Source organism: Vulpes vulpes, chromosome X (genome assembly GCF_048418805.1).
Source record: "Vulpes vulpes isolate BD-2025 chromosome X, VulVul3, whole genome shotgun sequence".
Lineage (NCBI taxonomy): Eukaryota > Metazoa > Chordata > Mammalia > Carnivora > Canidae > Vulpes > Vulpes vulpes.
In genome coordinates, this window is record NC_132796.1 from 41,572,200 (window position 1) to 41,633,147 (window position 60,948).

The 60,948-nt window shown below is 48.0% G+C and overlaps 2 protein-coding genes across 17 annotated transcripts; one reads left to right on the forward strand and one right to left on the reverse strand.

Annotated features, from left to right (window-relative positions):
- Positions 1-17,686: 17,686 nt before the first annotated feature.
- Positions 17,687-27,358, reverse strand: SLC38A5 (solute carrier family 38 member 5). Of its 5 annotated transcripts, none has more exons than XM_025982438.2 (16): positions 26,866-27,358; positions 25,282-25,335; positions 25,127-25,202; positions 24,599-24,714; positions 24,422-24,495; positions 23,737-23,829; positions 23,534-23,612; positions 21,755-21,837; positions 21,399-21,457; positions 21,164-21,301; positions 20,874-20,953; positions 20,143-20,243; positions 19,766-19,881; positions 18,790-18,934; positions 18,593-18,696; positions 17,687-18,131 (listed from the first exon to the last, which is right to left on the reverse strand). In XM_025982438.2, the coding sequence occupies exons 2-16, from the start codon at positions 25,332-25,334 to the stop codon at positions 18,030-18,032; spliced, it is 1,419 nt and encodes a 472-aa protein (XP_025838223.1). In that variant the 5' UTR covers position 25,335; positions 26,866-27,358; the 3' UTR covers positions 17,687-18,029. The 5 variants fall into 5 exon arrangements, with proteins under 5 accessions (XP_025838223.1, XP_025838222.1, XP_072600964.1 ...); XM_025982437.2 differs by lacking the exon at positions 26,866-27,358 and adding an exon at positions 26,169-26,353; XM_072744863.1 differs by lacking the exon at positions 26,866-27,358 and adding an exon at positions 25,889-25,918.
- A 6,026-nt stretch (positions 27,359-33,384) lies between these two features.
- On the forward strand, positions 33,385-43,089 carry FTSJ1 (FtsJ RNA 2'-O-methyltransferase 1). 12 transcript variants are annotated; one of them, XM_025982426.2, is made up of 13 exons: positions 33,385-33,691; positions 35,253-35,411; positions 35,668-35,737; positions 35,837-35,927; positions 36,251-36,329; positions 38,428-38,480; positions 38,566-38,619; positions 38,707-38,809; positions 38,913-38,996; positions 39,603-39,706; positions 39,804-40,001; positions 40,224-40,265; positions 42,496-43,089. In XM_025982426.2, exons 2-12 carry the CDS (start codon positions 35,291-35,293, stop codon positions 40,254-40,256), a joined length of 990 nt encoding a protein of 329 aa, XP_025838211.1. In that variant the 5' UTR covers positions 33,385-33,691; positions 35,253-35,290; the 3' UTR covers positions 40,257-40,265; positions 42,496-43,089. The 12 variants fall into 12 exon arrangements, with proteins under 12 accessions (XP_025838211.1, XP_072600834.1, XP_025838210.1 ...); XM_072744733.1 differs by having other exon boundaries at positions 33,394-33,691; positions 35,267-35,411; positions 39,609-39,706; XM_025982425.2 differs by having other exon boundaries at positions 33,404-33,691; positions 39,609-39,706; positions 39,804-40,052.
- The last annotated feature ends 17,859 nt before the right edge of the window (positions 43,090-60,948 follow it).

Below are 60,948 nucleotides of genomic sequence, written 5' to 3' on the forward strand. Positions count from 1 at the left end.
GAGATTACTTTAAAGCATTGTAAAAAAATCCATTGTATACATAAACCACATCTTCTTTATCAATTCATCTTTTGATGGACACCGAGGCTCCTTCCACAGTTTGGCTATTATGAACATTGCTGCTATAAACATCGGGGTGCCGGTGTCCCGGCGTTTCATTGCATCTGTATCTTTGGGGTAAATCCCCAGCAGTGCAATTGCTGGGTCGTAGGGCAGGTCTATTTTTAACTCTTTGAGGAACCTCCGCACAGTTTTCCAGAGTGCTGCACCAGTTCACATTCCCACCAACAGTGCAAGAGGGTTCCCTTTTCTCTGCATCCTCTCCAACATTTATGGTTTCCTGCCTTGTTAATTTTCCCCATTCTCACTAGTGTGAGGTGGTATCTCATTGTGGTTTTGATTTGTATTTCCCTGATGGCAGGTGATGCAGAGCATTTTCTCATGTGCGTGTTGGCCATGTCTATGTCTTCCTCTGTGAGATTTCTGTTCATGTCTTTTGCCCATTTCATGATTGGATTGTTTGTTTCTTTGCTGTTGAGTTTAATAAGTTCTTTATAGATCTTGGAAACTAGCCCTTTATCTGATTTGTCATTTGCAAATATCTTCTCCCATTCTGTAGGTTGTCTTTGAGTTTTGTTGACTGTATCATGAAGACTCCTCTAACTCTGGGAAATGAACTAGGGGTGGTGGAAGGGGAGGAGGGCGGGGGGTGGGGGTGAATGGGTGACGGGCACTGAGGGGGGCACTTGACGGGATGAGCACTTGATGGGTGTTATTCTGTATGTTGGCAAATTGAACACCAATAAAAAATAAACTTATTATTAAAAAAGAATAGACAACCCAGAAATGGGCCCTCAACTCTATGGTCAACTAGTATTCAACGAAGCAGGACAGAATATCCACTGGAAAAAAGAGAGTCTCTTCAATAAATGGTGCTGGAAGTCCATTATGAACTGGCACGTGCAGAAGAATGAAACTAGACCACTCTCTTACAGCATACCAAAGATCAACTCAAAATGCATGAAAGCTCTAAATGTAAGATAAGAGTCCATCAGAATTCGAGAGGAGAGCACAGGCAACACCCCTTTTGAACTTGGCCACGGTAGCTTCTTGCAAGATACATCTACGAAGGCAAGGAAACAAAAGTACAAATGAATTATTGGGACTTCATGAAGATAAAAAGCTTCTGCACAGCAAAAGAAATAGTCACAAAACTAAAAGACAACCTACAGAATGGGAGAAACTATTTGTAAATGACATAGCAGATAAAGAGCTAGTATCCAAGATCTATAAAAAAATAGTGAAAGGGAATAAAGGGGAAAGGAGAAAAAATGAGTGGGGAATATCAGAAAGGGAGACAGAACATGAGAGACACCTAACTCTAGGAAACGAATTAGGGGTGGTGGAAGGGGAGGTGGGCAGGGGGTGGGGGTGACTGGGTGATGGGCACTGAGGGGGGGCACTTGAGGGATGAGCACTGGGTGTTATTCTATATGTTGGCAAATTGAACACCAATAAAATATATATTTATATATATAAAAAACAATAAAGCATTGTAAAAAAATGGTCCCTTCTCTACAAATGCATTTCTCTTCTTCTTTATTATTGTGAGGGGCCAAAGGTACCCCAGGCTCTGATATACTTTATATATATATATATAATATATATATATATATTATATTTCTCAGCATTCCCTACACACACCCTAGGGGACTTTCCCATGTAGGAGGTAGGGAGTTCATGGTCATTAGCATGCCATCTGCCCAGTATAAGGGTGTTGAAGGCCCACCTAGCCCTTTAGTTGTAATTTTAGTTCTTGCTTTTATTTAAGATTCTATTTCATTTATTCATGAGAGATACAGAGAGAGAGGCAGAGACATAGGCAGAGGGAGAAGCAGGCTTACTGCAGGAAGCCTGATGTGGGACTCAATCCTAGGACCCTGGGATCACAACCTAAGCCAAAGGCAAATGCTCGACCACTGAGCCACTCAAACACCCCCGTAGTTCTTGCTTTTTCATCCATTTACCCTCTGTTTGAAGTTTCTCTGGATATACTCATCTTCTTAGTTGTTTCCTCCTGGTCATTCTGGCTTCCAGTTCCCTTCACCCTTGCAGATCTCATCTGAGCTACTTTCTCTCTCTTTTTTTTTAATTGTTATTTATTTATGATAGGCACACAGTGAGAGAGAGAAAGGCAGAGACACAGGCAGAGGGAGAAGCAGGCTCCATGCAGGGAGCCCGACGTAGGATTCAATTCCGGGTCTCCAGGATCGCGCCCTGGGCCAAAGGCAGGCGCCAAACCGCTGCGCCATCCAGGGATCCCTACTTTCTCTTTTTAAGGAATTCTTCACAATTCCTGCTCCCCAAATGGCATCCTTTCTTGTTTTATGGTACTGCATACATTTTTTTCTTCTGTCATTTCAGTAGAGCAATGGGGAGGTAGACAAGTTTGTTCAAGCAGCCATCTTCAGATCATCTTTAAGGGTGTTTTCCCCTTCCTAGTGGAAACCTTTTTTTTTTTTTTTCATTTTATTGTGTTCAGCAAATGTCTTTTGCATTTTTCTACATTTGGTGGGGCTGGAGGGCATGGTTTTTTCCAGATTGTATTTGGGCCTACTACATGGTCAAATTTTTTTTTTAAGATTTTATTTATTCATGAGAGACACAGGCAGAGGGAGAAGCAGGGTCCATGAAGGGATCCTCATGTGGGACTCAATCCCAGCACCCTGGGATCACCATCCGAGCCAAAGGCAGACGCTCAACCACTGAGTCACCCAGGCATGCCCTGTTCACTTTCTTTAATGAACAATTCTTGGAGCTTCACCTTAGAGGAGGAAGTGCCTGTTGCCAGCCAATGTATGTAGCATTTGGAGGGGAATCTACAAATGAGCTTTTTTTTTAAAATTTTTATTTATTTATGATAGTCACACACAGAGAGAGAGAGAGAGAGAGAGAGAGGCAGAGACATAGGCAGAGGGAGAAGCAGGCTCCATGCACCGGGAGCCCGACGTGTGGGATTCGATCCCGGGTCTCCAGGATCGCGCCCTGGGCCAAAGGCAGGCGGTAAACCGCTGCGCCACCCAGGGATCCCCAAATGAGCTTTTCTTAATAAAGATTTTACTTATTCTGAGAGAGAGAGAGAGAGAGAGAGAGGCAGAGGGAGAAGCAGGCTCCATGCAGGGAGCCTGATGTGGGACTCGATCCCAGGTCTCCAGGATCACACCCTGGGCTGAAGGCAGGCGCTAAACCACTGAGCCTCCCAGGGATCCCTACAAATGAACTTTTTAATCAACTCACCTGGGGCTCCTGGGTGGCTCAAAAGGTTAAGCGTCTGCCTCCAGCTCAGGTAATGATCTGGGGGTCCTGGGATTGAGCCCCAGAGCCCCATGTCAGGCCCTCTGTTCAGGGGAGAGCCTACTTTTCACTCTCCCTGTGCCTGCCCCCTCCGCCTGCTTGTGTGCGCACGCTATCTCTGTCTTTCTCTCTGTGCCAAATAAATAAAATCTTAAAAAAAAATTATCCTTGGGGCTCCTGGCTGGTTCAGTTGATAGAGCATGCAACTCTTGATCTTGGGGTTATGAGTTCAAGTCCTATATTGGGGGTAGAGTTTACTTAAAAAAAAAAAACTTATCCTTAAAAACAGTTTTCTTCCCAAATCAATAGAAGTTGGGCGGGATGGGAGATAGATGTACAGGCTCTATTTTGCCTTCCTCCTCCAATCATCTGTTTTTAGATACGTTCTATATTTTTGTCACTATATGAATGTGATTTTCCTCCATTTTATTCTCTAAATGGTTCTTGTTGGTATACAGAAACCCATCAGTTATTGTATATATGGGGCGCCTGGCTGTCTCAGTCGGTAGAGCATGCAACTCTAAATCTTAGGGTCATGAGTTCAAGCCCCACATCAGGCATGAAGCCTACTTAACAAAATAAAAAAAATTATTGTATATAATATTTTGTAGACTGGCTATATGTAGGTTCCTTTGGGGTATGGTTTTGCGGGGGTTTGTTTTGTTTTGTGTGCCTTATAACAACAAACATTTTATTTGCTCACGATTTTATGGGTCAGCTCTTCAGGTTGAGCCAAGTGGTTCTTTCACCGGTCTTGCCTGGGATGATTAATACAATTGCAGTCAGCTGGCAGGTTGGTAGAGGCCTCAGCTAGCAGGAGTCTTTCTTTGCTTCCCATGGTCTAATCCTCAAGCAGGCCAGCCTGGGCTTCTTCACATGGCAGGCTTGGGTCCTCTGAGACCTGTTCATGCCCCCAGGCTCTCTGTAGGCTCCTTTGCACCAATGTTAAAACAGGACTCCATGTTTTATTCTCTGAAAAGAAAATTCATTTCACGAGGCAACATCATTATAAAAGGGCAATTTATTGCAGATTTCATAGAGAAGACTGGTGGTGAAGGAAGTATATATTTTACAGAGCTGAGCGATTCATTGCAAAAATCACCTAAGCCACCTTCCCCTCCCCCCAAAAAATATCACCCTTAAGCTATTCTACTACTGGTTCTATAGCTGGGGTGTGTGAGTGCAAGAGCACCAGGCTCCAGGGGTCCCAAACAGAACAGGTTTGGCCACTAGCCACTGACAAAATCCAAAGGCAGAGAATCGAGGGGTGGGGAAATAAAGAAATTTATTTCACCGGGAAAACTGTGGACTAGTGTCTCAAAGACTGCCTCCAGGGGCACCGGGGTGGCTCAGTGGTTGAAAGTCCGCCTTCAGCTCAGGTCGTGATCCCAGGGTCCTGGGATCGAGTCCTGAGTCCCGCATCGGGCTCCCTGCAGGAAGCCTGCCTCTCCCTCTGCTTATGTCTCTGCCTCTCTCTGTGTGTCTCTCATGAATAAATAAATAAAATCTTAAAAAAAAAAAACTGCCTCCAAATTGCCAGAAAACACTTCCAGGTTTCCATAAGGAAAATCTGGGGTAAAAGTGGGTGGGTACATGCAGGTAAGCAGTAAAGGTCAAATTGATCATTGTCTTAGGGTCAGTCATTTGGGGGGTCTTGCTGGCTCAGGGCAGTCCTTGCTTGAGGGGGTACTTTCAGTTTCTGTCAGGGGATGCTTTGTCCTAGGGTCTTCCACCTGAGCCATGAGAAACTGGAAAGAAGAACCAAACTAGAAAGTTTGAGGTCAAAATAGACACAACACGCCTTATAGAACAGATAGTATATGGCCTTCTTGTAAAGGTCATGGAGTTAATGATTTCTTTGGAGTCTTCTAGCACAATAGATAGCATCTTAGGAGTGACGGGGCAAGCCATCATGTCCATTTTCCAGACCACTGACTTAGACACCTTGATGCTAAGATCCCTGGCTCTAGGGCATAAGTGACTTATGGAGGACACCTGAGCACTGGTCCTTGTTTTGACCAGTTCCTGGGTCCCTGAGAGGACATACACACACCCGACCACCATCCTTGATAAAAACCTCAGACTGCCTCCAGGCACCTGGCTGGCTCACTTGGTATAGCACACAACTCTTGGTGTCAGGGTTGTGAGTTTGAGCCCTGCACTGGGGGTAGAATTTACTTAAAAAATAAAATCTCTTCCTTTAAAAAAAAAAAGGAAACTTCAGACCCCAAGCCAAGTTGAGACTCTCTCCCCCTCTCTCCTTTCCTTTCTAGTCTCCCACTCTGCCTGCTGTATTCTATCACTTATACTATTCAATAAACTCTGCTCTCACTTCCTCTTCAATTCCTCATTTCTATTCCTGTGTGAAGCCATGGATCCTCTTGGATGGTCCTGTGGGACCCTCTCTAGGTCCCTGGACCCAGCCAGGCTGCATCTCTTACTTCTACCCCCAATCCTATTATTTGCCCTTTTTCTCTTGGACCAATTTTACTCTGCTCAGACTTGGGTTCTCCAGAATCAACACTTAACATCGGCTTCACGTGTTCGAATGACCATCATTTAAGTCCAGAATCCCAAAGAAATGGACGTTGGGAAGTGTAGGATGTCTCCAGAGTATACAGAGAAATTCAGCTCAGAACAGTGCCTGAGGAGTGGGAGGAAGGAGAGAATTGATCTGCCTGGCTAACTCCCAGTTCTTTTTTCTCATGGTCAAAATGTACCCTACAGGCATTAACTCCCCACATTTCTAGATTGCATCATTTGACCCCTTCCACAGCTGTGTGGGAAGCCAGATTACACCCTCTACAATGCAAAATTTCATATAATCCAGAAGTGATGGGAGGAGCCAAAAAGGCCAGGCGTGCAGCTCATTGGCCTGGCTTTCCAGCGGCATCCAAGGGTGATAGCTAAATACTTAAAAGTCCTAAATTCACCTGGTGGTTGTAATAGCCATCTGTGCTAGCTAATTGCCTTTATCCCGAGGAAAGATTAAACTTCTATCTCCATGATAAGCAAGTGCTTACAGCTTGGAGCCAGGTGCTTAGACTAAACTCTCAGGTGACAAGGAAATGGGGTGCTTATCTTCCTTGAGATCCACATTTCAAAGAGATGACTCTAACACTCTTAAGAAAGGAATTCCCAGGTTATAGGCTGGCAACAAGCTTATTTAGGTCTTGAAAAGCTGTCCATACGTCTCAAAGGGGCAGAGAAGGATTTACAAATCCTAGGTTTCTCAAGGAAATGCTTGAAGAAAAGTGAAGGAGGGCAGCCCAGGTGGCTCAGCTGTTTAGCGCTGCCTTCAGCGCAGGGTGTGATCCTGGAAACCTGGGATCAAGTCCCACGTGGGGCTCCCTACATGGAGCCTGCTTCTCCCTCTGCCTGCGTCTCTACTTCTCTTTCTCTGTGTCTCTCATGAATAAATAAAATAAAATCTTTAAAAAAAAAAAAAGAAAGAAAAGTGAAGGAGAGGAAGTCTCTTTTCTTTTTTTGCCAACAGGTTAAATTCAATTTTGAGTTTATTTAACCTAACAATGTTCCCCCTTTGGTTATTCTTTTAGAGTGACGCTATCATTTTTAAATTATCTCCACTGCCAGGGTGCCTGGGTGGCTCAGTCGGTTGAGTGGCTCTTGATTTCAGCTCAGGTCAAGTTCTCTTGAGTTGTAGGATTGAGCCCCACATCAGGCTCTGCACTCAACAGGGAGTCTGCTTGAAGATTCCCTCCCTCTGCCCGTCTCCCACTCTATCCGCTTGTGCGCATGTCCACGTGCTCTCTCTAAAACAGAAATCTTTTTTTTTTTTTAGAAATCTTTTAAAAAAATTTATCTCCATTGCCATTTCTGCCTCTCTGGGAGTTTGTAGCCACCTAAATATTCAGTAAGTCTATAGTAAGATGCAAAAGAAAGCAATCATCAAAATTACAACAGAATGAATTTAAAAGCTCAGTATAATACTCACCAAGGGTGGTGGAAGGGAAATCTTTATGTCATAGCAGTGGTCAATGGTGAAAGCAGATTCTTGCTTAGCAATGTGCAAAATTTCTCCTTCCCACACATTAATTTTCCTGCTGTGTGGTTGTCTTTATTCCTCATGCTTTTTTCTGTCTTAAACCTTCTGAGAGCCTGTATGCCTCAAACTGTCTTTATTCCACCTTATATAAAAGTTCCTTTCTGGGGACCCCTGGGTGGCTCGGTGGTTTGGTGCCTGCCTTCGGCCCTAAGGCCTGATCCTGGAGTCCCCAGATCCAGTCCCACATCAGGCTCCCTGCATGGAGCCTGCTTCTCCCTCTGCCTCTGTCTTTACCTCTCTCTCTCTCTCTTTCATGAATAAATAAATAAAATCTTTTTTTTTAAAAAGTTCCTTTCTTTCAATCTTGTCTGCTTGCCTCTGGTGTGGTGTTTGAGAAATCTGATGTCAGTTAAATTATTTTCCTTTGTAAGTAAACTGTTATTTCTCTCTAGGTGTTTTAAAAATCATTTTTCAGGGGTGCCTGGAGCCTATGATCCTTGATACTGGGGTTGTAAGTTCGAGCCCCACTTTGGATGTAGATATTACTTTTAAATAAAAATCTTTAAAAAATAAATAAAAATAATTTGTTATCTTTCATAATCTGAAATTTCACTGTGTCAAGGGCAGTGTATATATGTGCCTGTCTTATCTATTCTGCTCAGCACACTATGGTCCCTTTAAATCTGAAGTTGCCTAAGTCTGAGATCTTTTCACTCATTATTTATTTAAGCATTCCTACCTTTCGAAGCTACCATTAGATGGATTTAGACATTTATATTTCTATCCTCCCTCTTAATTAGCTTTTCTTTCATTTACTCCATCTCTATCCATTCCTGATCACTTTTCTTGCCTTTTCAAATGCATCTGTTTTAAAATCCAACCTATCCCACTGAATTATTTATTTGAGCAGTTAATATCCAGTATTTCCAATAGTTCTGTAAGCAGAAAGAGTTGGGGTCCCCATAAAAAGAAAGACAGACATAGTTTCCTTGACATAAGAAAGTTATTGTAGGCTCCCAGCCATCTTGTAAAAGAATATAAGACCGAACAGTCACTATCAGGCCAGGAGATAACCTAATCATATTCAAAAGTGAAGACTGACCTTGATGTGAAATGTTAGGGCTTGGGAGCAAATGGTCAAGAAAGAGTTCTTGAGACATCTTCAGTGCAAAAAAAAAAGGTGGTTTTATTAAAGCATAGGATCAGGATCGTGGGCAGAAAGAGCTACACTGGGGTAGTGAGAAGTGTCTGATTATATACTTTCAAGTTGAGAGGGGCTCAGCGATAGCATAAATCTCCAAGGAATTTGGAAGCAAGGTTTCTAGGACCTTGAGGGGGCTAGCTGTTAAGACAAGGTCATTTACTGCTGTCTACTACAACCTTAGTCATGAGACCCTTCAGATGTATATCAGTAGGCCAAATGTTTGGAGGATGATTGCTAGACATATATCCTGGGGAGGAAGGTGGGGGGGGGGGTGGCAGAGATAAAGGAAGTTTCCAAAGGGATTTTTATATGTTAGGACTTACAGGATCCTGGAGGTTGGGCTAAAGTCAAGCTGAGGTTGCCTTTTGCCTCTAGCAAAGAATTAACATTAAAGCTTTTGAGCTCCTGGAGGAAGGTCAATCCCTGTCCTAAGTACTTGTCAATGGGCTGTAAAGTTGTAAGGAAGTTTAATTTCTTTCTATATTTCTTTTGCCTTTGTTTTCTACATCAACCTGAAGCACCACGTTATCTTTACAGGATCTAAACCCCTTTATAAGCACTCAGATACTGGACCATCTGGAGCCAGAGAATCAATGATGCGGCCCCCGTGACTTTGACCTGGACTCAGTCACCTTAAGATGACTTTTGCCCCAATTCCATGCTGTATTCCCCATTGTATGCGCCCATTCATAAATATGTATGCACTCTTACCTTAAAACTAACCTGGTTTTGTTGTTCGGGGAGACTGCTTTGGAAAATACCTCAGGTGTTCTCCTATACCTGTAACAAGTACAACCCTTCCTTTTTTAAAGATTTTATTTATTTATTCATGAGAGACACAGAGAGAGAGAGAGAGGCAGAGGCAGAGACATAGGCAGAGGGAGAAGCAGACTCCCTGGGGGGAAGCCTGATGCGGAACTCGATTCCAGGACACTGGGATCACAACCTGAGCCAAAGGCAGGCGCTTAACCACTGAACTACCCAGGTGCCCCAACCCTTCCTTTTTCTATTCTTTGTCTTGGTGTTGTCTTTTGGCTTGACACCTACTAAAAGCAAACACAGTTTCCAGTAACAATTCTATATAACTTCCTGGGAAGATGTGTAGCCTGGATACTGCTTGTAAGCTTGAGGGTTTGGAGGTTGGTATATCTTAGGGTAGAGAACTTTTAGAGCTGCCCTCTAGGCTCAGCCAATCCTTTCCCCTCTCCATCCTGTGATTCCCCAAAGAAGCTTCCAGGACTTCTGCCTCAGCACCAAGCGAGAATGTAGAGAGGCTTCAGGGGTGGCGGTGTCATTTGCTGTAGTTCCCTAGCCTAGGGGGTGAAAAGAAGAATGCTTAATTACTGGCCAGATTGACAGCACATTTTCTATGAGCTTTCCAACCCCGGTATGCCTCAATGTGACCATGCCACCTCAGACTGGCAGTGGGCCAGCCCTGCCACTTTTCTGCTCTCTGGAGTTTACAAGACAGGTGATAAGCCAGAAAATAAGAGGAGACAAAAGGACAGGGTTAGAAAGCTCCACCTCAGCTTACCCTCTATCTGTGGCCCCTGACCTTTTCCCACTCTGAGTCATCTCATCCCCCATTGGGGACCAAACTATCAAGAGTTTTGTTGCTGGGAACTATTCTGAAATCTAACCACCTTCTCACCTTTTCTGTGACATCTTCTGGGTTGGGTTTGGGGAAGGAAGCCAACAGCTATTGCTGGGTTACCATCTTCATCTAGAGGAAGATATGCCTTTACATTTTTTAAAGATTTTATTTATTCATGAGAGACAGAGAGAGAGAGGCAGAAACATAGGCAGAGGGAGAAGCAGGCTCCCTGGGGTGAGCCTGATGCGGAACTCGATCCCAGGACCCCAGGAACACAACCAGAGCTGAAGGCAGACACTCAACCACCAAGCCACCCAGGCATTCGTGCCTTAACATTTTAACAGATATTTTAAGTCATTACTTATAACAACAACAGCAATAACTGAATATATATAGCACTTACTGCATGACGGGTGCTATTCTAAGTGCTTTACATATATTAACTCATTTAATCATCATAGCCATTCAATGAGTTCAGTAACTATCCCCAGTTTACTCTTAATAGATCATGGCACAAAAAGATGATGTAACTTACACAAGGTCACACAGCCAGTAAATTGAGCAAGAATTTGAACCTGTGCAGTCTGGCTCCAGAGTTCGCACTCTGAAGGGCAAATGCTCTTAATTAACTCTACAATTCTACCATGAATTAGCACCTACATTCATCCCTTAAACAACAGAACTTTTCTTTCCTGTCCCTCCTCTCATCTCCCATATTTATATTACCTGGAATTTGAGTTCAAGGTTGTGATTTTTTAAAAAATATTTTATATATTTATTCATGAGAGACACAGAGAGAGAGGCAGAGACATAGGCAGAGGGAGAAGGAGTCCCCCCACAGGAAGCCCAATGTGGGACTGGATCCCAGATCCCCTGGGATTTTCGATGAATGTTACTATTTTTCCCCTCACCATTGCTTACTAGAACCCCCTTCTTGCTCCTTAATGCATTTTTTCTTCTGCTGGATCATATACTCTAAGTCTTTCAGAAGGGGTGGGTGTGTAATGAATTTTCTGAAATATTTTTGCTCTCATCTGGATAATCTTGGCTAGATATAGAATTATAGGTTCAAAGTTATTTCTCATCAGCTCTTTGAAGAACTTCTCCACTGTATTCTTTCTTCTCTCTTTTCTCTCTGGGACCCTTCCAGATTTTCTTTTTATCCTTTAGGATTTTATCTTTAACCTAGAAATTTTATTTCTAGGTTGCAATAGTGGGGGAGGGGGAGCTGTGTGTGTGTGTGTGTGTGTGTGTGTTAATCATGCTTCGAATTCGGTGGCTCTTTTCAGTTTGAAGATTCAGGTCTTTTTTCAGCTCAGAAAATTCTAGAACATTATTTCTTCAAGTATTGCCTCCTCTCTTCTCTGTTTGGAACTCATTGCCAGAACATGTTTTTTTTTTTTTTTCATTGAGTTACTCCAATTTCTTATTGATCTGCAAAAGCCTCATTATGTATTAGGAATAGTTACTTTTAACTTGTTGCACATTGTAAGAGACCAGAATATGCTACCTCAAAATATGCCTCTTTGGCATAAGGATAACTTTGAGCTGATTATTTTGAGAAACAGCTGACAGAAGAGCTCTAGAAACCATGAAGTGGGGACACCTGGGTGGCTCAGTGGTTGAGCGTCTGCCTTTGGCTCAGGGCATGATCCCGCAGGGAGCCTGCTTCTCCCTCTGCCTATGTCTCTGCCTCTCTCTGTGTCTCTCATGAATAAATAAATAAAATATTTATTTAAAAAACACGTGGAAGTTAACCTCTAGTAAGGAAAATTTACATTTATAAAGAAAATTTCCCTTTGGAAGGGTGCCTGCCCCCTCTCTGTACCAGGCTGGGAAAGATGACTCTAAATCACAAGAAACTATCAATAGAGAAAACACTGACTTCAATCTGCATAACAGACCTTATCCTTGTTTACCACTCAACCCCTGGTCCCTTCCCCATAACTTGCCTCCCCAACTTAGAAGCCCAAACCCCCTTCTTTCTGTTTTAGACCAAATCACTATATAAACCCGAGCTCTAGCCATTCCTTTGAGTTACTCATTCCGGAGTCTCTCCCATCTACATGTGAGACACATGTTAAAAGCCTTCTATTTGAAGGGCGCCTGGGTGGCTCAGCGGTTGAGCCTTCAGCCCAGGGTGTAATCCTGGGGTCCCAGGATCGAGTCTGCTTCTCCCTCTGCCTGTGTCTCTGCCTCTGTCTCTCATAAATAAATAAAATCTTTTTTTTAAAAAGCCTTCTATTTGTTTTTCTGTTATTAATCTGTGTCTTGTTACAGAGCCCCAGCCAAAAACCTAGAAGGGTAGAAGGAAAATATTTTTCCTCCCTTATACTGTTGCAACACTTTCCCTCAAATTTGCCTTTTCAAATGGTTGTTTATGGTGATTTTTGACTTAGATGAGTCTTTAAGTTTTATGTCTTTAAATATACCGGATTTATTGCTCACAGCCTTGATGTAATGCCAAGAAATGCCTATGCCACCTCAAGATTCGTTATAGTATTTCCTAAATTTTCTTCTAGTGTTTTAGGAATTTACATTTTCCCGTTTAAACCTCTAATTTTTCTATTCTGTGGTATAAGGTAACAATTTAGTCTTTATTTTTTTCCAAATGGATAGACACTTGTCAAACCATCATTTGGTATACAATCTATCTTTTGCCCACTATTTGGAAATGCATGCTAAAGTTTTGTATATATATCAGTATGTTTCTCATCCTTCCATTTTGTTTCACTAATTGATCTGTTTCTGTGTGTATTCATTTTCTATTGCTCTTATAACAATTTACCACATTCTTTGTGGCTTAAAACAACACAGATTTGGGGGCACCTGACTGGCTCAGTTGGAAGAGGACATGACTCTTGATTTCGGAGTCATGAATTCAAGCCCCATGGTGGGTGTAGAAATTACTTAAATAAATGAAAACTTTTTAAAAACCCCACAAACTTACTATCTTACAGTTCTGTAGGTCAGAAAAATCTAAAACAAGGCTCACTGGGTTAAAAACAAGGTGTTTGCAAGCTGTGTTCCTTCCTTCCTAGGGGCTCTAGAGTAGAAACTATTTTCTTGCCTTTTCGTTTCTAGAGGCTGCTAGCATTCCTTGGTTCATGGCCCCCTTTCTTCCATCCTCAAAGACAACATATAACATCTCTCTGGGATGCTTGGGTGGCTCAGCGGTTGAGTGTCTGCCTCTGGCTCAGGGCCTGATCCCAGGGTCTGGGATCAAGTCCCACATCGGGCTCCTTGCAGGGAGCCTGCTTCTCCCTGTCTCTCATGAAAAAATAAATAAAATCTTTAAAAAACTATATCTCTGACCATGCTTCCATCCTCGCATCTCTTTCTCAGACCCTCTCACACTTACAAGGGGTTGTGATACATTGGACCTACCCAGATAATCCAGGATAATCTATTCTAAGGTTTAGCAACCTTAACTCCATCTGCAATTTTAATTTCCTTTTACATTTAACAATTTATTCACAGGTTCCAGCGATTAGGATGAGAACATCTTTGGAGGGGGCACTTATTCTGCCTACCACACTATTCCAACCCCCTTAATATGATTTTTTTTAATTTTTAAAAAGTTTTTATTTATTCATGAGAGACACAGAGAGAGAGGCAGAGACAGGCAAGAGGAAGAAGCAGGCTCCCTGTGGGGATCCCAGTGCAGGACTCGATTCCAGGACCCAGGAATCACGCCCTGAGCAAAAGGCAGACAGATGCTCACTTAGCCACCCCAGGTTATGATTTATTTTTTAAGGTTTGTTTATGGGATCCTTGGGTGGCTTAGCACCCTCTCTCTGGGTGTGTGTGTCTCTTATAAATAAATAAACAAAATGTTTTTAAGAAATATTTTATTTATTCAAAAAATCGCTTTTTAAAGATTTTATTTATTTATTCAAAAAATGTTTTTTTAAGATTTTATTTATTTATTCATGAGAGACAGAGAGAGGCAGAGACAGAAGCAGGCTCCCATGCAGGGGAGCCCAAATGGGACTTGATCCCGGGTCCCCAGGATCACACCCTGGGCCAAAGGCAGCACTAAACCGCTGAGCCACCCGGGCTGTCCCTCAGGCTATGATTTTAAAGTACATTTCAGTATTTGTTAGGGCAAAAACACCCTATTATTCTTTAGTTTTCCAAAAATTCTTAGTTATGAAGTAAGTCAAGTCCTGGGGCCGCTGCGTGGTTCAGTTGGTTAAGCATCTGGTTTGGGTTCAGGTCATGATCTCAGGGTCCTGGAATTGAGCTCCACATCTGGCTCCCTGCTTCTCCCTCTGCCCCTCCCCTGCCTCATGGTCACAGGCTCCCATGCACGCTCTCTCAAAAAAATAAATAAATAATCTTAGGGCAGCCCTGGTGGCCCAGCAGTTTGGCGCTGCCTTTGACCTGGGGTGTGATCCTGGAGACCCAGGATCAAGTCCCACGTCGGGCTCCCTGCATGGAGCCTGCTTCTCCCTCTGCCTGTGTTTCTGCCTCTTTCTCTGTGTCTCTCATGAATGGATAAATAAAATCTTTAAATAAATAAATAAATAAATAAATAAATAAATAAATAAATAATCTTTAAAAAAAATAAGTCCCGAGGTTGTAGTATACAACATGGTGACTATGGTTAAGAATACTGTATTGTATATTTGTAAGTTGCTAAGACAGTAATCTTAAAAAGTTCTCATCATTAGAAAAAATTTTGGTGACTGCATATGGTGACAGATGTTAACTAGATTTATTGTAGTGATAATTTCACAATATATACAAATATCAAATCATTATGTTGTACATTCAAAACTAATGTTATATGTCAAATATACCTCAATTAAAACAGTCATATGCTCTGCCAACTGAGCCAGACAGGTGCCCCCAAATCCAGAAGTATTGTAAATAAAATTATTCTAAAATTTATATGGAAGGGCAAATGAACTAGAATATCTAAAACAATTTTGAAAAAAATAAAACGAGGGGAGGGAGCCTGGGTGGCTCTGATTGAGCTGCCTTCAGCTCAGGGCGTGATCCCCAGGAGAGCCTGCTTCTCCCTCTGCCTATGTCTCTGCCTCTCTCTGTGTGTCTCTCATGAATAAATAAAATCTTAAAAAAAACCAATAAAATTAATTAATTAATTAATTACATGGGAGGAATTGCCTACCGAAGTTCAATACTTATATAGCTAACAGGAGTCAAGATTGTGATATGGGGGAAAATAGACACATAGATGAATGGAACAAAATAGAAAACCCAGAAATAGTCCCACACTGAATTTTTGCAGAATACAAAAGCCAAGGGGTGCCTGGCTGGCTCAGTCAGTAGACCATGCAACTCTTGATCTCGGGTTTGCAAGTTTGAGCCCCACATCAGGCATAGAGCTACTTTAAAAAAGAAAAAGAAAAAAACACAAAAGTAATTCAGTAGAAGAATTGTCTTCTTCAGAAATGGTGCTGGAGTAATTGGATATCTATAGGCAAACGAATAAAAGCATCTACCTAAACTTCATACCTCATACAAAAATTAACTCAAATCACAGACTTAAATGAAAATGTAAAACTTTAAAACTTGGGGATGGTAAACAATTCTTAAACATCACCCATTTTTTGAAAAGATGAAATTAGAGGGCATGTGGGTGGCTCAGTGGTTGAGCATCTGCCTTTGGTTCAGGTCGTGATCCCAGGGTCCTGGGATCGAGTCACACATCAAGATCCCCATGGGGAGCCTGCTTCTCCCTCTGCCTATGTATGTCTCTGCCTCTTTGTGTCTCTCATGAAAAATAAATAAAATCTTTAAAAATATATATATAAATAAAAATATGAACTTAGATTTCTCTGTCAGAAACCCTGTTGAGAGGATAATCTCTTGTGGGTGTTAAATATGAACACTTGCACTTACTTGTAAGGCCAGGTACTGGAATTTCAAGTTAGCTTTGTTCTTAAAAAGTGGGCTTGGGGCAGCCCCGGTGGCTCAGGGGTTTATCGCCGCCTTTGGCCCAGGGCATGATCCTGGAGACCTGGGATCGTGTCCCATGTCGGGCTCCCTGCATGGAGCCTGTTTCTCCCTCTGCCTGTGTCTCTCCCTCTCTCTCTCTGTGTCTCTCATGAATAAATAAAATTTATTTTTTTTTAAAAAAAGCAGTCTTATTGAGCTTAAGTTATGTGTTGAGCTGAGTTAGAATGAAGAAGAGTGAAATAAGGAGCATACAGCCTGAATCAACTACAGTCAACTGTCCTATTTCTAAATATGGAGAGGAGAAAGATTATTATCTGTAGTGGTCTGCATATGCACTAATTATCTAGGAAGATAAACGAGTCTTAAACATCTGAAGACTTTTTTCATAAAGAAACACATATGAATTTTAACAGCAATACCATTTTCACCTAGTAGGTTGGCGAGACTTCATGTCTCATGACTCAGGCTGTTGTAAAATTGGGACTCACATACACTGCCAGTGGGAGAGCAAAATGGCCATGCTGACTCCTGTTGGACCTGACATGCTTGCTTCTACCTCAGGGCCTTTGCACTTGCTGTTGCCTCTTACCTGGAATAATTTGTCTATAAATAACCATGTGACTCCCTCCTTCTGGCCAATCTAGGACCCAGCTCCTAGTCTGCCTGTCAGTGAGGCCTCCCTGACTACCCCCTCACTGCTGCCCACCTCACCCCCCACCCTTTCACCACATTCATATCATTTATTTTCCTCATTGTGCTCATCTCTATCAGAAATGACTGATGCCTTTTCTTCTCTTCTGCTAGATCAGGGATCAGCAAATTTTTTTCTGAAAAGGGCCAGATAATAAATAGCTGAGGCTTGGTGGGCCATGTGGTCTCTGTTAAAATTCCTCAAAAGCCCTGCTGCTGTAGCACCAAATATGTAAATGACAAGCATTATTGCATTCCAATGAAATATTTGCAGCACTGAAATTTATATTTCATAATTTTTAAGTGTCACAAAGTGTTCTTCTTTTGAGTTTTTTTCCCAATCACTTAGAAATGTGCAACTATTTTTGGCTCAGTGGCCATACAAAGGGCCAGCGGGCTGCTGAATTTGGCCTATGAGTCACAGTTTGCCTACTTCTGTGCTAGAGCACCAACTACAGGGATTACTGTCTGCTTGATTCACTGCTCAAACCCTAGAACCTAAAACAGTGCCTGGCATGCAGGAGGCTCTTAAAAGATATTTCTTGAGTAAGGAAATGGATGGAACAATGAGTTGGGTAGCAAGTGACCAAAGGAGTGGACAAGCAAATGGACATTTGCAAGCAGGTTTGTTCCTACCCTCAGGGCTTCAGTTTACCCTTGTCTGAACCTAGGCAGGCTCCCCCAAGAAGACTTAGAAAGAGATCAGAAGGCTGAGGCCAGGGACACCTGGGTGACTCAGTGGTTGAGTGTCTATCTTCGGCTCAGGCAGGTCCTGGAATTGAGTCCCACATCAGGCTCCCCACAGGGAGTCTGCTTCTCCCTCTGCATAGGCCTCTGCCTCTCTCTGTGTGTCTCTCATAAACAAACAAACAAACAAACAAACTTAAAAAAAAGAAGGCTGAGGCCATAATTGCAATTCAGTATCTTTATTCTTCCCCTTTAGCTCGAGAGTCCTCCTGACAAACAACTTCTGCCAGGAGAGGCAGAAAGGACTGGGTTGGGCAAGGATTCCCCAAGGACCTGGTCTCCTCAAGTGGGGTTGGGCTTAGGGCCTTGATCCAAGCTCAGCATCCCTGGGAAGGAGGGAAGCAGACCACTCTGCAACCTCTGTGGCCCCCCTACCTCCAACAGCCTTGTTAATGGGAACCAGCCACCTCCACATGCCAGGCAGGAGGGACCCTGGAGAGCGGCCCCATCTTCCTCCATATGCACAGGAGCATGTGCACAGGGGCCCAGGGCAGTGCAGGGCAAGGTCAGTGTCCAGACACTTGGCTCTGGCCTGTGGCCCAGTTGGCAAACATAAAGCCTAGACTGATTGCCATGAAGAGGACCCCCAGGAGACCAAAACACAGAGCCTGTGGATGAGAGAGAGAGAAGATGGGGCTAGTGGGGTCTCCACGCCAGAGCTCCTCCTGAAAATGTTCCTCAAGCCCTCTATCCCCTCCAGAGTGCCCCATTCATTCCTGACCCTCCTGCTCTCTCCCCTTCCTTGTCACCAGCCCCTTCCAAAGAATTCTCCATCTTTCTAGAACCCTTCATAGAGTATTCTACTTTATCCTCCTTGAAAGTGCTCCTGACCCTCTTCTAATAGTGGTCCTCCCGTCTGTCCGTAGAATGCTCCCTATCTTTGCAGATCCTGCTGCTGCTGCTGCTGTTTGCCCAGCCCCTTCCTCAGACAATCTCCTTCATTCTTCCAGACCCCCTCCACCCCTGCCCCCAGCCCCCTCTTGAAAATGTTCCTTTTATCTCTGGCCATCCTGGAGTGGTCCTCCTCAGAATACTCCCTCTTTCCCTAGCCCTCCCCTGGAATGCTCACCTGGATCTTAGGCCAGGAGCAGAGGGGCTCCACCTCAGATGGGACAATGCGGAGGTAGAAGATGCTAGGAAGGATGAAGATGAGGCTGGGGGCTGAGGTGGACCCTAGGGGACAAACAGGGGGGACAGAAATCAATGTTGGCTTGGAGTATAAGGTCCAGATTAGGTGGGGTCTGGGACTGGAGTGGGGGTACTGACCAATAACCCCAAAGATATCCCGGATGGTTGGCACGCAAATGACAAGAACGTTGACCAAGACAAGCAGGATCAGGGCTATGGCCACATGCCGTGGCCAGCTGAAGTCCCTGCTTGGGAAGAGCAGCTGCTGCAGGGCCCGGCGGATCTGTGGTCAGAGTAGCGTAGGACACTAGTCAGGGTCCAGGTACTGCCTCCCCTGCTCCATGTGGTCATATGACTTGAACTGTACCCTCTGAGCATCCATCTGTGCCTCCCCCTGGGGGAGATCCCTCATCCTCCCTCCATCTGACTATCTACATGTCCACCTCATCTGACCATCCATCTGAACCTCCACCTTCCTAATGAGCATCCTGTTGCCCTTCTGACAATCCACACCTCCTCCTTCCCTCTGCTCACCGCCTCCCTCCCCTCCGTGCCTCTACCTGCTATCCGAAGTCTCTGCCTCCATGGATGACCACCCTCTCGTCCTTCTATTCTGTCTATTCTGTCTGAGATCCCTGCCTCTCTCTCCATCATCTGACTACCTCTACCTCCCTCCTCTGTCTGGTCATCCCACCTCCAAATCTGAGAGCCTGGCCCCTCCTATACCTCACTCCTTCTGCCTTCACCCTTTTCCTGTCCATCCCTATTTCTTCGTTGTGACTGTCCATCTGTCTCTGCCTCTACCCTGTCTGACCATTCCCGCCTCCCTCTTCTGTCTAGCTAGATGTCTGTGCCTCCTCCCTCCAACTGACCACCCCTCTCCCCTTCATTCTCTCTGGCGTGCCACCTATGTCTCCTTTCTATCTGATCATCTATTTTTGCCTTCTCTGTCCATCTGACAACTTTGCCTTCCCTATCTGCCCATCCCTGCCTCCTCCATCCATCCATCCACTCCTAGCTCCACCCTACAGCCAAACATCCATGCCTACACCCTCCACCCATCCATCCATCCATGTCCATCCACTCCATGGGCCCACCCTTTGACCCCACGTACAGGAAACAGCACGACTGGCACAGTAAGAGTCACCGCAAGCAGCACAGCCAAGCGCACGCAGAGGATGAGCAGGTCCTGCTGGCTGTACATGTGCAGCATCTCCGCCTCCACGCTATCTGGGCCATGGGATGTGGGACATGGGATGCAGGATGTGCTGGGAGCACCAAAACCAGTGTCCCAGAAACACACATCACACACACACACACACACACACACACACACACACACACCCCAACCAAATCCACATGTGTGATGTGCACCCTCTCTGGAAACTGATGGGTCCAGGGCATGGAGGCGAAGTGCTCAGGCTCCTGCCCCAGCAGTCTGCCTAGCCCCCACTCCAGCTCCCACCCAACCCTGGCCCCGGCCCCACTCACTGTAGAAAGTAAGGTATCCAAAGGTCGCCGTGAGCCCATACATGCAGAACATGGCCCCAATGGACACGTTGGCCACAGCCTGCATTCTGTGCTTGGAGGGCCTAAGTCACAAAGGTTATGGAACTGTCATGCTCAGACCCTTGGACTTAGTGCAGGCCCCTCAAAATTCGCCCACATCCTCCAGAGTCACCTTCTTCCTAAGCTGATGTGCACAGGAAGTGGTACACACTGGGATGCCTATCTCTACCTCCCCTGTGTGACTAGCCAAGCCTCCCCCTGTCCATCCATCTCGGTCCATATGACCATCTTTGTCTTTCTCCTCTGTCTGACCATCTATGCCTCTCCCTCGCATCTGACCTCCATGCCGTGCCCCATCTGATCATCCGCATATCTCTCCATTGTATCTGCCCTGCCCACCCCAGTTTTGTCCACCCATTCCCCACTCTATCTGACCATCCCCATCTCCGCATCCCCATCCATGCAGGCCACACCCTCCATCTGATCATTTCTGTCTCCCCACTCTATCCATTCACACTTGTACCGGATGCTGAAAGTTGAACATTTAAGCCCTAATCAGTAAAAAGTCACCACTCTGAGTCCCCCCAAGGCCACCTCAAATCCCTCCCCTGGCACACTCTAGCCAGGATGAAGCTACAGTGCCAGGATGACATGAGGGATTGTCAGACATGATGACTATCACAACACCCATGCCCACTTGCCTGCCCACTCACCGGCAGAGCTCTGTGTAGATGGGCAGCACCTCAGGGTGGCAGACGAAGGCAAAAGCCATAATGGGCACTGTGTAGAACATCTAGGGGAATGGCCCACAACACAGGATTAGAACCTACAGGGGTCTATCCCCCACTCCTCATCCCCCTGGCCCCACCACTGCCCTCTACATCAGACACATGGAAGCCCCTGATGTCTGGTGCCCAGCTCCACTCTGAGCAGAGTGCACTATAGGACAGGAACAGAGGGCCTAAGTGTGGTGCAAGCTCTATACACGTGCCTACACACCCACCTGTGAATCAACTGTGAACATCTGGGCCTCACAGCTTCTGTTGAGTCCCTGGATGGGAAGACCTGAGGGGTTCTTGCTGTCCACTGCTGTTTCGTTGAAACTTACAGCACAGCCAAGCTGGAACTTCTTATAGATGACCTGGGGGAGGGTGGGGAAGCGAGGTCACAGGGAAGGCTATGTCCCAATGTTCCAATGCTTTCTTTAATTTTTTCATGTCCTTCTCCCTCAGACTCACCGAAATGAGGAAAAACAGCATACAGGTCAAAGAGAGACCACTGGTATACCCCAGGTAGCCTGCAAAGGGTAAAATACAGAGCCTCAGAAATCAAGGAACCCTCCAACAGCAAATATCAAACCCTAGTTTGGCCTTTAGGGCTACCTCACCCCAATTAGGCCACAGATATTTACACAAGCTTTTACTTCAACCTGGGCAAGCCTCCACCTCCATAGCAAACTCCTATTCATCTGTTAAAACCCACATCACACAAGCTCTCCCATGGGATTTCACAACCCTTGACAATGGGGATTTTCTCAGTCTGGCTCCCCTTCTCTAACTCCACTATCCAATGACCAACACAGGAAGTCTCTTACCCAAGTGTCTCATGAGGGCCAGTGGCAGGATGATTAACACACTGACGATGATGATGAGGAGGTTTCCCTTCAAGAACCAGCCCCTGGGGAGATAGGCAAACACAGTGACTAGCTGCCTGCCAAAGAAAACCATCAGGCATACACTCATAGAAGACAGCCGAACAGATGGATTTCTGCCCACAGTCAGGAAAGATGAGCTGACACCTCAGCTGTGAGAAGTCATTCAGGCAGTCACAATGACAAATGGCACAACAAGATCAACAAAAACAGCCAGACTGATTATCAGACTGTTAGATGAACCCTGTTAAAGGGACACAGCTAAGAACACACACACACAGCCAGACAAAACTGTGCTGTCAGACTCGCAAGCGGACACACAACCAAATGGGCAGACAGGACCCCAAATCAGTAAGACTCTCACAGTCCAACATAAGGTACCAGACCCAGAGTAAGTCATGACCCTGGTGCGCCTGACAGGTAGAACAACAGTCTGATGATCTGGTAGTCGGGCAATGATGCAAAGTCAAACAAGGAGACAGGAACACACACATGTGGTTGTTTGAACAGCTCAAGGTGTGTTGAACACCTAAAAGTAGCTGGACCAATTTGGCCACACAGCCAAAGCCTGAAATAGAGACAAAAATCGGCCAGCTCTTGTTGGAACCAAGCTCAAAGAAAGAGCGGGATCTCTACAGATATTGGCAGGAGGTGCCTAGGCAAGACACTTAATATAGAACTGGCTGAAAAATTGCTCACTTGTTCAAAAGAATTTTATCACCTGCCTATTATGTTCCAGGCAATCACACACTATTTCATACACACAGTTACACAGAAATAAAGCAACAAAGCACCATTGGCCATATATCTACTGGGAGCTAACTATAATAATTAGATACACCTAGTCATGTAAGTTGTCAGCTACCTAAATGGTTTCAGAATCGAACCAAAGATCTAACAGGATACACAGAGTCAGCCATCACATACAAACAACTGAACAGATTCAGTCAGCTGTTGGATTGAAAATCAAACATACAGTCAATCAGATGTATACTCAGAACAATGGTCGTTCAACACATGGCTGGAACCACAGAAAGAGGACATATCATCATAGTTGAGGATCACACACACACACACACAAACACACATAGAGCAAGAGGGAACTTGCCAGAAAAATGGTTGCCAAATTAAACACCGATGGGAGCCTACTGGCACATAGAGTTGGAGCAAATCACATATAGATAGCTGGCACCACAGTACACTGCACATTTACACTTACAGCTAGAGAGATTTAGCAAGCCTGATGGACCCTGAATCAAACAGAATCCGCTGGACAGGGAAAAGTCAGAGTAAGCAAATGTCAAACGCACATGGTTGGAATCACAGCATACGGGACACAGCTGTAGTCAGCTGTCATACAGCTGGCCAGAGAATCTGCCAATACAACAGTCCAGAACCAAATCCACAGAGCTTAGGTCTACTTGATGTGTATAGTCACGTGGTCAGCATCAGAGTACAGTGGACAGATGGAGTCAGCTACCAAAAAGAATCAGCCAGAATAACAGTCACAAAAATCAACACATGGTCTACCAGATAGTCAGAGCAACAGTCACACATTCTGTTGGCATCACAATACACAAGAATCACAGTCTGACCAAACTGGCTTGCCCAAGTCTCAGAGCACCTGGGAGTCAGCTGAGCACAGAGTTCCAGACAGCAGCCAGACCGCACAGGTAATGTCAATGGCCTACAGGCCAGAGCCAAGGGGTGTTGCTCACTCACCCCTCGGGGTCCATGTCCAAGAAGGTGCCGATAACCAGGGGGAGTTCGGATTTGATGATGAACAGGTAACTGGACATGGCTGGTGCAGGTGGGGGGAGGTATAAGCAGAAGGATTCCCCTCATCCCCCCAGCCCATCCTGAGGAGGCCCACCCCACCCCACCCTCTTCCCCCAAGCTGATCCCCTACCTCCCAGAGTCCTCACCCCCAACATTGTGCAGACAGATCACGGCAGCCACCACTACCTTCCCCACAGGCCCCAGCGCCCTCTGTCCCAGCTGCTCATACGCTCGGATGCCTGGAGTAGGGAGACAGGAAGGAATGGTTTGTGGGTCCAAGAGGCCAGGCCGGCAGAGGAGAAATGGGGGGGGGGGGCAGTGAGGGTCAGGGAGCTGAGGAGTTGGGGCTTGGGGTACTTGGGACTGATTGATGGAAGCTGGAGGTTAGGGTTAAGCAGTTAGAGGTGGGCTTGAGATGGAGCCTGGGAGGTAGGATCTGTGACCAGGGAGACGGTTGGGGGTTGGATGTGGGTAGTGGGTGTCTTGGGGTTGTGGGGCTGGCTTCCACAATTAGGGGAGAGCTGGAGATTAAGAAGCAGGGGATTAGAAGTGGAATGTAGTAATCTGGGTGTGGGGAGGGTCTGAGAAATAAGGTCTGATACCAGACTGAGGGGTGAGGATCTGGGAGCCCAGATACATTCTGAGGGCAATGCACAGTCTGAGGCCTGGAGTCCAGGGAGTTGAGTATGGGGTCTGAGGTCCTGAGTCCAGGATCTGGGGTCAGTGTGGTATGCTCAGAATCTAGGGTTTGGGTTGAGGTCTAGGGTCCCAGGTCAGAGGGCTGGGTCGGGAGTCTGGGATCCAAGATCTGGGTTGAGCTCGGGGCCTTACCTACAACACCAGCACAGGTCAGCAGGAGATGGATGGAGTATGAAGACAGAAGTGCAATGCACAGCAGCAGGGCCCTGTGGCAGATGGCTCAGCTCAGACTTGGCCCCCAGGCCTCCTGCAGGCCCCACAAGGAGCCCAGGCCCCCTCCCCCACCCCCGCAGGCTGCCCAAGACTCACAAGAAGAAGAGGATCCCCGTATGGGCCATGGCATAGGCCAGTCCCAGGATGCCACTACCCATGATGGCGTTGCTAAGATTGAACACTGACATTCCAAACGATGTCTTCCCCTCGAACTGCAGGTAAGGGGCAAGGCACGGGCACACATGGGGAGGGAGACCAGGTAAGGATATCAGGGCTGGGGCCCAGGAAAGACTAGGGTAGAAGTGACTGGGGCCAGGAGACACCCAGAAAGGGCCACGGAATGGAGGCTAAGAAGCAAAAGGAGGTGAAACCACGGGGAAGCTGGGAAAACAGGAGCTAGGAAGAGCTAGGAGAAACTTTGGAGGGGAACAGCTAGAAGAGGAGTGTAACAGGGGAGGGTGGAGCAGCCACCAGAGGCAAAACAGCTAGGGAGGGAGCAGCTGGGGACCGGGAGTGGCTGGGGCAGGAAATAGCTAGGCAGGGAAGCCCCGGGAAGAGGGAACAGGAGGGGAAGAGATGAGTTGGGCAAGGTGCAGCTGGGACAGATCCTGGGAAGTCACTCACATCCATGAACTCAATTGGCTTCCTCCCCGGAGCAGGAGGATGGCTGGGCAGGAAGCCCTCGCGTTCCTGCCTGTAGCTGGAGAAGGCAGAGACATAGGGGCTGGTGAGAGGGTAATCCTGACCCCTGACCTTGTCCCCCTGGGCCCCCAACTCACCCCAGAGCATCCGCAGGGAGGGCTCCATTTATCTTTGGATCTTGCAGTTCCATGCTGTGGGCAGAGAAATGGAGGGTGGGGGATCCGAGATGGAGTGGGCGGGGGGGGGGGGGTGCTACACAGTGGAGAGAGCTAGATATATATAAAGATATAAAATATCTTATATCTTATATCTATATAAAGATATAAATAGGGCAGGGGGTCAGACAGAGACAGATGGAGGACCAGAGAAACGGAGATGAGGCAAGGGGAACAGAAGCAGAGGGACAGGAGAGACGGGGAGATAAATGGAGAGACTCAAAGACAACAGTGAGAGGGCGATGGAGGAAGAGATGGGAGGCAGAGAAGGGAATCCGGAGGGGAAGAGATGCCAACAGTTACTCAGACAAGCAGAAAAAGAGGGCAGCGAGAGACAAATAGAGGGGGAGGGGAGAGAGAGATTGAGAGAGAAAGAAAGAAAGAGAGAGAAACGGAGACCCCACAGCAGACGAGATGGCCATCTGGAGCTGAGATAGCCAGTCCTCCCAGACCCCACACTCACTCAGTCTCGCTTGCTGCCTCTTTCCTTGCCAGCCCCCCGCACCCCCCCCCTTCCCTCCACCCTTACCGCTTGGCCAGGCCTCTCACTCCTTACAGGGACACGTGTCAGCCCGGCTGCCCCACCCCTCCTAACGCCCCCTGCCCCCCCTCCTCCCAGCCTGGGCCCCGAGCCTGAGCCCAGAGCTGATGCAACCTGTTGAAGGAGCTGGAGGTGGGGGGGGCGGGCTTGGAGACCCTACCCGCCCGCCTCCAGGCTGCAAACTGCTCTCTGCCACAATTCTGAATATCCTTACTAGAGGCCAAAGACAATTCCCCAAACTGAGCCTCCTTCCAGGGATACAAGTTACCTCGGGACTCCCATTTAAACCTCCTTTTAGTATTTTTCTGGGACCTCTGTTAAGACTTGAGAGTGGTCTTAAACACTTGGTCTCCTGGCAGAAACTACTTTAGACACACTTCCAGGCTTAAGATCCTTCCTGGTCTTGGGGTGTCTCAGGAACCTGCCCGAGCCCTAATTTCCCTTCCTGAGGATGAGCTATCTCTGTGGTCTGCATCAAAAGCCCCCTCCCAACCGCCTGATGTGTTTCTCGGGTGGGGGTGTTCCGCAATCCGCCTGTGAGCCTGGAGCCCCCTGTCTTCTGGATGGGGTGTCTCTAAAGAAACCTCCAACCCAGAGCTGACTTCTGGAAGTGCAGTATGTCAGAAACCCCCATTCAGGGTCCCCATCATTGCCAAAAGTGCCTCCAGGCAGCCCCTTCCCCAAGCCCCGAAAACCCTCCCTGGGAAGGGGACCCCCTGTCAAGGAGCCCCATCCTCAGTCTTGAGCACTCTCTGGAGACTCTCACCCACTTGTGAATTCGCTTCCCGGGAGCAAGGCACCAAAAGGGCTCCCCCTCCCACTCACTTCCCCCGCTAGCGCTAAAAAAGGTCTCCAGGGAATTCCCTCCCTCCCCTGGAGGTTCCCCCAGGGAACCTCTCCCGGGATCCCCGACTCATGCCTCAAGGGTCCCCAGAGCCCCACCCTGGTCAGCGCCCCCTCCTCACCTTCCAGCTCCTCTCAGCTCCTGAAGCGGCAGTAACTCACTAGGGCTCTGGGACCCCACGGCCGGCGCGGCTCCCCCTCTGCGGACCCTGCCCCCGCCCCGCCCTGTAGCCAATCAGCTCCGCCGCGCTGGCGAGGTGGCTAATCAGCGCAGCCCGAGCCGCATCTGGCCCGCGGATTATTTTTTTTTTTTTCTGGGAAGAACTTTTAATTTTAATTCAGTTTCCCTCCATCTGGCTCTAGGTGGAGGAAACGGGGTGGGGGAGGAGGGCGCTCTTCTTCACCTGGACCCACGTGGAGAGAGACGGAGGTGTGGAGGGGGTGGCTTGGGGAGGAGGTGGAAAGATTGAGAGAGGATAGAGAGGGGGACAGGCGGACAGAGGCAACTGACGCGGAGATCGGACACACAGCGAGGGGGACGGATGGAGGGAAAGGATGCAGAGGAGAGACCGGAGCTAGGCAGGCAGGAGAAACAACAGGAGGGCAGAGAGGGCTGAGAGAGAGCCGTGCCGCGGAGGAGTGCCAGACAGGCAGAGGGGCAGTCATAGGGAGAGAGAGAGGTACCGACAGACTCAGAGACAGGGGGTAGGCCCATGGAAGCATCTGGGGGAAGGGAACAGGCAGTCAGGCCCGGTAATAAGCAGGAGGCACAACTGGCAAATAGACAGGTGGACACAGCCAGACACATCCCCAGAGGCTGGGAACAGACACACCAGCCCAGAGAGACAAGTGGACAGAGGGAGTGGTTGAGGCAGGAAGACCCCTAGAGGAGCAGATTCAGGCAAAGGGGCAGACAGGGTGGATGGATAGATCTGAGAGCAGCAGTGAGACAGGTATAGAGATAGACACAGCCCAGCCACTATAGACTGACCTTGTATAGGTAGATAGCCTAGCCTAGCCAAAAACATGCCCTCGATCTTGGGGGTCATTAGAAGGAGGCAGGGGGGCAATTGTGGTTGGGTGAGGAGTGTGGATGCACAGTGTCTGCAAACAAGGCACACCCTAAAGTTCTGGACCCCAGCCCAGGCATTGGGTGGGGCCTGTCCACGCCCTAACTAAGGAGCCCCGCTGTCTGTGTGTCTGCCTTATATGTGGGTCTGTCTATTCACTCCCATCCAAGCATGTGACAGGCATATCTGTCCCAGGCAAGGCATGTGTCTCCTGCACAGAGTCAGGCAGATTGGACTCAGGGTCCAGGCTCAACTTCAACCAGACTGCTCAAGGTCCTGGTGGACAAGAGGCCTCTGTCAGGGCCTCTTCGCCCTCCTGCCCACCCCCCACAGCGAGCATAGAATTCCCGGAAAGGCCAGGGGCTGGCTGGGGCTTCAAAGCAAGCCTAGATGCCCCCACCCTACCCGCAGTCAGAGGAGGGTAAGGGACAAGGGATGGGGCGTTTACTTCCCCACAGCAGGAGAGAGCCTCCTGCTTGCTCAGGGATCACAACCACATCCAGTGCTCAGAAACCGGAGGCCGACTCTCACCACCACCCGTAGGAGTATAAACTCGCACACAGATTCACAGCCACACACACAGAATACAGGCTGACATATGAACACACAGAGACTACACCTGGGAGAGCCCAGGCCATGGTACTGTCACATGCTCATGGCTGCATCGAATGACTTCCCACAACAGGTATCATCACTCAGGGCCTCAGCATTGCAACCAGAGAACACAGACTGACATGGGAGAGGCCCACACTGATTTCCAGCCACTCCAGACTCATGGACATCATCGCCCATGGACTCAACAGCCAGATCCTGGAGAGCCCAACAGGCAAATCACACACAGACTCACAGCTGCACCCAGAGCATACAAATATGATTTCCTACAGCTGACAACATCATACATGGACCCCGTCCCTTGTACAGATGATTCCCACTTCCGACAATCCTGAAGGCCTATGTCCAGATTCACGCTCTATAATGATACCTCTATGGATACAAACTCACCTGTGAACTTGTGACCCCATGTGACCACATATGACTCTTGTCACAGAGAGGGGAATTCACAGGCAAACACAACTGTACAGAGAAGCTGCGGTCACAAACACACACACACCATTTCATTCAAGCAGATGGCCGCACAAAGCCACGTGCACACAAAGCTGTTCACAAATCAAGTCAGAAGAAACGTTCAGGGAGCACATATACAGGTGCACAGACAGGAAAAGCTGGGGTGCAGAGAGGACACTTACTATCATTACAAAGAGGAAATCCAGAAAATACATCTCAAACTGCATGAGGAGGAAACAAAGGAACCAGATAGGACACAGTGGCCCCAAGAGAAACACCCATAGGGCACGCACAAAGGAGCTCACCATAGCCAGACACAAACGTGGCACCAGAGAAGAAAGACACACATACACAGGTGACACATGTATATGGGCAAGACACATAAACACACTTAGCACCCATAAGCAGTATAAAGGAGACACACAAACACCCAAGGAACATATACACCCAACCCCATATAGATGATTTGCACAAGCAGACAGCAGTGAAGCACACGTAGTGAAGCACACGTAGTTTTCACAAGTGAAACATGTGAGTCCACAAGCAGTCATAGACACAAGATACAACCAGGCAAGTTACATAGCAAGATGTGGGTGGAGCTCCCATACGTATGTTTATGGCTGAGAACATGTACAGGCAGAGGATATTCAAATACACACACACACACACACACACACACACACACTCCCCTCATCTATCCCAGCCTATTCTAGTGTCTCTCTCCTCTCATATTCCTCCTCCCCCACCCCCAGAGCCATACACATCTGTGCTACAGGCTGGCCAGGGAAAGAGACACCTGTCGGCAGAGGCCTTGGCCTACATGGCCATGGTATGTGTGTTGGGGGGAGGCAGGGGAGAGGTGTCTAGGGACGTGTCTAGATGTCAAGAAAAGTCGAAGCATCTGGCCAAAGAACTAGTGTACCTTGGACAAAAAAACAGATGCCCCCACTCACCACATCCCAGCAGCAACTTCCTGCCCTGATCATCCCCCTGCCCTCCCAGGGCCTTCCCCAGCCCTCCAACATTGCCCAGTGCAGGGCCACCAGGCACACAGCAGGTGCTAGATAAATGCCGCTTATCAAGTGTCATATTATCATCATTTTTACTTTTATTTCTGCCAAGCAACTTCTTCTAGAAGAGGGATGGGCCTGCATACAGCCCCGCGCCTCATAGCTTAGCTAAGTTTCAGGGCAAATGGCAAGTGTTCAACATATGCTGGTAGGAGGAAAAACAAAGGGAAAGTAAAATCTGGCTGCGGAGGGAGGGCAGCTTGCTTTAGAAGGAACAGATGTCTTTAAAGCTTGACTGAGGCCTTGAGTCTGTGCCAGGGATAAGAATGCTTTGTTAGTTCATTGAAGTAAGGTCATCTCTTGGGGTCATTTAAGGCTTTTGTTGGTTCAGTTAAAGCAGACCCTTTTGCGACATTTGGGATTCCGATAGAATCTATTAAAAGTCGGTTTGGGTTCCTGTCGGTTCTTATAAGCAGATCCCTGCTTTTCATTAAAACAGGTCACTACTCAGCAGCCTTCAGGGGAGGGAGCCACGGAGCAAAGCAGTTAACAGCATGAGCTTTCCCAGCTCTGCCACTTACTAGCTGTGTGGCCTGGAGTAAGTTCTGAGGCCTCGGGGTCTCAGCCGCACACAGCCCCCAGCATAATAGCATCGAAGTCTTAGGGCCCCTGGGAAGACTGAATGAATTAATACAGGTAAAGCACTTAGAACAATGCCTGACACACAGTAATTGCCCAATAACATATTTGTGAAAGGAATTAATGAATTCTTCTCTGCCTGTGAAAGCAACCCCCCACTGGGCTGCATTTAGGATTCTAATCTCTCCTTTCAGGCAGGCTCCCCACAGAGACACTCTTCCGTCCCTCAAAGCAGCCCCTGGGCAGCAAGGCTTTTAGAGTCAGTGTCTGGTCCCCTGCACCTGGACCCCCCCCCCCCCCCCCCCGCCCGTCTTTCCCTCCCCCGGTAAGATGCCCTCCACGGTACAGAGCTGGCCTGGCAGCTCCCCGCTCCTTGACCTCTTCAGGAGGCTGAGGGGAGGACACTTTTACACTCAGTGGGGTGCCGGGTGGGAGCTGCAGGCCGACACCCTACTTCGGGAAAAGCCTGGGGAGTTCAGAGCCTGGATCCTGTCCCCCAATTCCCCCAGCCCTGCTGGAGGAAGCAAGTTGCTTTGCAAAAAAATTAAACATCCTCTTTGTGAGAGGCAAGAAAACAGGACGTGGGAAGCATCCCACAGGGTGAACATGGGCCCCCAATGCTTGGCACCCCCTCCTCTCTGTGGAGCAGCGGTCAGGTGGCTTGAACCCTTGCTTTCTCACACTTGCTCACCTCCACAGGGGAGCCGTGTTCCCACCGCCCCCACAAGGCCCTGGAGCGCTGCTGACCAGCTCTTGCTTCCTCCCTGGCTCTTGGGAACTCCTCCGGGAAGGGCTTCTCGTCCTTGTCTCTGCTCATCTGTCTACACCTCCCAGGGTGCCCCCCCACTCCACATGAATGCAGAACGCACCACTGAGGAAAGAATAAAGGAACAAAGCAACAAAAGGGTGGATTCAACAAACATCTATTGAACACCATCTGTGTGCCTGGCCCTGTTCTAGGGCTGGGAGGCAGCAGCGAACAAGATAGAACAAAATTCCTGCCTAGCGAAGCTCATATTTCTAAGGAATGATGAATCAGTTGTTGACTTCTTTGAATACTCACCAAACTTGTTATCACTTCAGGGTCTTTGCACTTGCGGCTGGCTGCTGGTGCCTGGAATGCTCTTCCTCTAAATATTCCTTGGGTGCATTTCCCTTTAGGTCTCAGCTCAAATGCCACCTCCTCAGAGAAGTCTTCCGTGACTATGCTGTCTAAAAGAGCAACTCAACCCCTCTGTTACTCTCCATCCCTTTCACCCTACTTTGTTATTCTTCATTCCTTTTTATCACCACCTGACATCACATTGTATATTTACCCCTATAACAGGATGTTTAATTTAGTACAGTGACTAGAGTAAGTAAATGTATATGGATACCAATATATTTATATATATCAGCATATACATTTAAATATATGCATAAGATGATATGTGTATTTTATATATATACTATACAAAATACATAAATATATTATACACTTTCTTGTATTTACATGTAATAGTATATTTCTTACAAATATATAACTTATACACTAGTGAATATTATACATCACTATATTTCTTTACAATCACATACATATTAAGCAGCATATATGTTTATACACCTAATGTAGTATACAGCCTCCCTATATATCTGTAAACTGGGGATAATTACAGTAACTACTTCATATAGTTGTCATTAGGATTAAAATGAGTTCCAGGAAAGAATCCAGCAGTGCACTGGAGCCAAGTTTGCAGACTGCTTTTTCAATTTTCAGGAATATCGCGACAGAGTTGTTAAGCAGTTATTATTTAAAATGAAATAATATAAACTTACAATTAAATAAATGAGATTATTTATTATTTAGAAAGTGATACTCAAAACTCGTCACTTCCTATTTTACTACATTTCACTATTCTCTATGCTTTGGAGGTCTATTTGAACTGTATGGTAGAAATATTACACTAATGCATCTCTTCCGAATTTTGTTCCGTGACTACACGTCAGTAATTTAAAATCTGACAAGATAATAGTATGGAAAACTGGCAAATGTGAGAAATCGGGGCTTTCTCCCTCCCCGCCCCCAGCCCAAAGAGCTCTTTAGTCATTTACCAGCACACCACTGAGAGCACTTGGAATAGATGCTTGACATATGGTAAATGCTTTAATGCTTCCATTACTATATTTGCTTGTGCTTGTGCTTTAATGCTTCCATTACTATATTTGCTTGTGCACCGCGATGCAGTTTTTAGTGGGTTGACGTTAAAAACGTTTGAGGAACACAGAATCACAAAAGGACACTGTGCTGAACTACGCCTATTTAAATCCTCCCGATAACTCTGTGAAGCTATACCACTCATTAGTCCTATTTCACAGAGGGGGAAACTGAAGTTCTGAAAGGTACAACTCAAGTGGGTTCGAATTTGGCCACAGACCGGCTTCCGCGCTCTAGCGCACTTAATTAACGCACTTTCCTTTTTTTTTAGATTTTTCTGTTTATTTATTCATGAGAGACACAGAGGGGGAGAGAGAGAGAGAGGCAGAGGAAGAAGCAGTCTCCATGCAGGTAGCCAGACGTGGGACTCGATCCCAAGTTTCCAGGACCACGACCTGGGCCGAAGGCGGCGCTAAACCGCTGAGCCACCCAGGTGTCCCTTAAAGTACTTTCCTAACAAGTTCTAGGACTCTAGCTCTAATTTCACTTCGCAACACGCCTAAAACGAATGGATTCCGTCGTGCGCGTTGCATCTTGGGAAATGTAGTCCCCGGTGAACACGCTGGTCCGAAATAGGAGGGGCGGGGAGTGAAACGATCTTAGCCTTGGAACAAAGGAAGGGTCAGTTCTTGCGCCTCGCGGTATTTCAGCCGCACAGTGCGCGACTTCAGCCACTCGGCTCGGCCCCATTGCATGCTGGGAACAGCAGTCCATGAGACCAGCTACGTCAACACAAGATGACGGGGCTCACGTTGTACGTTCAGGTCGGGTTCGCGCCTAGCCGAGCCTTCGCGTTCCAAGATGACAGGCTTGCCACGCTGCGGGAGCCCGTAGGCATGCGCGACAGGCATTTGGACTAAGAACACAAACTGAAGCCTTACGATTTCTGGCGGGTCCGCGCTCTCGCCGAGTCTCGGGCTATTCACCGACCAGTCTCCTCGTCCCCCTTCTCCCCACTCTGAAAGCTAAGGTAGGCCCTGGGGAAGCGGAGGACGTGGGTCCAGGCCGAGATGGTTGAGGCACGCCTGCGCTGTCCCGCTGGCGAGGGAAGGAGGGAAGTTCGCCTTCCGTGCTGCAGCCGCATAGTCTGGGTGGCTGGTGCCGGTTGGGCTGCAGGCGCCAAGGTTTGTCTGTAGAAGGAAACCGCTGTGCGGGGTGGACTGGGAGGCTGGAGGGCGCAGGGGTCCAGGTATTGGAGGAACTTCCTTGAATGGGGTCTGGTGGTCCCAATGGGGACATGGGCTTTGAGGCAATGATGCGAGACCGAGAGCGTGGCCAGAGGACTGTTAGTGGGGCAGGTAGGTGAGTTGCAGGAAAGTATTGGGGGTCTGATGGGCATTGTTAGCGTGGAATCGATGGGGGCTAATAGGAGTGCTTTAATCAACATGTTCATGGGGGCCAGGGGTGTGTTCATTGATGAAAGAAGGTGGTAGACTGGGCAAGTAGAAAGAAGATAACAGGAGGTGGATGGGGGTATGATCCCTGAGGGACTGCTGAGGTATGTTAAACAAAAATAAAGAGCGATGGGACAGTAGTAAGCCAAACAATAATGGTGAAGCTATGGAGGGAATAATAGAGGCCAGTGGGAGTCGTGATCAAGGAGCCAATGGGGGCAGTGATCACAGAAAAGTGAATGGGAGGGAGAAGGTGTGTTGTAGTCAAAAGATTTGGGTGATGTAGCATGATAATTGAGGAATTGATGGGAACAGGGTGAACAAAGAGAGGGTAATAGTAAGCTGCTGGGGTGTGATCATCAAGTGATTATTGAGGGGGCAAGGTGGACATTGAGGGAGAATGGGGAACTGATGTTTGATCATAGGGGTTAACATGTGTGATAATTAAAGGATTACAAGGGCTAATGGTGAGATCTATGAGGGATCAGTTGGAGGGCTGATTAAGAGCATAATAGGAAGCTAATAGGCCAGGATTTTCTACATATTCATGGAGATTGATAAAGATGAAATAATAAAGGAGTTACTGGGGGCCTAATTTATTAATGGGGAATGGGGTAGGGAGAGATTAAGGGAGTGAGGAGTACAATAAAGTAGTATTAGGATAATGGGGATAAAAGCAAGGGATTTATAGTGGGCTGATAGAGGTGTATGAATTTAGAGGCCATGAAGACAGCTGGGGAGATGGTCAGTGAGATGTTAATGGGGATGAGGTGAGTGGAGATGCATTCAAAGTCAGTGTTACAGTGTTATGTGTGGAATATGGGGGCCAGCAGTGGGAGGTCAACGGGGTCAGTAATGGGGCATCTATTAGTGTTGGGTTTGGGGATCTGTGAGGTGAGTGGAGGAGTCTGTGGAGTGAACAGGGTGGGTTCTGTGGGGTGAGCAGTGAAGCCTTAGAGTTCAGTGATGGAGTCCCTCAGGCCTTGTGAGGTCAGTGGGGTTAGGGACTGGGCTCTACTTTTCCCATCTGCTGAGTGAGCTGTCATGGGGTTAATGGGGGCGGTTGTGTGGTTCTTATTGCCCTGAAGACATAGATGGTAGCCCACTCACCCAGTTACTGATACAGTGCAGCATCAGCTTACTGTTGGCAGGTCCCTGGGCAAACAGCGTGTGAGATGGGACGGACATCGAAGGACAAGCGGGATGTCTACTACCGCCTGGCCAAGGAGAATGGCTGGCGTGCCCGCAGTGCCTTCAAGCTGCTACAACTTGACGAGGAATTCCACCTCTTCCAAGGTCCCCACCTGGCGGGCGAGTTACTGGGGAATGGGGTGGGCAAAGGAAATTGAAAAGTGGGCCATGCCTGCAGAGCTTCCTATGGTAGGTGGGCTGACTGGGAGGGTCTATGGGGCAGGGGCCAGGCAGGAAGAGGGGCAGGTACTTGAAAGGAGTTGGGCATGGATAGATGTGGGTGGAGAGGGGTGAACTTTGCAGGGCTCGGGGTTGGAGAGGTGGCTGCAACTGACCATTACACCTTCCTGTGTGTGCTCAGGCGTGACACGGGCAGTTGACCTATGCGCAGCCCCAGGCAGCTGGAGCCAGGTGCTGAGTCAGAAAATTGGGTGAGTGTGGAGTCCCAGATGGGGCAGCCAGGAGGGTAGGCCAGGTCAGGGATGAGCCAAGAGTAAAAACTGGGCTGACATGGGTCATGTTGTCCACAGGGGCCAGGGTTCCGGCCATGTGGTGGCTGTGGACCTTCAGGCTATGGCTCCATTACCAGGTGTGTTACAGATCCAAGGGGACATCACCCAGGTAAGAGTATGGCTGGGGGTATTGGGGTGTATCCTGGGCCAGAGCCCCTCTAACCTGGCAGCTACGCAAAGTGGACGAGAAAGAGAGAGAGTAACCAAGAGAACCTGAGAGAGTGTAACAATGGAGAAACAGAGCCAGCGGGTCATAATCGCAGAGACAGCTAAAAATGATGGGACTGTCCCCAGAGATGGAGCCCAGTCTTAGACCAGCAAAGCCTGAGGGTTTGGCTGACCCAAGGTTGCTGGCTAGGACCATGGGCAGGTGGGGTTAGAGGGCTGCAGACAGGGGGGCCTGGGACCACTTGTCTTCCCTCTCTTCCATAGCTGTCCACTGCCAAGGAGATCATCCAGCACTTTGAGGGCTGCCCAGCGGACCTAGTGGTGTGTGACGGGGCTCCTGATGGTAAACAGCAGGGGTTGGGAGACCAGGCGGGGCCCTGTGTGTGTCCTTCTCTGTGGCTCCCACATCTGTTGGCTTCTTTCTTTCTCTCTCTTTTTTTAGAGAGGTGGGGGCAGAGGGAAAGGGAGAATCATAAGCAGGCTCCATGCCCAGTGTAGGACATGGGGCTCAGTCTTACAACCTTGAGATCATGACCTGAGCTGAAATCGAGAGTTGGACACTGAACCAACTGAGTCTCCCAAGCACCCTCTGTTGGCTTCTTTCACCACTTCAGCTACTCCCTGCCTTCCCTCTGCTTTCAGCTGTCCCCCCACATCTAGCAATTTCTCCCTACCCCTGCTTCCTCAATCTCTGCTTCTGTCTCCTCCATCTCTACACCCTACTGTTTTGGTTTTGGCTGCTATCTACCCTTCCCTTTGCCCATCTCTCATATGCAACTGTTTCTATTGTGCTGATCATTCATGTTTTTCAGTCAGCTGTTCACTCAGTGCACATTTATTGAGCATCTATTATACGTCGGGCACTGTGCTACATGTGGGGAAGACATTTGTGTATAAAATTCTTTTTTTTAAAGATTTTATTTATTTGTTCATGAGAGACACAGAAAGAGAGAGAGGCAGAGACATAGGCAGAGGGAGAAGCAGGCTCCATGCAGGGAGCCCGATGTGGGACTCGATCCTGGGACTCCAGGATCACGCCCTGAGCCAAAGGCAGATGCTCAACCACTGAGCCACCCAGGCGTCCCTGTGAATAAAATTCTTATGTGACCTCATAGACCTAATATTCTAGTGAGAGCAGAGGGAAAAGAAACAAATGATGGAGTCACATAGTATGTGAAGAGATAATAGGTACCATGAAGAAAGTCAATGGAAAGGAGGGGACAGGGAGTACCTGTTGGAATTTTAAGTAAAGCGGATGGGAAGGCCCCCAGGACTTTAACACAAAGACCTAACAGAGGTGAGGGAGTAGTCCAGGGGCATATCTGGAGAAAGAACAGTCCAGGTAGAGGGACCAGCCAGTGCAAAGGCCCCGAGGTGGAGGATGTTTGGCATATGCGAGGGCCTGTGAGGATCAGAGTGGTTAGGGACGCCTGGGTGGCTCAGCGGTTGAGCATCTGCTTTTGGCTCAGGGCATGATCCCAGAGTCCTGGGATCGAGTCCCACATCAGGCTCCCTGCACGGAGCCTGCTTCTCCTCTCTCTTCCTGTGTCTCTGCATCTCTCTCTGTCTCTCATTAATAAATAATTTTTTTTAAAAAAAGGATCAGAATTGTTAGATTAGAGGGAGTGAGGGGGAAAGTGGTAGCAGGAGAGGTCAGAGAGACAGGGTGGGGGAAGGTCCTTGTGTGGGGTCCTCGTGGGCCCCAGTGAGCATTGTGGCTTTTTCCTTGAGATGAGAACTCAGAAAAAATCATGAGACGGTTGTGAGCAGAGGAGGGCCATGCCTGGCTCAGCTTATGACCGGACCCCTCTGGCTGCTCTGAGCAGTGTGAGGGGCAAGGGTGGGAGGAGGAGGCGACTGCAGTAGCCCAGGTGGACAGTGTAGCCCAGAGTGGTGGTGGCAGAGATGAGAGGATCAATCCAGCAGATCTTCTGCAAGTACAGCCAACAGGACTTGCTAATGGCTTCAACATGGATGTGAGGAGAGAACAGAGTGTGTCAAGGTTACTGAGGTTTTTGGCCTAGAACAGCTGGAAGGATCAGATGGAATGGGAAAAGTGGGGTAAGGAGAGAGGTTTGAGCAGGAAGGTCAGGAGTCTGGTCTTGGACATGCTGAGTCTGAGATGTCCAGTCTGATCTGTGAGTCAGGTGCTCAGAGGAGCAGTCTGGGTTGGAGGTAAGAAATAATAATAATGATACTTGTGTATAAGGTGGTTTTGAAAATTAAAATGAGTTCCTAAGGGTTCAGAGCCCAGAACACACATCCAGTTGGCAGGTGGTAATTTGCGTGCAGAACCTCAGTAGGAAAAAAAAAAAAAAAAAAAAAAAAAGAACCTCAGTAGGAGGAGAGCCTGGGAAATGGTTGTAGCATCCTGACCTGTCTGGGACGAGGAGATAGCCAGAACCGGCTGGCCCCCCCTAACACTGTTCTTCTTGCTACAGTAACTGGCCTCCATGATGTTGATGAATATATGCAGGCCCAGCTCCTCCTAGCCGTGAGTAACCTTGGCCACCCCTGCCTCAGTTTGGACCCCTCATGCCTGTCTCCACCTCAGCCTTAGCCATTTGTCCTGCCCACAGGCTCTGAATATTGCTACACATGTCTTGAAGCCAGGGGGATGCTTTGTAGCCAAGGTGAGCATTGGAGGACCTGATGAGGGCAAAATAGGGGTCCTCCAGGGCTGCCCTTGTGCCTTCATCCCCTGTCTCCTCGCCCTACAGATCTTCCGAGGCCGGGATGTGACCCTGATCTACAGCCAGCTGCGAGTCTTCTTCTCTAATGTGCTCTGTGCTAAGCCCAGGAGCAGCCGCAACTCCAGCATAGGTCAGTGGGGTGCAACGGGCAGGCAGGCAGACACGAATCTTGGGGATGCATCTTGTGTGGGGTGGAGGTAGCAGTCACCCCTCGCTCTACCTTCCACCCACAGAGGCCTTCGCTGTCTGTCAGGGTTATGACCCCCCTGAAGGCTTCCTTCCAGACCTGACCAAACCCCTGCTGGACCATTCGTACGGTGAGAGCCAGAGTTCTGGGCCCCCTCCCTGGGGAGACTCTGCCCCCTTATGGAATGTATGTCTTAGGAGGGCCCTCAGCCCCACCCCTGTGTGGATGTTTTGTCCCAGGAGGATCTTCATCCCAGTCTTCTCATGATTACTCTCGGGTCCCAAGTCCTGCCCCAGTGGAGATTACACCCACCTAAGTTTCTAGCCTAGGAAGACTGGGTCATGCCCCCAGGTGGATACTCCACCCCTGCACCCCTGCATGGGAATTTGGCCTCGAGAGAGTCTTTAGCCTGGTCCCTTGTGGGAAAAGACACAGAGCCTGCTCTTAAGGTGAGCACACTTGAGTGAGACAGGGTTCAGGCAGCGTATGGTAGAATGGCAGGTGAACATAAGGCGCAGCGTGAGAAGAGCAGGAGAGGGGGATGCTCTAGAACAGGTGATCTTGGAGGGGCTCCCTGAGGAGGTGATCTGAACAAAATGAAGGATTTCTGGTGGAGGAGTGTGAGAGTAGCTGGTAGGTACATAGGAAGGATTTTCCATACCCTTGCTGTAGAAGGAGTCCCAACTGGTCCCAGGCATCCCAGTCCTGTCCTGTCTTATTTCTCCCTGCTTGTCAGATCCAGATTTCAACCAATTAGATGGTCCCACTCGCATCATTGTGCCATTTGTGACCTGTGGAGACCTGAGCTCCTATGATTCAGACCGCAGTTACCCACTAGACGTGAGTGCCCAACCAGTAGTAGGCAGGGGATGGCGGGGGAGAGGGGCTCTCCTGGGTTCTCATATCCTCACCATCTTCCCCCAATGTGTCCCTGCAGCTAGAGGACGGCTCAGAATATAAGTACACTCCACCCACGCAGCCCCCCATCTCACCACCATACCAGGAGGCCTGCACGTTGAAGAAGAAGGGGCGGCTGGCCAAGGAGCTCCGCCCCCAGGACTGCCCCATCAGCACAGTGGACACGCTGTCCCAGCCCCTGGCGGCCCCACAGTGCCACACCCTGCTGGCCCCTGAGGTCCGGAAACCTGTGGCCCAGGGCCCTCTGTGCCCTTTCTCTGAGCCCACAGTGAGCCCCTCTTAGTGCACCTCTCTCTGTCCCCAAATGGCGTGGTTCTGGGGCAGGGTGGAATGCTCATCCCTGCCTCCCAGCAACTATAAAAAGTTGATGGGTAAAACCAAGTGTAATGAATGGAAAAGCTTGGCAAATACCTGAGTCATTTTTCTTTTTCTTGGGTAGGTGGAAGACAGTGAAATGAATTGTTCGCCTTAATACACTCAGGTAAATTTGCCTTTTTAGCTAATAGTTTGAATGAAGGGCACCTTTAAGAAAAAAAAACTCAGGAAAATTTCACCTTTGAAATGTTTGTATCAACTGATAAGATTTCAGTCAGCCCACCTTTACTAAGTACCTGATGTCACATGCCAAGAACTGCTTTCAGCGTTTTAGGTATGGAGGCATTCAGCAAACTGTTTCTTAACCACACGCTGTGTGCCAGGCATTGTTCTAGTTTGGGAGATAGAGCAGGGAACAGAACAGGCAAATATTCTGGTGCTGGTGGAGCTTCCAGATTGGGAAAGGGGTAATAAAAACAGCTTATGAATGCAGGAGTTTCTACACACGGCATACACATAGATACATTATATATGCATACTTGTACACATACACATTTCTAGCTTTCATTTCAGTATATATAGCTTAAATTATACTGTAGATATAAAGGTATATTTATATATATATATATATCATATATATATGTAAAGGTAATAAGGGATATAAAAAAAATCTTTTTTTAAAAGATTTAAAAATCTTTTAAAATCTTTTAAAAAAAAGATTTTATTTATTTATTCATGAGAGACACACAGAGAGGTGGGCTCCATGCGGGGAGCCTGATGTGGGACTTGATCCCGGGTCTCCAGGATCACACCCTGGGCTGAAGGAAGATGCTTAATTGCTGAGCCACCCAGGCATCCCAAGAATTATTTTTAATAAAGTAAGGTAAACAGAATCAGGAATTTCAGGGGTGGCAGTTTTTCAGTTTTTAAAAGGGTTATCATGGAAGGGCTTACTGAGGTAATGTTTGAGCCAAGACCTAAAGGAGATGAGGGAGGGAATGCATGTGTTCATCTAGGGGAAGAATGTTCCACGGAGAGAGAATAGCAAATGCAAAGATCCTGAGGTAGAACTATGGCTGGTGTGTAAGGGAGTAGCGAGGGGCCAGTTCTGCTCTTAAGAAATAAGTACCAGGGGATCCCTGGGTGGCGCAGTGGTTTGGCACCTGCCTTTGGCCCAGGGCGCGATCCTGGAGACCCGGGATCGAATCCCGCGTCGGGTTCCCGGTGCATGGAGTCTGCTTCTCCCTCTGCCTGTGTCTCTGCCTCTCTCTCTCTCCGTGACTATCATAAATAAAAAAAAAGAAAGAAAGAAAGAAGTACCAGAATTCTTCACTGGCACTATTTGTACCCTCAGGCTAGATATAGCCCAAACATCTATTAACTGCAGAGTGGATCATTAAATCATGGTATATTCACAGTGGGGAATTACACAGCAATGAGAATGAACATACTACAATTATGAAAACACCTTGTCAGTCCTTAAACTGAACCTATATAAAACATGTAAGTGTGTATTTTTCTGTATGTTACAGTTCACAATAGAAGTGGTAGGGGGAAAGGTCAAAAAAATGTTAGTACTGGGGCACCTGGGTGGCTCTGTCAGTTGGCATCTGCCTTGGGCTCAGGATGATCCCGGGGTCCTGGAATCAAGCCCCACAATCAGGCTTCCTGCTCAAGGCGGAGGCTGCTTCTCACTTTGCCTCTCCCTCTGCTTGTGCTCTCTCTGCCTGTCAAATAAATAAATAAAATATTTTTTAAGTTTTTAAAAATATTTTATTTATTCATGAGAGACACAGAAAGAGAGGCAGAGACGCAGGCAGAGAGAGAAGCATGTTCCATGCAAGAAGCCTGATGTGGGACTCAATCCTGGGACTCCAGGATCACGCCCTGGGCCGAAGGCAGACGCTCAACTGCTGAGCCACCCAGGCATCCCAAGTACTGACATTTCTTTAAAGATTTTATTTATTGGGATGCCTGTCTTCAGCTCAGGGCATGATCCCAGGTCTGGGAATTGAATCCTACATCAGGTTCCCTGTGGAGAACCTGCTCCCTCTGCTATTGTCTCTGCCTCTGTGTGTGTGTGTGTGTTTCTCATGAATAAATAAATAAAATCTTTTTTTTAAAGATTTTATTTATTTATTCATAGAAATGCAGAGAGAGAGAGGCAGAGACACAGGCAGAGGGAGAAGCAGGCTCCATGCAGAGAGCCTGACATGGGACTCGATCCAGGGTCTCCAGGATCATGCCCCGGGCTGCAGGCGGCGCTAAACTGCTGTGCCACCGGGGCTGCCCAATAAATAAAATCTTTAAAAAGAAATGTTAGTAGTTGAGTGAAAAATGATTATAGTAGAAGTGGGAGAATGTATGTTTAAAATTTTCTCTGTCCCTGATTTTAGGTAGCTGGCAGTCTGCTACAACCCAGAAGCTGTTTGGCGGCAGGAAAACGAAAGAACTTACGTTGATGAACTGGTTTTCAAATAACTCATCAACGGGTCCTGAACATTCAAGCCCTGAGTGGTAACCCACAACAACTAGCAGGAGCCCAGCAAGGAAAGCAACAGCACAGTATGCCTGTCTACACCACGGAGGGGATTTTTGAGCGAGGCCTTGCCTCCTTTCTAAATCTTTCCAGAGGTGTCCTGATTATTTCTAGAGTTTACCCCCAAAGTAGGGGTTCTTCACCGTATAGAAATCAGGGGTATCTGTGAACCTGATGGAGGAAAATCTTACATCTTTATTTTCACTAATATAACTGAAATTTCACTAATATAACTAAAATTTAGCTTTACTCCCCAATAGGAATGCTGGCAACAAATCCCAATAGTAAAAGCAGTGCCTGTTACCTTCCCACCAATACAAATTAGTTACTTTTTATGTTCCATTACAGTTTTTGCAGGCATCTTAAGATGCTGTTCACGTTTGGCACTACTTTGACTTATAGAAGATCTTATAATTTGATGTACTAATAAAAAAGTCCATATATTACTGTATGCCAGTGTTGTTTCATTTTAATATATATAGTAATATTTGTTCTCATTAACATAAGACATAAATTTAAAGTATACAACCTAATTCAATGTATACCTATTGCAGAATGATTACAGTAAGTTAATATGCATCACCTCACAGAAATTTTTTCCTGTGATAGGAACTTTTAAGATTTCTCTCTCTTCTCTCTTTTTTTAGGATTTTATTTTATTTATTCATGGGAGACACAGAGAGAGAGGCAGAGACATAGGCAGAGGGAGAAGCAGGCCCCCTTGTAGGGAACCTGATGCGGGACTTGATCCGGGGACTCCAGGATCATGCTCTGAGCTGAAGGCAGACACTCAAATGCTGAGCCACCCAAGTGTCCCAAGATCTCTCTCTTTTTTAAATATTTTATCTAGCCATTTGAGAGAGAAAGAGTGCAGGGGTGAGGAGGGGGAGAGAGATAAGAGCAGGCTCCCTGCTGAGCAGGGAGCCCAACACAGTGCTCGATCCCGGGACCACCCCAAGACCACAACCCAAGCCAAAGACAGAAGCCCATCTGACTGAGCTACCCAGGCATCCCCAAGATCTACTCTCTTAGAGCCTTTCAAATATATGATCTGGATAATCATTTTTTTTTTAAATGATAGTCACAGAGAGAGAGAGAGAGGGGCAGAGACATAGGCAGAGGGAGAAGCAGGCTCCATGCACCAGGAGCCTGACGTGGGATTCGATCTCGGGTCTCCAGGATCGCGCCCTGGGCCAAAGGCAGGCGCCAAACCGCTGCGCCACCCAGGGATCCCTGATCTGGATAATCATAGTCACTATCCAGTATCTTACAGCCCGAAACTTATAACTTGAAGTTTGTACCTTTTGACCACCTTCACCCATTTGACCCCTGCCTCTGGCAACCATCGATTTATTGTCTGTTTCTAGGAGTTTGGGCTTTTTTAGATTACACATACAAGATCTTCACTTCATAGTATTTGTCTTTCTCTGACTTATTGCACTTAGCACAATGGCCTTGAGGTCCATCTGTCTCACAAATGGCAGGATTTCCTTTCCATGGCCAAGTAATCTATTGTATATATAAATACATATACCGCACTTTATCCATTCATCTGTCGACAGACAAGTAGTTTTTTCTCCTATCTCTGCAACAAGAACCCCTATAAGCGATGTCAGAAAGTCTGCCTTGACTGCAGTGCTGAATTTCTGCAAGTTAGCCAACAGGAGCTGCCAAGCTCACCAGCTACACAGGCAGAACTAGTTTCTGCAGCTTACACCTGTATCTAGAAACATTCTCTGTGTACACCTCAATTTGGTGACCTCAGGACCACCCACATCCCAGTTGGTGACCCTAGATGTCTCTGTCCTTGACGGTGTGAACCTGGGCGTGTCCATACTGAGTCTATAACGCTGGATGTTGGGGATGGGGCACACTACAATGTCAAACCAGGAGTCTTCTCACCCAAGCAGTGTGATTCTGGAAATGTATAACAGAAGTATCTGCGCAAAAGCCTATGTGGCCATGGGCATATCTGCACCTATTACCATGTAAATTCAAAGTGTCCACACTAGAGGCTGAGGCCCCAGGAGTAGCCAACTAAATCTCCAGGAGTATAAACACGCCAGCCCTGGAGACCCAGCAAATACCCACATCTCAGGCTTTGTGTCCCTAATCGTGTACAACCCCATCTGTATGATATCTGGCATATACACACAAGTCCCTGTGATGGGAATAATTTCCAATCCCCAGACTGTGTGACCCAGCAGTATCCCAAGCCCTGAATGTGTGGCCCAGGAAGGGCCAGCCTAACTCAGGTTCAGTCTCCCAACTTTGGGAGCACCCTGTCTGGCTCTGAGTTTGGATACCCTACCCTTGCAACTCCACACCCCTCCATGTGACCCCTGAATTTTCCACAACCAAGTCAATTTGTCTACAGAGGCATGTGTATCCCATACCATGTGTCCCCAGTTGAGCATTTACCATAGTCTGAGTGACCCCTTGTGTGTCCTTAAGAGCACACCCCTCATCTGTGTTACCGCAGAATTGTTCACACCCTAATCCATCACCATAGGCCCAGTCATTGTCCCCTGGGAGTGATCCTTCTTCAGACTTTGAAATGCCAGAAGTGTCCACACCAAGTCTGTGTAACCCCAGGAGGGCCCACAGCCAGCCTGTTTCTCCAGAAGTCTCCACACAATAGCTTGTCTGTGTAAACCCAGGATGATCAACTTTCTACGTGACCATGGGAGAAGCCACAACCCGGTCTTTGTGTCTTCAGGGTGGCATACCCTTAGCTGTGTGTGATTCCTGGGGTTTTTACACCTTAGGCTATGTGATCAAATAAGGCTCCATGCCCCAAGCTCTGACCACCAGGGAGTCACTCCCTAGTCTGCAACTCTAAAGGGCTTTCCACACCTCAATCTCTGTGGCCCCAAGTCCATTCACTACATTGCCTGCGTGGCCATGGGAGTTTCCACTTCCCAGTCTGGGTGACCCTAAGAGAAGCCAAACTCTGGTCTGTATGATCCCAAGAGTGTCTATATCCCAAAGACTGTGAGCAGGGGAGTGTCTACACTTCAGTGCAAACACTTTCTCTTCCTTCTCTTCCTTGTCTCTGGGACCACAGATGAGTCCTGGCTGTGTCCACATCCCAGTGTCTGACTACAGAAACGTCCAGAGCCCAGCCCATGTGACCCCAAGAGGATGTGTCCCACGATCAATGTGAGTCCAGAAGTGGCATCAGCCCAGTCATTGTGACCACAGGAGTTTCCATATCACAGTCTCGGGGGCACCATGAGCTCATGTGTGGCAAACTGTGGTCACAGAGGTGTCCATACTCCAGTCTACGGGACTCCACACATGTCCACGGCTCAGTCTGTGATGTTCTGGGGATGGTTTACGCCAGTCCAGCCACTTCAGGAGTGTCCATTCCCCAGTCTCCATAACCTGTGAGTGTCCACACCTCCATCTTTGTGACAGAAGCAATGTCCAATTCCAACTCCGTTGTCCAAACCCCACCGTGTCTGGCACGGTGTTGTCTATACCCCAGCCTGTATGGCCTCTCAAGGGTGTAGTCCCATCAGTAAGACCACAGTAGTAGGAAACTCCTGTGCCTGTGAGGCCTGGTAGGTCCATACTCCAGTCTGGGTAACCCAGGGAGGACATTCCCACATCTGTGTGACCAAATAAGACTCCACACCCCCATATCTGTGACCCCAGGGTAGACAGTTTCCCATTCCATGTGAAAAGAGGAGTACCCATGCCAAATTCTGTGTGACCACAAGGGTGCCCATCCCCCATCTGTGTGTCTCGAGAGGCATCTTTGTTCCAGTTGGTGCGATTCCAGCAGAGTCGACACCACAAGCCATGTGTGATCACAAGGGTGTCCGTGGCCAAGCCTATGATAACCCAGGAATATCTGTGCCACAGCCACATGACCACAGTAGCATCTACCTCCCAGTTTATGCACCTTCAGTGATGTCCTTGTCCTACTATGTGATCCTAGGCATGTCCAGACCCCAGAATTTGTGACTGAGAGTGTCCCAAAATTGAGCCTATGTAAAACCAGAAGATACCAGATCATAGTCTGTGTGGCCCAAGAGTGTCCATGCCCCAAACAAGATGATCCAAGAGGTGTCCAAACTGCGGTCTGTGTGACCCCAATGTTGTCTACATGCCAGTCTGTGTGACACCAAAAGTGCCCACATACCAATCCATAAGGCTCTAAGAAAACACATCTGTGATACTTCAGGAGTGGCCACACCTCATTCCATGTGACCTCAACCATGTCCACATCCCAGTCTGTGTGACCCCTAAAGCCTCTACATCCTACTGTGTGACCCCAGAAGTGTTCCAAAGCAATCTCTGTGATCCTGGGCAGTCCATCCCCCAATCAATATGTCCCCTGGATTGCTTATACCGAAATCTAGTGACTTCATGAGTGTCTACACCCTCAACTGTTTGATCCCAGGAGGGGCCACACCCCAGACTGTATGACCCTGGGAGGATCTATACACAAATCAGTGTGACCCCAGAAGGAGTTATGTCTGGAGGAAGAATGATCCAAAGGGAAAAGCCAGTGCAAAGCCCCTGAGGTGGAACAGTGAGGAGACCAGTGTGGTGGGAGCAGAGTGAGCGAGGGGCCAGTGGCAGGTGGTGAAGCCAGAGAGGTGACAAGGGCCTGGTTCTGTAGGGCCTTGCAGGCCACAGAAAGGACTTTGGCTTTTTCTCTGCGAGATAGAACCACACCAGAGGTCTGAACAGAGGAGGACTGAGGGCCGACGTGGGTTGTAACGGAACCCTCTGGCTGCTACCGTAAGGACAGACCGAAGCACCTGAATCAGATCAGAGAGGCTGATCAGTGCGGGACAGTGGCCCCAGGGCCCAGCACTGTAACCACTTGACAGGTTTCCCTAGGAGGCCGTGCATTCTCTCAGGGGTATATGGTAGGGTTCCAGCCTCCTCCTGTCCTCCAGAAATGCAGCACATGTTAGGAGGAAGCCAGGCGATTGAGCGAAGATGCCCTCAGTATGGAACCTTTGGCCAACTCTAACTTTCCCCGGGTCCCGGGTTCCCCACCTTTGGCAGATGAGTATAATCCCTCCCTGCCACTCTCTCCAGTGTCTCTCCAAGTGCACCAGCCTCCTTGATGTTCCTCAAATACACCAAGCATTATTTCACCCCAGGGCCTTTGCACCCTGGACACCCTTCCACCTGGACACCCTTCCCAAGATAGATACGTAGTTCAAGGGTTACATGGCTGCCCTCTTCATTTTCTTCTTTTCTCTGCCTAAAGGTCATCTCGGGAAGCCTTCCCTAACTATCCAAAACAGCACCCCCTCCCTCTCTACACCTGTATCCCGCCTTGTTTTCTTCATAGCCCTTAACATTTCCTAATAATACATATCTACTTGTTGGGCGCAGAGTGGGGCCACTGGGAAGACAGAGTACACAAGGCACATGCAGGTGGAATTTGAAGAGATCTTAAAAAAAAGATTTTTTTAAATTTATTCATGAGAGACACAGAGAGAGGGGCAGAGACATAGGCAGACGGAGAAGCAGGTTCCCTGCAGGGAGCCTGATGGGGGACTCGATCCCAGGACCCCGGGATCAGGACCTGAGCCAAAGGCAGATTCTCAACCACTGAATCACCCAGGTGCCCGACATAGTAGGTTCTTAGTAAATATTTATTGAAAGGATAAATGACATAAAATAATAGATATAAAAGTATAATGCAAAAGTGAAAGGATGGGGTATCTGGGTGGCTCAGTCAGTTAAGCATCTGACTCTTGAAATAAGCGTCATGGTCTCAGGGTTGTGAGATTGAGCCCCATGTCGGACTCCACGGGAGTCTGCTTCTTTCCCTCTGCCCCTCCCCCTGTGCTTGCTCTCTCTTCTTTTCTCTTTCTCTCTTTCTCTCTCTCTCTCTCAAATAAATATTTTTTAAAAGTGAAAGGATAAATCATAGACATGGAGAAAATATTTTCAAAATACATTATTTGACAAAGCACCAGTATCCAGAATAAATAATTTCCACAATTTTATAAATGGGTTGCAGCCACAGTGGAAAACTGTATGGAGTTTCCTCAAAAAATTAAAAATAGAAATGCCATACATTCTAGTAATTCCACTACCAGCTATTTACCCAAAGAAAATTAAAACACAAATTCAAAAAAAATATATGCACCCCTATGTTTACCACAGCATTATTTACAATAGCCAAGAGAGGGAAGCAGCTCATATGTCCATCTATATAGATAAATGGATAAAGAAGATGTGGTATATATACACAATGGAATATTATGCAGCCATGTTAAAGAATGAGATCTTGGGGCACCTGGGTGGTTCAGTGGTTGAGTGTCTGCTTTGGCACCTGCCTTCGGCCCAGGACGCAGTCCTGGAGTCCCCAGTCGAGTCCCACATCGGGCTCCCTGCGTGGAGCCTGCTTCTCCCTCTGCCTGTGTCTCTGCTTCTCTCTCTCTCTCTGTGGGTCTCTCATGAATAAATAAATAAATAAATAAATAAATAAATAAATAAATAAATAAATAAATAAATTCTTAAAAAAAAAAAAAGAATGAGGTCTTGCCAAAATGGATGGGTATTAAGCTAAGTGAAATAAGTCAGAGAAAGAAAAATATCACATACTTTCACTTATATGTGGAATCTTAAAATAAAACAAATGAACAAACAAACGAAAGGGAGAAGCAGATGACAAACCGGTTGGTTGCCAGAGGGGTAGAGGTGGGAGGATGGACAAAATGGGTGAAGGGTAACGGGAGGCATAGTCTTCTAGTTATGAAATGAAAAAGTTATGGGGATGAGAGGCACAGCATAGGGAATACAGTCAATGGTATTACAATAATGTTGTATGATGACAGATGGCACCTACACTGGTGGCAAGCACAGCACAACACCATCACTATGTTGTACCCCTGAAATTAATGTCTCATTGTGTGTAAACTATACCTCAATTTAAAAAATCAATAATAATAATAATAATAAGGGATCCCTGGGTGGTGCAGCGGTTTGGCGCTCCCGGTGCATGGAGCCTGCTTCTTCCTCTGCCTGTGCTGCCTGTGTCTCTGCCTCTCTCTCTCTCTCTCTCTGTGACTATCATAAATAAATAAATATTTTTTAAAAATCAATTCAATAAGCCCGGGTGGCTCAGCAGTTTAGTGCCACCTTCCACCCAGGGTACGATCCTGGAGACCCGGGATCGAGTCCCGTGTCGGGCTCCCCGCATGGAGCTTCTCCCTCTGCCTGTGTCTCTGCCTCTCTCTCTGTGTCTCTCATGAATAAATAAAACCTTAAAAATAAGAAAACCAACAATCCAATTAAAAATTTTTTTAATTATCAAAAGATTTGATCAGACACTGCACCAAAGAGGAAATATGGATGGCATTAACATGTGAAAAGACATCCTACATCATTAGCCATTAGGAAAATGCAAAGTAAAACCACAGTGAGAGGGATGCCTGGGTGGCTCAGTGGTTGAGCGTCTGCCTTCAGCTCAGGGTGTGATCCTGGGATCCTGGGGTCTTGGAATCGAGTTCCACACCAGGCTCCCCCTGGGAGCCTGCTTCTCCCTCTGCCTAGGTCTCTGCCTCTGTCTCTGTGTTTCTCATGAATAAATAAATATGTACTCAGCCATAAAGAACAAACTACTGAAGCATACAACACAGAGGCATCTCAGATGCACTATGCTAAGTGAGGGAGGCCTGAATAATGTTAAATACTACATGATTCCACTTGCATGGTATGCTGGCAAAGGCAGGACTACATGGATAGCAAACAGATCAGGGGTCGCCAGGGTTTCAGGGTGGAAGGAGGGGCTGACCTCAAAGTGATCCCTTGAGGAACTACTCTGAAGTGAGAGAATGGCTCTGTGTCCTACTTGTGGTGCTAGTCAACTGATGACTTCTATTTGTCAAGCCTCGGAGACTTGTATGCTACAGAGGGGAAATTTTACTGTATGTAAGATATACCTCAATAAACATAACTTCTTACGTGCAATATTTTGCAAGCAATAATTCTGTGACTATAAAAAGGGCACTTGTGATGAGCCCCGGGTGTTGTACATAGGTGCAGAATCTGTATATTGTACACCTGAAACTGATATAATGCTGTATGTTAACTAACTGGAATCAAAATAGAAACTTTTTTTGCGGGGGGGCGCCTGAGTGGCTCAGTCAGTTAAGCGTGGGACTCTTGATTTATGCTCGGGTCATGATCTCAGGATCCTGAGATCAAACCCTGCATCTGGCTCCCTGCTTCCTGCTCGGCAGAAAGTCGGCTTCTCCCTCTCCCTCTGTGGCTCCCACTACTTGTGCTCTCTCCCTCCCTCTCTTGCTCTGTCAAATAAATAACATCTTTCTTTTTTAAGATTTTATTTATTTATTCATGAGAGACAGGCAGAGAAACAGGCAGAGGGAGAAGCAGGCTCCTCTTGAATACAGGGAGCCCGATGTGGGACTCCATCCCGGGCCTCCAGGATCACGCTCTGGGCTGAAGGCGTCGCTAAACTGCTGAGCCACCCAGGCTGCCCAATAAATAACATCTTTAAGGGCAGCCCTGGCGGCCTCGCAGTTTAGTGCCGCCTTCTGCCTGGGGTGTGATCCTGGAGACCTGGGATCGAGTCCCATATCAGGGTCCCTGCATGGAGCCTGCCTGTGTCTCTGCCTCTCTCTCTCTCTATGTGTCTGTCATGAATAAGTAAAATCTTTAAAAAAAGATTAAATGAAGTCATAAGGGTAGGCCCTAATCTTATAGCAAAGGCTGGGTGAGCCCACGAGAGAAGGTGGCCTTCTGCAAGCCAGGAAGAGAAGCTTCACCAGAAACCAACCCCTGTGGCTCCTTGATCTTGGACTTCCAGCCTCCAGATTGTGAGGTTATAAGTGTCTATTGTTTAAGCCCCCCAGTCCGGGACATTTTGTTATAGCAGCCCAAGCAAACCAATGCATGGTTTGTCAGCTTCAGATCTGACTTCAGGAGGCTCATCTTGGCCACGTGTGAGGGCAGCAGGGTGCAAGTGAAAGAAGAAAATTTTGGCACATCCTCCTTGTCCAGGTGAAGGGGGCACTGCAGCTCAGAGAAGGGACCCACAGCCCAGGGAAACCCAAGGATGAAATCCGCAGCACTCCCTGGGGGCGGCTTCCCGGAGCTGTGTCCACACAACATCCTGTCCCACACTGCAATATGAGTAAGAATGGTTTGGGAGAGTTCAGAACTGCCCCCAAGCCCCACCCAAGCCTGGCTCATGCCAGACTGTTCTCCCATGAACACGTATGCAGTTTTCAAGCCGTCAAGATGCCTTGCTTCAGGAGAATAGCTGTAATGTATCTCAGGCCCAGTGGCAGCCCAAAGGGAAGGGACAAATGTCTGAGTCTCTCTAGATGACAGGGGCTGGGGAAAGCTGGAGTGAATCATGGGTCACAGGCCACATGTCTTGTGAAACTTCTGCCAGATGCAGGATCTGGGAGTAATTACCAGCCACGCAGGGTTGGTGAATGAGAGGCTCAAAGGGTAATTGGGTGTATGTGTGCCTGCATGGGCGTGTGTGTGCATGCGTGTGCATATCAGCATGTGTGAAATTATGTGCCTCTGTGCTTGCTGTGCTTCTGCCTGTGTGTGCATATTTACAATGCATTCCTACGTGCATGCATTTGTGGTATGTGTATGCGTTCAGGCTTTGCTAGTTTGGATGCAGGTGTGTATGTGTGATACACAAGTGTAAGTGTGCATTCTCCCAGAGATGCTTGGGGGCAGATGAGCCCAGCAGATACAAAGGGGCCCATACCCTGGCAAGGGTGTTTGTGAAAAGTAATCGTGCATATGCATGAAGGTATGCTTGTGCATGAGATTCCAGTTCAAACCCCTATGGCCACAGATGCAATCCTGAGTGTTTGTGTCTGGGTGTGTACACGTGTACCCCAAGGTGCACATGCATGGCAGTGTCTAAGCGCACAGGGGCAAGGGAGCCCATTGGCCCAGGCTTATGTGTTGAGGATCTGTGCGCATATACCCCTGAGTGCCCAAGCATGTGCAAGTGTAAGTGAACAGGTGCACACATGGCGATGGGAGTGGGTCTTGGCATACATGTACCCCTGGGAGCCTGTGCATGGGCATGTGTGTGGTATAGCTGCATGTATTTTCGTTGGCCCAGGTCTAGATCAACAAGTGCAAGTGTGTCCATGGGCTCAGGCACAGGCATCTATGTACATGTACTCTGGGTGCCCATAAACATGTATGTGCATGGGTGCACATGTGTCCATGGGTCTGGGCCTGGGGGTGTGTGCATATGGACCCTGTATAAATGTGCATGTGTGGATGGATGGGTGCAGGTGTGCCCAGGGACCCAGGCAGTAGTATCTGTGCATGTGTAACTCTGGGGGCCCATGCCTGGGTGTGTGCAAGGTTTCAGGTGTGGCCAGAGGTTTGGGTCAGGACATGTGTGTATGTGTATCCCTAGGGGCCCATGCCTGGGTATGCTCACATGTTCAGATGTGCCTATGGCTTGGAGCATGGTGTCTATGTGTGAATTTCCTTGGGGGTCCATGTATGCCATCTGTGCATGCATATATTATGGCCACGTGGGCTGGATGGGTATGCAGCTTCACTTCCACCTACACCTGGCAGGGGAGGGTAAGGGAAACCAAGGAATGTGCTTTCTGTAGGAATCCAGGTTTTGACAGTCAGGGGAGTGAAATTGAGGGCCATTTGCTTTTCTTAAACCTTGTCACTTGGGACAAAGCTAGAGCTTGGAAAACACCCCTTCCTTCATTCAGCCCCACACTCCAAGTCAGGCACCATGCTGGGCTCTGTGGCAACCCAGAGACAATGTGGCCAGACTCCAGGAAAGATGAGCAATGCTTATAAGCCCCGTGTATGAAGCAGAAGCACCAGGAAGCCACTCAGGGCAGGGAGAAGAGACTCAGGTAAGGATTCCTAGAGGGTGGGGAAGGAAGGTACAGGAAAGGGGGGCCCAGGCAATGGGGGAGGGTCTGGACATGCAGGGATGGGAGTAGAGAGATGTCAAGGTCAGGAAAACTCGGAAGGCTAAGAAAGATCTGGGCGTAGAATGGCAATATTTGGGGATGCCTGGGTGGCTCAGTTGGTTAAGTGTCTGCCTTTGGCTCAGGTCATGATTGCAGGGTCCTGGAATCAAGTCCCATATCAGGCTCCCCACAGGGAGCCTGCTTCTCCCTCTGCCTCTGCCCCCCACCTGCACTCTTGCATGCATTCATGTGTGTGTGCATGAGTGTGTGCGTGCACATGCACATGTGCACTCTTTCTCTCTCAAATAAATAAATATTTATTTAAAAAATAGAATGGCAGTATTTGCTTGGTCAGGAAGCTGCTTCTGGCTCTCTGGTCACTTGGAAACCAAGTGCCCAGGCCTAGGAGGCACCCAGGGATGAAGGAAGATTGGTGGGTTGGGGGAGCTATCTATCTGTCTCTGGAACAGGCAGCTTACTCTTAGGAAGCAAGTTAGGGTTCCATGGACCCCTGGGGCCTAGAGTAAGCCAGCTCCCCTTTCTGAGCCTCAGTATCTTTCACTGTCAAATAGCTTGCCCGTCTGCAGCCCAGGCCCAGGGAAGAATGTAGCCTCAAAGAGTAGCCCATGGGTAGAGAGCAGGCAGGTGCTCCCCAGGATTGGGCTACCCGCCTGCTTCTCTGCCATCTCTGAGTCCTTACACTCTGCCCTCAGGGTCAAGGCTTGGAGATTGGCTGCGGAAGCAGCAGGGAGACCAGGCCTGACAGTACGGCCTCTCTGGGCTAGGAAGGAGTATGCATCTACACCACCCTCCCACTCGAACATGTCAGGGGAGGCATTGGGACCCCAACACTCTTAGCTGTGGTTGGATGAGGGACCGCTGCTCCTGAATTCCAAGTCTAGTCCAGATGTAGAGCAGGGTCTCCCCTTCTAATCTCAGCCCCTCCCCACCCAACCCTGCCAGCTTCCCCTACAAAAAGCCCCTCAGGTGCGGTGTCAGGAACTTCCTGTGCCCCCATCTCAACCCCAAGCCACTGGCTTTCTTCTAGACCCTCCAGAGGGTCACCACTACTGACTGTGGAATGTCAGGCAATGGCAGGGCCACTGTGCAAAGTTATACAGGCTGTTTGCTAGCAAAAGACACCTGGCCAAGGAGGAAAGTGAGGACAGAAATGCAGCCTGGGTTCCTCTTGCATCCCTGGGTCCTGGCTTGGGGCTGTGTCCACCCAGAGGAAGGAGTGTCCTTCCCTGAAGTTCACAAAGTCACTCTGCGAGCTAGTGGCGCCCCTCAGTGTCCAGGTCTTTAAAGGCAAAGTCAGGAGATGAGTCTGAATGTGGACACCTCTCCCAGGGCTGGAAACGCCTTAACGCCTGGGGATGCCTCTGAGCTGGAAAACGTCTCAGCTGTTGTCTGGTCCAGCCCCTTACATTGTCAGGAAAAACCTCGAAAGGCTTTTCAATGGAAACTATTCCGGAGTGTCCTTTCAATAGACCGCTGGTGTCATCTAGCAGACCTTTTAGAGCTTATCTGATCTACAGAGGGCAGCAACCTTGTCTCTGGCTGGGCCATTTCGAAACTCTAGAAAGAAAGACGTTAACACGTGCAGGACTGATGATTTCTGTTCGCAAACATGCACATGGATTTTGTCCTGTCGAATTACGACTGACTGCCTCCCTGATGAAAAGATGAGTCCAAATATAATGATAGATTCTAGTACATCTACTGGCAAATGCTACCTACTAGGATTTGGGAAACCACTACCCCGTTTCCCACCACCCCACCCCGAACACATCAGGGGAGGCATAGGGACGGCAAATTCATTTCAGTATCCCTGGTAGCCGATACATGTCTATTCTGCAGATTCTCTTTTGAGTGGATTGTAACTTCTCACCAGTTCTCTCCTTCATAAAAGACCTAACTAAAATCTTTGACACATGTTCACTTTATATTTGTATGAGTCATGATCTTACCATTTGGGAAATTACCCTTTAATTGCATCTACCAGCTCATAGCGCAGATGAGGTCACCCAGAGGGAAGGGGAGGAACTTCCCTGAAGTGACCCTCAGGGGCTGAGGCTGGAGACAGAGCTGAATCCGGGCCATTCTCAGCTCTGCCCTGCTCCCTGAGTGGGGGTGGAGGAGCATGCTTTGCACAGGGTATGGAATGGGGGCTGTGACATCCCCTAATGTGGGGATGTGGAATGACCCTCTGGGGTGAGGTCTCCCCCTGTCGGCTCCCATCCTCTTTGTCAGCCCGATGCAGATCTAAGACAGCTCCCTGACCCCAGGCCATCCTGGCCAGCTGCAGTTGGGGTGGGTTCATTCAGGAAACACAGGTGCTGAAATGCTTTATTTTGGGGTGGGTTATATTAACTGCTGGGCTTCAGCTTCCTTATCAATAAAATGCGGGTAATTATGGTTTCTGCCTTACAGCCCTGTGGAGATGAAGTGAGATAGCAGATGCAAAGCTCTCCAGATAGTCCTGTGCAGAGTCAGGGCTCAATAAATACCAGCTGTCAGGCATTAGGTCTGTTTGTCTTGCACAACTTCCAGTGGTAGACATTTTGTAAAAGATGCCTGAGGGCAGCCCGGGTGGCTCAGCAGTTTAGTACTGCCTTCGGCCCAAGGCCTGATCCTGGAGACCCAGGATCAAGTCCCCCATCAGGCTCCCTGCATGGAGCCTGCTTCTCCCTCTGCCTGTGTCTCTGCCCCTCTCTCTCTCTCTCTCTCTCTCTCTCTCTCTCTCTCTCTGCATGTGTGTGTCAAAAATAAATAAAATCTTTTTTTTAAAAAAAAAAAAGATTCCTGAAACACCTTCCAGACTAGCCTAACAGGACTTAGTTCCCCCATCCTTAGCTACGATCCCCAGTAAATGCTCCTTGGTGGTAGATGAATGAGTCAGAGCCTGGGCCAGCATGGACATGCCCTGGCTTGCTCTCAATGGCGCCCCCATGCCGCCACCCAGGAGATCCTGGGACCCAGAGGACCTAAGGGGGAAGAGCACAAGAAAAGGTGGCTATCTGCCAGGTAATTATGGGGTGCCCTGGGGCAAGCCCCGTGTTAGGGCCTTGGTTTCCCCATCTGTATGATGGGCACCAGGGAGCCTGGAACTGCTGAGGACCTTCGCAACCACCATTTAGGGAGAAACAGATGGTCTCCAAGGGCAGAACAGCTAGAAGCTAAAGCTTTCCCGGGCCAGAACTTGCTTTGGGTGACAAAGCACAGCACACAAGAAAGGGAAAGGCACTCCCACACACACCACAGGAAGTTGCCCAGCAGGTTGAGTGGCAGAGCTGGCTGAGAGCCCAGGTGGCCAAGTTTCTTGGCTAGTGAGGAGGAAAATGTGGTTCAGGTCACTCTTCAGGCCTGCCAGGGGAAATTACAGAGGCCAGGGGATGGACTCAGTGGCCTGAGGGGGTCCAAGGTGGATGTATCCTTCAGGGAATACATTTGGGTGTCAGAAACAACCCAAATCAGCCAAACTGAAGAGACTTGGGCAGAGGGGGAGCAGGGCATGTACCCCGCCTCTCACTGGGAGTGGGCTCGTGTTTTCTTTTAAAGATTTATTTATTTATCTATTTGACAGAGACAGAACACAAGTAGGAGTAGAAGGAAAGGGAAAAGCAGACTTCCCGCTGAGCAGGGAGCCCTATTCAGGGCTTGATCCCCGGACCTTGGGATCATGACCCGAGCCCAGGGCAGACGCTTCACTGACTGAGCCACCCAGGCAGCCCCGGGCTCTGTGTTTTGATAGCTTCATCCTCAGTGGACTCCCTTCATGTGGTGGTCACCTTGCCTCCACCTGAATGGCTGGGAGCTCTAAGGGACCCAGAGACTTCATTCCTTGAAGTCCCAGCTTTAGGTCACGTGGTCTGGCTTGGGTTACCTGCCTCTTCCCAATTCTGGGGTCAGGAGGGCAGGTTGCTCTGGTGGACCAGGCTAGCATGGGTCTACTCCTAGAGCTTTGGGCAGGGCAGGGCCAGGGGGCAGTTAGCCCCATTAATTAGGGAGCCACAGGCTGGCACTGAAATCTTAAATGAGACCACTGGCAGCCTCAGTCCCTCTCTGCCTACTATTTGGAGATCCTCAGGTTTATGCAATAAACTCACCTTGTCTCTCTCAGCCACCAGAAATTCTACCCCCTGTGACAAATAAAAAAGTTGTTTCTTTTTATTTTTTTAATTTTATTTATTTATTCATGAGAGACACACACACAGAGAGAGAGAAAGAGAGAGGCAGAGACACAGGCAGAGGGAGAAGCAGGCTCCATGTAGGGAGCCCCATATGGGACTCGATCCCGGCACTCCCAGGATCATACCCTGGGCAGAAGGCAGATGCTCAACCGCTGAGCCACCCAGGCATCCCGATTGTTTCTTTTTTAAAATATTTTTAAAAATTATTTATTTGAGAGAGAGAGAGAGAGCAGAAGCAAGGGGAGAGGCAGAGAGAGAGGGAGAAGCAGACTCCCCACTGAGCTGGGACCCTGATGCAGAACTCGATCCCAGGACCCAGAGATCATGACCCAAGTTGAAGGCAGAAGCTTAACCGACTGAGCCATCCAGGTGCCCTGAAAAGGTAGTTTCTATTAAAATCTCAGCACCTTGGGGCACCTGGATGGCTTGGTTGGTTGGGCAACTGCCTTTGGCTCCAGTCATGGTCCTGGGGTCCTGGGGTCCTGGGATCAAGCCCGGCATCGGGCTCCCTGCTCAGCGGGAAGCCTGCTTCTTCCTCTTCCACTCCCCCTGCTTGTGCTCACTCTGTCAAATAAATAAATAAAATATTAAAAATAAAATAAAATGTCAGCACCTTCCACAGTGTTTTGTGGCAGAGGCTGTCTAAATCACAGGAAAGGATTCCATCTAATGCTGGGATTTAGGGCAGTGTGGTCAAAGGGCAGGGGAGACATCTGGGAAGACTTCTAAGGAGGCAATGGATCCAGCAACATGAAGGTTGCCTGGGAAGAAAGAGAAACCTCCTTCCCATCTTAGTTTACCATGCAAGACAGATGGTCCTCTCATGTATGTCAGAGGTCCAGGCTCTTCTGCTCCCTTCCTCTGAGGGATCGGTCTGTCCAGCTATCAGCCTGTCATATCAGCTCTGCTCTAAAGCTGTTAGATTGAGTGTGTATTCATCAAGCATCAGTTTCTAACATGGATGAAGGATCCTTCTCCCTAAAGAGGGAGAAGGTCTGTCCTGGATGATTACAGGTAAGTTCTGTATGGGAGGGTCAGACGGGAAGCTCCAGGAAGCAGATAGGATAGGTTAGAACATTAAAATAGTCATCATCTATTCTTCCATCCAGCCACACACTCACCCCATTGCTCAGCCCTTCACCTAGCCTTGCACCAATTCATCCACCAATCAGTGACCCACCTACCCATTCTTCTTTTCATTCATCTACCCACCCATACACCTACCCAACTGTCTGCCCATCCATCCACCCACATAATAACCAGTGGCTGCTGTGGATCTATCTTGAGCCATGCATTGGGAACACGGAGATGAGTCATGTCCACCCCCTGCTTTTTAGGCCTCCCAGTGTAGCTGGAGAGGCATCCTCAGGCATATCTCACTTCCTGATTCTCTGATCGATGCTGTGGAAATCCCAAGGAGCATTTAATCATAACAAAGACATTTTAGTGGAATGTTGACAGATCCGTTGGTGTTTGCCAAGAGAGAGGAGGAGGAAAGGCATTCCTGGAAGTGGGAACAGCATGGGTGAATTCTGGGAGGTGTAAGAGAGATGAGCGTGTTTGAAACAGGGTGGATGGAGGGCGGAGGCAGAAATTGACATTGGAAAAATGACCAGGGACCTCTAATTCCTGGCCCCAGGAAGCCAGGGGTGGCATCTGAGCAAAAGAGCGAGCACACAAGAGGGTGTGGCCAAAGACCTGGAAGTGGCCAGGCCACTATTATTGCTCCAGGCTTCGATGAGGCACCTGCAAATCCACAATTCAAAGAAACAAAAGAAGGATGCCTGCATGGCTCGAGTGGTTGAGCCCTGCCTTCGGCTCAGGGTGTGATCCCGGGGTCCTGGGATTGAGTCCCGCATCAGGCTCCCGCAGGGAACCTGCTTCTACCTCTGCCTCTCTAACTCTGTGTCTCTCATGAATAAATAAATAAAATCTTTTTAAAAAATTAGGAGTCTGTGGACTAGAGGTTCCAAAGAGGCCTTGAACATGTAGCAAACTCCATAGGTGCCACCAAAGCCCTCCAACCAAAGCCCCCCAGGAATACGCCTGTGGTTCAACAAGTTGGATAGTTGGATTGCTTGCTTGTTGCAACAAGAGAAAGAGCACACCGTGGGGAAGCATGGGGTGTCTTGTCTCAGGTGTTAAAGAAGACTTCATTTAGGATTTGGGCTGGTGTTAGGTGAGTTGGTGGCAGCTCTAAGGAGGCGGGGCTTTACTCTAGATTGGAAGAAGAGCATTCTGTGATTGGGTATCTTAATAAATCCTATCTAGAAAGAGGGAAGACTAGAGTGAGGCTAAAGCTGAAATGGTAAAGGGGCACCTGGGTGGCTCAGTCAGTTAAGCTGTCGGTTTCAGCTCATGTCGTGATCTCAGGGTCATGAAACTTAGCCCTATGGCAGGCTCCATGCTCAGCTCAGAGTCTGCTTGAGTTCCTCTCTTTCCCTCTCCCTCTGCCCCTCCTCCCCTCCCAGTGTGCTTCCTCTCTCTCCCTCTCAAATAAATAAATAAATATTTAAAAAAAGAAATTGGTAAAGAAACAACCTATTAGGGGACTATTTGGTCACTTTTGTGGCTTGGACAAGGCTCATGTTCCATCTGTGTTCAGATATTATTATGTAGCGGCCTTGTTTTTGTCCTGATCAATTGTAGCTGTAGAATGGCCTTGTCTAAGGCTGATGTTCTAGGAAATTGTTCACATTCAACAGGAGGACACCAGGGTATGGCTCTGAGTGAGAGGCCAGCTCCTGGATATGGGCTTTTTTCCCTCTTTCTCAGTGTGTTCCTTTGATCAGATTTTCTGAAATCTCACAAAGAAACAAATGCTCAATCTCTAAAAATCACCTATAGCCCAGACAGGCTTTGAATCACAGATACCTTATTCATAGATGGGCCCTCACGTGGCTTATCACACATGACCTCAGTGGCTGCCTCTATGAAATAGGTGGCTCCTATAACAGCATCAGGTTGTGTGGGGAAGGGCGGAGCCACCCACAGAGGCTTCAACAATGCTGGTGAAATTAAATCCCTCAATCTTAAACCCACCATGGACTATTGAATGGCAGCAAGAAAGACTGTGTGGTTTCTCTTGTGAATAGTAGCTTTTCTCCTCTGTACTTTCTTTAAAAAGATCTTATTTATTTGAGAGAGAGAGAGCATGCATGAGCTAGCAGAGGGGGGAAGAGA

Bases quoted from the DNA above. Each gene is read 5' to 3' on its own strand.
- SLC38A5 (XM_025982437.2), bottom strand. The intron at 21,458-21,754 runs GTAAGAGACTTC...TACCCTTTGCAG, and splicing joins GGCCCTCATGAGACACTTGG to GCTACCTGGGGTATACCAGT. The intron at 20,954-21,163 runs GTGGGTGTGTAG...CCATTCCCCTAG, and splicing joins TGTTCACAGTTGATTCACAG to ATGTTCTACACAGTGCCCAT.
- FTSJ1 (XM_025982422.2), top strand. From the start codon at position 35,291: ATGGGACGGACATCGAAGGACAAGCGGGATGTCTACTACCGCCTGGCC. The intron at 38,997-39,602 runs GTGAGAGCCAGA...CCTGCTTGTCAG, and splicing joins CCTGCTGGACCATTCGTACG to ATCCAGATTTCAACCAATTA. The intron at 40,053-40,223 runs GTGAGCCCCTCT...TTTCTTGGGTAG, and splicing joins GCCCTTTCTCTGAGCCCACA to GTGGAAGACAGTGAAATGAA.